The 72,089-nt window shown below is 34.9% G+C and overlaps 1 protein-coding gene across 1 annotated transcript; it reads left to right on the top strand.

Moving 5' to 3' along the window:
* Positions 1-856: 856 nt before the first annotated feature.
* On the top strand, positions 857-47,804 carry LOC150103395 (cytochrome b-245 light chain-like). Its single transcript, XM_090398166.1, has 6 exons — positions 857-1,126; positions 3,167-3,236; positions 10,209-10,274; positions 15,915-15,995; positions 25,749-25,830; positions 47,559-47,804. Exons 1-6 carry the CDS (start codon positions 1,078-1,080, stop codon positions 47,694-47,696), a joined length of 486 nt encoding a protein of 161 aa, XP_090254292.1. The 5' UTR covers positions 857-1,077; the 3' UTR covers positions 47,697-47,804.
* Positions 47,805-72,089: the final 24,285 nt, after the last annotated feature.

Consider the following 72,089-nt stretch of genomic DNA (forward strand, 5'->3'; position numbering starts at 1 on the left):
CATTTCAGTATGGCATCACTAATTGTTGACCTGGGGTGGCTCAATTTTTTGAACAATTTGTCGAACAGATAGGCCAGAACATGGCATCTTATCACAACGCTTCTTTCAAACTCGGTCAGTTCCCTTTTCATAGCTGTCTTTCTCAGACACGGTTGCGCTGACTTGGGAGCATCATATTGCTCAATTTATATCGGCTACAAACACGTGACTTGTTACATGGCATAATGCACCTTGCCCATGGGTGGTGTCAAATGACTTTTTTTTCCCCCCCAAGCAGTGGATGCTAGATATTAATGTAGTTGAACAACATCATCTGTGGCTTGTTAACGTGACAATGCCAGAGGATGATAGAGCAAAAGTAAATAAGCATGAAAAAGTAACCAAATATAGTTATACGAAGATTGAAATTCAACGAATTTGGAACAAAAGGGCAGCATCAGTTCCAGTTGTCATAGAAGAGTTGGGCCCAATACCATGCAGTAATTACGATAAGTCTGGTAAATCTGAACTTTCCAAGTATAACTCCATCTGAACTCAAGAAAATGGTACTCTTATTTATATCTAATAATTTACGAAGCTTTGTCGTTTTCTGTGACATCTTTGGATCAGTGCCAGAATTGAGCACATCTGCTAGGCAAAAATTTGTTTATGTTGTTAAGTGTTTCTTGTTACTCTTTGGCTGTGAACTCTGTGAAATGAATATTGAAATAATAATAATGATAATATTTTCTAAATAAAAATATGATTTTCAAGTATTAAATTATTAAATTTTATCATATTATATTTTAAATCTAAGGAAGTGAATTTTTTATATCCCAAAGTTCATGAATTGAAGTGAGGCGCTATAGCACAGAAAGCCATATATAATATACTTTTTCAGTGTGTGTCTAGATGATAAATATAGTTTTCTGCGGTTGAAATTTGTGATTTGCAGTCAGCGATAATCTTGAACAAGATGCCTGCCTTATATATAGAGTTTTAAATCTTCAGCGTTTTCTAATTACTGTATTAAGGAGCTGCACTTCGTATTTCGGAATGTTTGAGATCAGACACTAATAGTAATAATAAAAAAATACAATGGCTTGGAGTACATGGGCCAGCGAACAGGCTGTAGCAAGTGCCTATAGTTAGTTTTCCACTTTAAAAAATTTTTTTTTTCTTAAAAATAATCAGAAATGATTTTTTGAAGTAGTATTTCACTGTGACATCTACAAATGTTAGTGAATTGTGTGTATTAGGAAACAGTAGTATGGTTCATATCGAGAAACATTTATAATAATAGTTGAGGTGTCATAATTGGTTATTACTTTTTTGAAGTCATGGTAAAATAAAATATTTTGAAAGACTAGAGAAAAATAACCAACATTTTCAGTTCCATACAGTTTATAGATTGTAAGCCCCCCCCCCAACTATAATCATGCAGTTTCCTATTATATCTCTCCTTAAACCCATTGAATCATTCTAGTCATTCCATGTTTCATCACTAGAGACAAAATCTGAGCCACACATCGTGCCTAACTCCCAGGATTGACAACTTGTTCTCAAAACTCTCTTGTATCAATTTTTTTCTTTTTCTTTTTATTTAATTAATTTTTTTATTTCTGTAAGTAACTTACAGGATGGATGTTGAACCTAAGTTTTGTATATATTATTGCAGTTATAATAATATTGTTCTGCTTCTCAGTTATAAGCCCCTTATGTTTCTTGATTAACATTGAGTCTTTTAACCTACAGACTATCTCTCTTTCTTTATCCTTATAGGGAAGAATCGTTCCACTGTTATGTTTTCATCTTGTTTACTTCTGAATCCTCTTCACCATTTCCTCTTCCCCAAGAAATGAAGTTGACTAAATCTATGCACAGTTGCCTAGATAGGGTCATATTAAAACTTTGACAAGGTAGCTATTATAGTAGAACCCACACTCAAGAAATGCATTTTGGGAAGCCTCATTCAGTAAGCCTATCATAAATACATAATCTGTTAAGGCCATTTAATCCTTATTATTTTGAAGATGTGTGAGAAAGCCAATCTCTGCCCTTAGCTTCACAGATAGCTGGTCCAAAACTGTTAGTGATTTTTAAGGTATCTATGGAAGAGAGTATGGTAGATAGCTGCAGTCATTTCAGGGTTCCTAACACTATATGTTATTGTCTGAAGTAGTGTTGATTTGTTTTGAATGGTAAGATTCATTTTTAATAAAATCTGGCAAAACAAATAATGCATTTTATCATAGAGCTAATTTTCCGAAAAATTTCTTGATGTTTAGAAGAGAGTAGTTTTGCTCATAGATGATCCTGCTTGTTGATTGACTTAAATCTCCCATCAGATGCAGTGTCAGATATTTTAATGCTCATTGCTCTACTGAATTGGAAACCATCATTCTTCATTCCTCCAGTTGCAGATGGGCCTGTTTAAAAAAAAAAAAAAAAAAGCTGCCTAGCAACCCTTTTCAATGCAACTGCAAAGAGATGGAACCTACTTCTCCTCTTGCTCTTTTATTTAATGAAGTATTCCAAAATAACTACAACCAACAACTCTTAAAAAAAAAAAAATAATAATAAGAAAATAAAATAACAGTTCTATCTTGAACCTCTCCTGCACATCACACAGCACTGATGTGCATATAGATTCTTTGATTGCTCTTGTATGGGATCAATATAAAAAAAAATTATATTGACCAGAAATCAAAGGAATCAACTCCTGGCTGAGCAACATGGCAGCATCACAATCCACGTCTCTGCCTAGCAACAACATTATCATCCCTCAAAATGGGGGGGGGGGGAATTTAACTGCTTATTTAATGGACTAGAACTATGTAAACAATGATCCTAAAATCAACTTTCTCATTTTCATCATCCTTAATTATTTTCTTTAACAAATAGTGTTTATGTAAATCTTTGTCTGAATGCAGACAAATCCATATTAATTAATACCACTTGATCTTGTGTGTATATGATGTAGTTATTTTTAATAATAATTATAAATCTGTGTGTGTGTGTGTGTGTGTGTGTGTGTGTGTGTGTGTGTGTGTGTATTGTTGGCAATGAAATTACAGAAAAGAGAAAGAAGTTATTTTCTCTTTGCTTTTAAGAACAAATTGTCCTTTTGCATGTTTATATTTGCTTTTTTGAATCTGCATATTCCATTTTATTTCTTTCTTTCCAGTTATGATAATTGGTGCTGGAGTGGGATTGTGTGGTATATTTCATAAATGGCCAATTGCTTTTTATACACTGTATCCTTTTTATTGTAATTCTAAAGTTATTTAGCAATATTTTTAATTTTTCTGTTCTTGCTACATTCGAAAAGCAAAAAAAATTCTAAATGCCCTCCAATTTTTTCCTTCCCCTAAAATAAAAGACTGCAAAACTTACTGTTATCTGATATCCAGATAACAGTAACATTAGAACATCTGCAAAGATAGCTAGAGTATACTTAATAAATATAAGCTCCATACTACATTTAACCAGATATCAAACTGGCAACTTTTATCTATTCACATAAGGACAAACTCCATCATTTATCACATCCACAAGTATATGAAGTACTTTGTACTTGTCAACTGGCTTACTATGGACAGACAGAAGAATCTGTTGACACAAGATTTGTTTTCCAGTGTGAAAAATGTAAGAAAACACATTTTTCTTACATTACAGCCATCAGTGTGGCAAATTGGAGCTACATAGAAGTTGCTACAAGTCAGACTGTTTTTAGAATCAGCAGCTATGTAAGAGAAGATTCCCCTAACAACAAATATAGCTTTATTAACTTACCAGAAATCTGGGTGACAGTCATTTTAAAATCAACTTAATACTTGTAAACTTCTCTTTATCCAAGAATAGATGGCAGACTTCAGTTCTTTTTGTTATTTGTTGCGGTTTTAAAACTATTTTCACTAGTAATGATTGTTGTTGTGACAAGACAAAGCATTAGTGCTCTGATGATGTTGGGTATAAAACCACAAAATATTAGCAACTAATAAATCTTTATTTTGTTATCTTAATGTTAAACTGCAAAATTACAGCTGAAAGTTCTTCATAAATAAAAATCTTCATGTCACTTTCAAACCACACATCCAACTAGCAACTGTCATCTGTTCACACTGGGTGGATCCACTGAAGGATCTTTCAGAGGGATCAGCATGGTGTGTATGAGTGCCTTGAGCCTGCAACTTAGCCTTCTTTGGACAGACCAGTTGATTTGTTAACATTTTCCATGAAAAACATGACTACTTTTATAATCATCTATATGGTGAATCAAGAATGATGAACAGTGAACTGAATACTTCTTCACACAGGATTAAATGGAAGAACACATCTGTATCATGTAGGAAAAGTGGTTGCATTAATTTGCCATTAATAATATCTAGTACACAGTCATTCTAACAACTTTCATTTAGCTTGACCTGAACGAGCTTTATCTGCTACCCCCCTCCCAGAGGCTCTGTGATTGAACTCCTTTTCGGTGTTACAATTTGAGTTGTTTCTGCAACAATACTTTGAATATTCTGTGTCTTACCACAATTTATGCTTTGGAGATGCTGGTTTGAAATCTAGCTAAATATTAGTAACTCAATAAATTACTTTTGGTTTCTTCTGGTGTTGCTTATACCATAAAGTACTATTATGAAGGAGCCAGAGATTAGTGACCAAGAGAATAATGAGTGTGTGGAATGCATCTATTGAGGATTATTTAAATGTGGGTTGGTTGCAAAGTTTGATAACCAGAAAAAGAGAGGGTCATGATATATATCACTAGAAGGGTATTATGGTGTTGACACAAAAGAAATTTTTCAATATGTGACTAGTAGCAACTGAACAAGAGTATATGCACACACTCTTTAAGATTGTTTGAGAAGTATATTGGGATATAAGAGGGTTGTTTGAAAAGTTTGGTAAATTTCCAATAGAGGGTGACATAATTCGTTCATTCATACCAGTGTCAGCATGTATCATCTTTTTCATGACCTCTGTCAAAATTTTAGCCACATGCAACGTGTAGTTCTCGTTTGGCAAACATTTAAAACGACCGTGTTTCCATTTTTCATAAAAATGGATAAGAACAAATTTTTGTGTGCAGTGATAAAACACTTATTTTAAGAAGTGGATGGCCATGCAGATCAAAGCCAAGTTACAGTTCTTGGGGACTCTGCATCAGCATGAAAGACTATTTATTTTTGGATAAATGCGTTTAAACATGGTCATAAGTCCATCGAAGATGAAGCATGTTCTGGACACCCAACTGAGGTCACTACGAAGGAAATGATTGACAAAATCCATGGTATCATTATGGTAGCCCACCAAGTGAAAGTGCATGAGATTATAGGCATCTCGTTTAAACGTGGTCATAAGTCCATCGAAGATGAAGCATGTTCTGGACACCCAACTGAGGTCACTACGAAGGAAATGATTGACAAAATCCATGGTATCATTATGGTAGCCCACCAAGTGAAAGTGCATGAGATTATAGGCATCTCAATTGAATGGGTGTATAATATCCTGCATGAAAAATTTCACACGAAAAAGCTGTGTGCGCGATGAGTGCCACGTTTGTTGACTGTCGATCAAAAACGCATTCGAAAATCATGTGAATTGCGATGTTTAATTGAAATTCACAGGATTTTTTGCATTGAATCGTGACTCTAGATGAAACTTAGATCCACCACTATACACCTGAGTCCAAGCAGCAGTCAAAACAGTGGACAATGCCCAGAAAGAGCACCAAAAACAGCGAAGATCATTTTGTCAGCTGGGAAGGTGATGGCTTTTTTTTTTTAGGATTCCTAAGGAATTATCATGATAGACTATTTGGAGAAGGGTAAGACAATAACAGGTGTCTATTATGTGTCATTGTTGGACCGTTTAAAAGAAGAACCGAAGAAAAAACAGCCTTGATTGGTGCACAAAAAAAGTACTTTTTCATCAAGACAATGCACAATCCTACACATTGGATGTTGCATTGACAAAATTGCATGAATTGAGGTTCGAATTGGTTCCACATCCATCATATTCTCCAGACTTGGCTCCGTGCGACTTTTTGTTCCTAAACTTAAAAATTTGGCTCGGTGTGAAAAAATTTTCTTTCAACAAGAATGTCATCAAGGCTGTCATTGACTCTTTTGCACAATTTGACAAATCCTACTTTTTAGATGGGATGAAAAAATTGGAAACTCACTGAACCAAATGTGTCTACCTTAATGGAGACTATGTTGAGAAATAAAGGTGATTTTTTCCAAAAAAAAAGTGTTTAACTTATTTTTTTAATTTTTTTTAACTCTTTCTGAAAACACAACTTGTCCTTTCTTTCACCCAGTACTTTTCAGTTTCCTGCTCTTTTCAAACAACCCTCGTAAATGCTAGGATTTTTGCTGGGACAGTGGGGAATATGAGTTGGTAGAGCCTGGTGCTGTTAATGTTTTTGTCAGTAAATGAGTTTACAGAGCGGTATAATAGGTATTGTGTGAATAATAATCATTAGTATGTGTCTGATCTACTCCTAATTGGTCTCCTGCACTTTAACTACTAAAATACAGAACAGTTTTTCTGTAATTTGGTATTTCTATTTTAGCACCTCCTTTGTAAAGTGATACTATCCTTTTTCTATTGATTTCTTTTGGGACTTTTTAGTTGCAGAGTTCTCGTGAAACAAGTAAATGAAGTCATTGTTAATTCAGTGACATTGCTTTAAATTATTCGGTTTAGAGATCAGATTTTCTTTAAATTATTTAATTTATGCAGATATTTTCTGTAAATTTCAAACAGAAGTTAATTAATAATATAAATATAAATGAAACCTATATAAATCTGTTATATAGGTTCCCATACATTCGTTTGTGTGGCTATATACAGATTTGTAATTTATAATATTTTAAATTAAATTTTTGGCAAATATTTAACTAAAATCTGATTTTAGTATTAATTTTTCATTTGATTCTTCTTAAATTAAAAAAAAAAGCATTTTAATTAAAAAAAAAATGTCAATTTTTAAATATTCTTATTTCTCTAGTGGTCTTCTTGCCACTCTCCATCAGCAGCATTATTCTTTCCTAATCATTTTTACTAAGGACCTTCCCTAAGATGTTTGTTTAGGCTTATTATTATTATTATTAAACAAGACCTCATGGAGTCAAAGACTCATCTAGGAGGTCCTTTTATCTCACACACATCTCATCATACCGGGTCTTAAACACATTCAAACTCCCTGCAGACACCACACTCTCAGGCAAGGCATTCCAATCATTCACAACTCTGCACGAAAAAAACCTGCCTCTCACTCCCCTACTCACACCCTCTTTATACAGTTTCCAGGTATGACCTCTGGTTCTCCCCTGATCTCCCACTATTCTCTGTAGAACTTCTCCACCATTGATCCTATAACAACCCCTTACCAACTTGTAGGTCTCTATCATATCTCCCCTCTTCCTTCTCTCCACTAGACTCTGCAAATTACATCTTTTCAATCTTTCCTCATACTCGACATTCCAGAGGTCAGAGACTACCTTAGTCAGTCGCCTTTGGACCCTTTCCAACATCTCTTCATCCTTCTGAAAACCAGGTGACCAAATCTGGGCACAATAGTCCATGTGTGGCCTAATCAAAGCCTTATACAATGGAACAAGAATCTCCCTACTTCTACATGTCAGTGTCCTCCTCATCATTCCCAGAAGTCTTTGTGTTGTCTTCACAATTTTGGCGATGTGTCCCCTAAATTTTAGATCCTTATCCACTGTCACTCCCAGATCTCTTATTTCCTCTACTTCCAACAATATATTCTCACCAAGCATAAATTCTGCATCCCATCTTTGTTTTCCAAATTTTAAAACCTTACATTTTGCAACATTGAACTCACATCCCCATTTGCTTGCCCAAGCACTCAATTTATTCAAGTCTTCTTGCAAGGCCACAACATCTTCACTACTCTTTATGGTTCGTCCCAACTTTGCATCATCTGCAAACAACTGAATATCTCCATCCAAATCTTCGCCAATATCATTAATATACAAGTTAAATAGTAATGGCCCTAAAACAGATCCCTGAGGCACTCCACTAGTGACTTTCCTTTTCCTGGATATTGCACCCCCATACACAACTTGTTGATACCTATCAGATAGCCAGTCTCCAATCCAATGCACTAATCTAATATCCAACCCCATCTGCTCTAGTTTGACTGTCAACTTATCATGAGGTACTCTATCTAGTCTCTTCTTGTGTAATGTTGCAACATCATTCTTTGTTGCAATATCATTCACCAGTCATAGTTTTTTTTTTTTTTTCTAGCACTTGGTAGCTCAGTGTGTCCATTAAGCATAATGCCTCCCTACACCATGACCTGAGCACTGCCATTATCTATCTTTTTCAAGAATGTTCTCACGATGGTATCAAGTGTCATCTAGAATCAGAGGAAAGATTAAAATGACTCACCTGTATAGAGTACCTTAGCCCATTGGTCTTGTCCAATTTTTATTAATATAACACCACTGACTCACCTGTATAGAGTACCTTAGCCCATTGGTCTTGTCCAATTTTTATGGATATAACACCACTGAAAACATACACTATAATGAGCTATGGATAAAATGACACTGACTACAGGCCTTTGGACATATAGGCCTACTTGTTGCAAATGTCAGATGTCTGACATTTGCAACAAGTTCTGTTGACACGTTCATCTGCAACACGTTCTGTTGACATCTTGACAAATTCTGGCAGATGTCTTGCCAGAATTTGTCAAGATATTTCCATACCTATGCCTGAATGGAGCCAACTTGCAAGCTGACCTGCTATAGAACGTTGATTATGTTTCTGTTATAACCAGAAATCTGTCTTCATGCTCCATGGTAGAGCAAGGGCATCCTCTTAGCAAATGTCTGGAACACATTCCAATGATTTGAAATGCTGCCCAGAACCAGGATACAATGGTATGTGAGATTCCAAACTCTCTGGCAATATCTGTAATTCTGCAACTATCTTCATGCGTTCCAATAATTCTTCCCCACATGAAATTCTCTAGATGTCTTTGAGACATTACAAGACATCCAAATTTACAACTTTATTTCTTCATGAAAAGAGCTTCCTTCAAACACAATTCGCTTATCTAAGCCTTTTATCTTGTTGAGTGCTGCCATGTGACTCCTTTACTTGCAATTCAAAAATTTGAATGTGTACCTGCTTTCTACTCAAAATTGTCAGTTATGCAAATTGTCACAAGCTGATTCATTTGAATTTGCAGTTGTAATCTTCAGAAATAGAATTCATCGTTAGGTTTTGGCCACCTTTGTCTAATCTTGATGAGGAATATCAAACAAATCTGATCTTCCTTGTGTTTTTATCTCCAGATGCATCATTCACTGGAAAATGAGTAAAGTCTCATATAAAAGATGTTTTCTCCTGGAAAAATAATATAAAGAAAGCTGGGAAGCTCTAATTCATCAAGCAAACCTAACTTTGCGTTTTGTTGGCTGAATGGTTGGTTAGCATATCTGCTTTCCAACCAGTAAGTTGTCAGTTCGAATCCCACCATGAGTGTGAATGTTTGTTTGTCTTTAGGTGGGAGATGAATTTCATCATCCAATGTGAGACCACCATCCTCTTTATCGGAGTTCTGAAATGAAAAGTTGCATGTTTGGTCTCCAGTGTTTTTGGATTTTTTAAAAACTGAATGAAAATACAAAAAGAAGTATAAAATTAATAAATTAGAAGAAAAAAATTTAGTCCACTACTCACAGTATGAATGTATTATAGGCGTACAGTCTTTTCTGAGTTGGAGCCATATATTAAATAAAAAACTGTCATAAACCATCTCAGTTTTGGGAAGTAATCTTATTAAATAACCTTCATAAACAATCATAACTCTGTGTGTGTGTGAGTGAAAATCTCATTAGAGTATTAGTCTTTTGACTCTAATGAGTTCACCTATTATGCTTTATATCATATACATTGTTTTTTTGTTTATTTATTCTGCTTGATTGTAACACTTTGTTTTAGTGTCCACTGAAGATGATCATGAAATATGATTGACATTATGTGTCAAATCATATTATGTAAATACATTGGTAAGCATAAATTATTTCCAATATTTTTGAAGTAATTTTGGAATTATTCCTCCTCCCCCTCAAAAAAACATGTTTAGTATATTATAACTGTCGTTTTCTTATTATTTATATTTATAACTACTGGATATGTTTTTATGCCCTTAAACAGTTGCACAGTCTTGTTGGTATTGTTGTTCTGATTTTAGAATGTTTATGTGGATATAGAAGATTTGGTTATAGCAGGTATGTATTTTTAATGCTTTTTTACTTATTTAAGAATAAATAATTTGCTCCAGTCCTGTAACTCTTTGTATAAGGGCAGAAGGAAAAGGGCTAGTAGGAAATGTACAGCTTGAATATAACTGCTTTCAAGATGCGATGTGAAGAGGGTGCATGATGGCTGTTTGGATTTTCCCATTCAGAAGCATACCTTTACCTATAGAATATAATCTTAATGAGGAAAGACTGCAAGGACTTACTTTCCTAACTCTTCATAAGCAATATGTCCATTAAAATTTTGAAGTACAAGGTAGAGTAGAAATAAATATATGTTCACTTGCAAGAAATTTAGTCTTAGATGCTGTTAACCACTGTAGACCTGATAAAATGCCCAGGAGTCTATAAAACCACCTTCATTTTAGTTGTGCTTTTGTTAGCCAGTCAGAGGAAAATCTCTGTAAATACGTCAAGGATGAATGTAATGCACAAGAGAAACAGTGTTGTTCATGCAAAGAACTATACTAACAACAGACTAGCTCCTAGATGTTTTAGACACTTTTGGAAGTTACTCTTAAAACAGAAATGTAAAATTTCATTCAGCAAGATTGAAAAAGTTTCTTAGGTCTCAAGTGGTATTATTTCTCACTTATCTCCATGGAATCAAAGACTCATTGTGAGAGACCTGCTGTAACCATTCTTCACACAATCAGTATCATACCTCTCCTTGAACTCATTTGCTGATGAAGTACAGTAGTATCTCGCTAATCCGAACCCTCCAGTAATCCGAACTGCGGTTTGAAAGAAAAAAAAGTTTTATTTATTACTTATTATTATTTTGTGTACTATTATTTTTATTTAATACTTATTATTTTAACTATTATTATTTATTTTATTATTATTACAGTACAGTATTTATTTTTTCATACTGTCGATTGTATGGTTACACTGTAGGCCTATTTTGATTTATTGTGTGTTCACGTTTGCTTTTTTATACTGTACAGTACGTACTGTATTGTCGTCATGAATCAACGCTGTCGAGCATCATGGAATAAACTGTGGCCTTCTAGAATTTACGAAGATAACTACGGTGATACATAAAAAGCAGAAATTGAAAACGTGCATACTTTGGTTAAAAATATAAATCCAAATGTTGAAATTTCACAAACAGATGTTACGGAATGCATTACAGGTAGAACCGAAAGTGAATTCGAAATCAAATCAGATGCTTAAATTATGAATATGACGCTACAGAATGAATTAGCAGACGATGATGATGATAAAGAATTCGAAAGAAAAAAAAGTAAAGCGTGAAGAGGCAGTTGACAGTTTTAATATGTGCATGAGGGCTAAGCAGAATGATATGCATTCCACAAAATTTTATTGCTAATGCAGCTCCGAGAAGAAGCATTCGAAAAAACGTTTAGTTTCCAAGAAGCAAAAGAAAATCAGTGACTTTTTTACAAAGAAATAAAAAAAAAACTTTTTTTGTGTGTTATTTTATGAAACTTTTTTTGTGTGTTATTTTATGAAACTTTTTTTGTGTGTTATTTTATGAAACTTTTTTTGTGTGTTGTGTACAAGAAAGTTCTATTTTTTATGCAAATTAAGTTACGTACTGAACTATGCAATTTTATTAAATCAGAATCCTCAACAATACATACAAACTAAATTTTTTACTAAAATAAACTTGTGTACTGTATTATTTTTTACGTTTTATATTACAGTACAGTAGCATTTTTTCTATCAGTTAATTCATTTATTTACACAATTAAATTGATGTACCATTAGAATCTGATTATTTTTGTCTTTAGCGCTAGTTATTGTTGCCTCTTGGGTGGGAAATTTGCTAATCTGAACGAGCGCGGTTTTTATTAGTTCGGATTAGCGAGATACCAGTGTATTTACAACTATTTTGGGAAACCTGTTACATTCATTCAACCCTGAAACCAAAAAAAGCTAAGTCTTAACATCCCTGCTAATCATACTTTTATAGTTTCCAGGAGTAATTCCTTGTTCTTTACCTCCTGCCATGTATTGAAAAAAAGTCTTCATTGTCAATTATATAAAATCCCTTGAATAGCTTACGTTGCTCTATCTTTTCCCCTATTTTTTGCTTATCAACTAGTTTTTGAAGCCTACAGACCTTCAGCTTATTTTCATAGAGAGCATTTCATAGACTTGCTGCAATCTTGGTCACTCCCCTCTGGATTCTCTCTCTCTGTGTGTGCCACTTCTTCATCCCTCACAGAATGTGGATGACAAGATATGCATGCAGCAGTCCAGATGGGGCTTATTAAAGCTATATAAAAGGAAATAATAATAACCTACATATTCCTGCACTGCTTGTCAGTGTGTTCTTCAAAAACCATGTAATCTGATGTGTTGTTTTGGTCACCTTTGCAATATGCTTTTTAAACTTCAACTCCCCATTCATATACTACTTATGGGACTTGCTGATCACCTTTCTCTTGGAATTCTCTCCATGCCTTTTTCTGCAGCTCTTTCTTAATTATGCTATTCATTCATTTAACTCCTACTGATTTATCTTCCTGAATCTGGGTATACAGTCTAATACTGCTTTCTTCAAACATCTCTTAATCATCTTTGATGTGCTGCTAGCATCACTCACCTCCAAATTTTCATGGTATGGCACTGCTCTAAGCTGAGTCCTCAGTTTATCATAATAATTATATTTTGTAATTCATTATTTTCTGTATAAGAAAATTCTGCAAATCTCTCCCAGGTCACACCACATGATTGCTTTTCTCAAGCGGAAGCTATGCAGATACATTGGGGGCATGAAGTTCTTGGTTGTTATGACCAGATCCTACACTCTCGAATCTCTTGCCGCTACATTACATGCAGTCTTAGGGGCAATTATCTCTTAGCAGCTGTATAAATTCTATTTCCTTCTCTTCCTGCTTTCTGTGATCATTCCTCCTTTCATTCTATATCCTCATAGTTGAAGTTCCTCCATAATAATTACCTAACCTGCACTTGTGCTAATTTGCCAGTGTATGCCATCTAAATTCTCCCTTATTATCCCCCCCCCCAACAGTCCAACTATATGTATTTCATCCTGTTGCTCAGTCTCATATCAGATAGCCAAAAATGAACTGCTCTCTGTCCTCCTGATATACTTTTATTCTTTTTGTCTCACTTCTTCTGCTATCATTAGCAAAACCTCTCTTCCCATTCTGTTCTCTCTGAAAATACTATATCCCTTGCATTCTGTCCCTGTATCATCCTCCATCAACCATGTCTCACCAATGCTTATAACCTTTGGCCAAGTAATCAGCGCTAAAAACTTCTCTCCTTTATTCTGAATACTTCTGGCATTAGTATATGTAACTACAATTTTCCCCTTCATTCCAAGACCTTCCTGACACTTTTGTTGATTATCCCATTAGTTAAGAACCTGGAGAACTAAATAAATCATAATGTGATCACCTCCCACTTACTCATTTCTAGATTGTCTGGACCCACACTCAGCTGCATCCTCTTACCCACAAACATTCTAGTTTTCCCCAACTCTGCACTTCTGAACTCTCACCCAGCAACACTTTCTCAAGACACCTAATTCTGAATCAGTTCAAATGCAAACCATCTGCTTTAAATAAGATCTTCCATCTATCAAACTCACTCCACAAGCTCTACACCATTCCTCTGCACAACCTACTCACTGACTCATTCACTCATAACTCTTCATCTCAGCTTGCCTCTATTGTACTTTGGCAGCAGTCACAATTTTTACTTTCTCACTCTTCTTATTCACTTGTACTAGCAACTCTTTCAATCCTTTCACATACCATGCTTGTTACCTGCTGGATCATTAGTACTAGCCAGAATAATGTCTTTCTTGGCCATCTCTGCATCCTTACAGCATCTGTAACATCCTTCATCTTAATCCCAGGAAAACACTACCCTGTGTGGAAAAAAGTGTCCAGACACCAGTGCTGTTTAGATGATACTGCATTTATTGCAAAATCAATAAGGAGTTGGCCTACCTTTGGCCACAGTTACATTGTACACTTTCCTTGACACACTTTCAATGAGATGCTGATAACTAATCACAGGTATATTTTTCCATTCTTACTGCAAAGCAGAGGTCAGTTCAGACACAGAAGTTGAACATGTCATTCTAACCCGAATCCAATGTTGGCCTCTATAGGATTGAAGCTAACATTGTGTACTCCAAATTATGTACACCCATATCCTCATACTATGTCGAATTGGCATGTGCTTTATGGGACAGCGTGTTGCCGTGCTGAAACAAGAAGGCCCATTTCCATAAAAACTGGTGAAGTGTAGGCAGTGCAGCATTGTCTAGAATGTCCTGGTACTTCATGGCATTCATATTTCCATCCACAACCGGCAACAGTCTGAGTCCATACCATGAGAAACATCCCCAGGCCATGACACTGCCACCACCAAATTTAACAGTTGGGATGACACATGCTGTCTGATACTGTTCACCTGACATACACCACACCCAGCAATCATCATCAGATTTGAAAACAATGTAGCATGACTCATCACTCTATATTACTCGTTTCTATTGGTCTAGGATCCATGGACGATGTTCTTCCCACCAAGCAAATCGCTTATTAGCATGACTCATCACTCTATATTACTCGTTTCTATTGGTCTAGGATCCATGGACGATGTTCTTGCCACCAAGCAAATCGCTTATTCGCATTTGTACAAGTTATTAATGGTTGTATGTAGCAGCTCAACCATTGAAATTTAACTTGTGTAGTTTCTTACGAATGGTCTTTGTAATTCATTGGTGATGATTTCTGTCAATTTACATGACCTTCCTGAATGTTTCTTGGTAGTCGTAAGTCTCTCACATTTTCATTTACTAATAACGTCTTGAACAGTTGACTGTGGGTGTTGCAATTTTTCTGCACTCACACACACATGGACAAGTTGCCAATATGGCACCCTATAATAACACCTCGTTGGAAGGCAGTGAGCTCAACACATGTGTCCATGTCTCATGAGTAGATGATATACAGTACTGTACGATATCTGAGGAGCTCACCTGCAGTTTTAAAAGGAATTCTGGCACATGTGATCTATTGGAACGTTCCATATTTGTTACAGAATGGGGTTTCCGGGCACTTTTTTTTTACATAGGGTATTTCATCATGCTCTTCACAATCATGGAGTCACCATACAAAATTTGGTCCTTTTTCTTTCTCTTTCTCTTTTGCTCTTACACTTCTTTCTCTCCCTTCTCATCTCCATGTCTTTCGCTTCTGTGCCATATCATTATAGTCCTTATCAGACTATAGCATAATATTTTCAACACCATGTTGAAACTTGAATGGTCCACAACAAGTTGTTCAGACCAGACTTATGGTACAGAATTTTAGTATTTGGCAATAATTCTTTATTCCATTCTATTCAAAAATGTTAAATTATAGTCACAAGGAAATATGAGAATCTGTATATTGTGTCACTTTGATGTTACTGTATCCCAACAAAATATTCATTGCAGATAGACAAGATTTTTAAATTAATACAATAAAGTGGTTGGTATAGATGTCTTATCATATTTAATTTGTTACAAAATAGTGCTAAATTTTTTAATTACTTTTTTGTTTCATCTGCCATATGAAGTATAAAAAATAGTTTCATGTTTTATTTGTTTTTAAGATTTCAGAAATATCACTCTCTTATTTCAAGATTGGGACCATTTGCCAAAAATTATTATGTAAGATTTAGCTTATATTTGTGGTAAGTTTCTTACTACATTTTCAAGTTTACCAGTTTTTTTATCTTTTCTGAACATCATTATAAAGATTCATTATAGTTTTAAATATATAAATAGATTATATGAAAAACTGAGCTGATTATAGGTTTTGAGTTTAATACCAATAATAAAAAAAAGTGTACTTTGAAGCAAGTTCAAATTGTGTTTTGTTTATTGCTTTGAAACTTGATAAATAAGATAACACTTTTAGCATGAAAAATAACATCAAAATCACTTATGCAGAATTTAACTACATGTTGCAGCATTATCAAAAGTGCTTTGTTCTACCTCGTAAAAAATATATTATTGCATGGGTACCTCCATGGAGTCCTCTCTTTGCAAGAGACCCACTGTTCACACAATATCTGTTATGCTTACCTCTCCTTGAACTCATTGACTGTCAGAGCACTCATACTGACTCAGTCAACCCATTCCACAATAAATCAGAATTTCATACAGAATATTGCATTTCATAATAGTATTCTTGTATAGTAAAATTATTCATTATCAAAACAGTTGTATTGTGGACATCAAATTTGTTTTGCTTATGTTGCCATCAAAAGGGTCTGAATGAAACCAAAATTTAAGCGATCCTAATACCAGATTTCATCAAATTCCAGCCAGCCAACCAGGAATTATTATCATAACCCTGAATTGTGATTTGTCAGAGAATATCAAACTTAAGACTGAAAATTACTATATAATGACAGAGGCACATGACCAAGCATTTATTATTATTATTAAGAGAGACCTTCAGGGTCTCATTGAGTGAGGCTGCATATTACCCACACTAGCTATCATACCTGTTCTTGAATTCATTCACACTACTTGCACACACACACAATATCCAATGCCAATCCATTTTAGTCATGCACCACTCTCTGAGAAAAAAATCTCCCTCTCTCATCCCCTTCTTGATTTCATTCATTTTCAACTTCCAAGAATGTCCTCTTGTCCTTTTTCCACCCTCCATAAAATGAAAAATTTCCATCTATCGGTATTCTATATGACCCTCTGAGACTCAAATTATATATCCTAGTCAAAGGAATTGCCATTTCAGATAAATACTCTTTCAGCATCTATGATGATATCCCATCAGTCCCTATTGCTGAATTCTTATTTCGTTTGTGCAACAGCTCTACACCATTTATAATTTTTTAGTAAAAGATTGTAAACATATAGTACAATTAGTACCATGTGCAGGTTATGATTTTTTTTTTCATATTTTATTTTATTTTTTTTGTATTTTTATTTATTTTTTACATGACTAAAAACCCTGCTCTGCAGAGTAAACATGGAACTTTTTCAAGCTTTCAGTAAACAGGATGATGGTGGTCTCATTGCATACAAGGAGATTTGTCTTCATATATTGATAAATAGCAACATTACCTTATTTTTTTTTTATTGAACTGCATTCAAAATTACATTGACAAATAAAACTGTTATTAATATTTTGCCCACAGTGCAAACACAAATACCAAATCACAGCTAAAGCTAGGCCAGTGTATTATGTATGTAAATTGTGCATATTCTAACAGCAATTTTACCTGTTTTGTAGGATGAAAAACCTGAATTTTTGGAAGGGTGAACCCTGCAGCTGTCATATGCGACTGGCTAAATTCCCTTATAAAGGTTTTTCGTGTCCTAATGTGGTTAAATTTCACTCAGACCATTTTAATAGAAAAATTATCTTAACTAATAGTAATATATCTGCACTGGTAAGATGCAACTTTAACAGTAGGATCCATATTAAAAGTAGTCCAGTCAGTTTTGGTTTCAAGAGACCATTTGTAGTGGTAAAATTAGGGAAAAATTATGTTTACAGTATATAAGTCAAAAACAGGTTGAAGTTTCATAAACCATGCTTTAACTTTTGACTTACCTCAGTTTTTGCTATCATTAAACACAGCTTGGTGATTATAAATATTACATGGTTATAGTTCGCCCACCGATTAGAGGTCTCTCGACACTTCTGCGCATGTCAGAAAAAGGAGAATCCATTCCGATAATAGGGTAATCAATCTGTCTTCTGGGATGTGTTTGTTTATTATTACAGGTCAGAAAATTTAGCTTTTCTTTTACGAACATTGTAGGTTTTAAAGTGTAACTATTTTGCTTGTTTAACAGTTGGAAAAATGTACGTAGAGTATTAACAAAATTAAAAAAGGTATAGCATAAAACAAAAATTTAATTAAGTTTATTTTTAAGAAAATTTTCTATAAAATAAAAATAATTATACAGAAAAACAGAAATTTTTTCAAATGAACTTAGATATTCTAAACTTACAGTTGAGAGAACTGAGACACTTTAATGTCCTAAACCGATTAATTATTTATGGCTTGTTGTGACTCTTTTAACAAACCCATGCAAAAAAAGGTTGGAAAAAATACCATTATCAAATCCTTTAAATCTTCATAGTCATCTGAATCGGTATCCGAATCGCCATCACTTTCACTTAAACTGATCACCAAAGGTTCGCATAATTCTTCGATAATTCGTCACTGTCCCAATACGTATTTTCCAATGCAGTGACATGAAAGCAATATTTTCCCTAGTTTTGAACTGTAATACTTTCAACCGCCTGTTCTGAAAGCTTAAAAAGTTTCGACATGTCAATATCTCCAGTAACGTTGCGATGGCGAATGAAACTTTTCACTTCTGCCCAAACATACTCAATAGCATTAATATTGCAATGATATGGTGGTAGCCTCAAAGCTAGAAATCCATGCTCTTTGAGCATCGTGTCGAATTTAAATAGTTGTGGGTGAGTTTCTTTTGACCAAATTAAGCAATTCAATTTTTTGCATATCTGGGGAATGAGAAATGTTATTTGCAGAGAGCCAATCCATAAGAACTTGCTTCTTATTAGACCAATTTGGAGCTTTGTTCGATCGAATAGAGTGATATGAAGCGTTATCAATTATAACAACAGCAGCATTTTTAGGAAGGTTTGGAATCAGTTTTTCTTCTGCCCACTTTTCGAAGATCGTAGAATTCATTTGCCTATGGTAATTGGCTTTATATAGTAAGTTTGAATTCGGTAAAAAACCCATTTGTCCACCCCCCACACACACAAAATTATTATGCGCCGCGAGGCATTTCCAGTGTGTAGCACTCCACATTCTTCTTTAGACTGCCAACATTTTCCATAATTTAAATTACTATCAATCCAAGTTTCATCTAGATACACAATTGGCTTTTTTTTTTCCTCCCTGAAACGTCTTATTGCTCTCAAATACTGCATTCTAAATAAAACAATGTCACTTTGCTCCATGATAAGTTTCCTTTTATTCTGGGACTTTATAAAACAAAATCCAATTTCATGAAGTTTTTTCCTTGAAGTTTCTCTTTTCCAAAGAAAATTAATTTTTTTCTTTAACCACAGGAATCAATTTCGGAACAGCTGGCACTCTTTTCTCGATCACTTAAAATTCGTGAATAGTTCTTCTTATAACGTCTACATCAGAATCATTCAAAGCTAAGCTACGGTTTCAATGGTTTTCTTTACTCTGGCGCTTTTTTTTAGGAGATTTAAATTTTGGGTTACCTTCACCTTGTGATTGCCTACGAATTCATTTAACAGTCGACCCCGATATGCCAGCAATTGCACTTGCACGTTTTATGACTTGAGAAAGGGGAACAAGGAGACGATTCATTTTCGCAGAATGTCAGTACATTATTCAATATTCTTTTGCGAGAGCTACTGAAATGTTTAACAACATTTCAATAGCTTGTTGACTGTACTGGATCCATCATACAAATTAATAATAAAAAATAATGCAAAAAAGCGACAACAAAAATCAAGCTAGTACTAGTACAGCGACAGACAAGAAAGCACATGATTTCACATGTTGGCGACCAATTCGTACATCCTTCATTTCTTTCTCCCCTTCAGCATGAATCGACTATTCTTGGCAAAATGCCAAACGGTGGGCGAACTATATCAAGATGTTGCAAAAATGAAAATTGAGTTGGAAATATCAAAAATCCATCTACGATCAGTTTTATAGATGAATTTTTGATTTTTCTATAATTTTACTGCAATAAAGAATTATAAATGCTATCTAAATATTAAAAATATGATATAAATATCTGCTAACACTTTTTACCCTCTAGAGCAGGAGTCTCCAAACTACGGCCAGTGGGTCAGATGCGGCCTGCGATATGATTTTATCCAGCCCACCAATTGGACTAATTTTTCAATAAGAATCTGCAAAAAAAAAAACAGGGTGTTGATAGATTTCAAATGCATTAATTAAAATTGTGTTCAAAATATATTCCCAAATAGCAAAAAATAACCGTAATCCAAATTACGGTCTTTCTGACTCTAAAAGTCAGAAAGACCGTAAAAATTTCGGTTATAATGGACTAACAAAGAAAAAAAATTTAAAAGAATTCAAAACGAAATAAAAAAAGTACATCCGAATAAACTTTTTTATCAGCAAAAAAAAATTATGTCGCACGAAATAAGAACACTTAAAAAAGTCCGTAAAAACACAGTTAAAATTAACTAACAAGCAAAAAACAAAATAAAAACAAAATTTCCCGATCTGTATTTATTGACAAAAAACTCGAAGTTATACGAAATTAAAAAAAAAGTTACATGTAAATTGTCGGTGTATATTCGGTTGAAAAACTAACGACTAGCAAAAATTTAAACAAATTGTTTCCCAAGTGGAAAATAATGAATTCGGCTATTTTAAAAAAAGTATCAGTTCACGCGTAGAAATTGTCATGATAAGATTTTTTTTGTTAATTTTTACTAAATTGTTTTTTTGAAAGAAATAAAAAAAAAATAAAATTTTTAAATAAAAAAATTTTTTTCTTCTTCTTTTTTGGATATTTCGGGTAAGCATATTAACTGAAATATGCAAAGTAATAATTCAATAAAACTCATATCTAGTTCTAGAGTTTTTTATTACTATGGCCCGCTGAACAGTGCTGAAGTACCCAATGTGTCCCTCACGGCGAAAAGTTTCGAGACCACTGCTCTAGAAGGAATAGGTAAGCTCATTCCCATGCATAGTACTAATGTGCTATAGGTTTACAATCTTTTTCGGGTGAGAATTGCATAAAACATGAGCAGATCGCAGTGCAGTTTAATGTAATTTATACAGAGAAGTAAGATACAGATAAGATATTTTTACTATTTTTCCTTAATTTTTTGAAGTATAGTTGAAATTTCCTTGCCTGGTAGCTGAGTAGATAGCATCTCTTCTCCAACCAGCTGGTGTTTTGGCTTCATGTTCACAATGGAACCCATTGCCAAGGGCATGGATAATGTACATCCTTGTCTCACACCAGATTTAACATTAAACCATCTTCCTGTACTTCCTTCAATTCTAAATGCTGACTTACAACTCAAATAAAGACTAAGTATTGCTTGATATAATGCCCCACTGACACCACAACTGTAGCATTTTGAATAGCTTCTCTCTTGGCACCGTGTCATATGCTTTTGCCAGATCTACAAAACTTAAATACAGATCTTTGTTATATTCCCATGATTTCTCAACTATTTGTCGTAAAGTGAAGATCTGATCCTGACAGCCTCTATTTGGCCTGAATCCAGCTTGTTCTTTACCAAGCTTCTCTTTCATAATCCTTCTCAACCGTTTCTCAAGTATACTGGCATAAATCTTACCAGGAACATTCAGTAGAGAAACACCTCTGTAATTCTCACATTCAGTTTTTTTCCCTTTTTATATATCAGATATTATGAGAGCTCTACTCCAATCATCTGAAATTTGTCCCTCTGTCAGGCCCCCCGAACTATGCAGTGCAGACACTAAGAATTTTATAGTCCCATACTTGAGCATTTCTGGTTGAATATCATCTACTACAGCAGTTTTTCCACATTTCAGGCTTCTGATGGCTTTTTCTACCTCAACTATGGATATATATATTCCTGAGTGCATGCCTGGTCAGTGTTTTTTTTATCACTGTGCTGTCATCACTGCTAGTTTCATTTAGCAATTTTTCAAAGTAATTACTCCATACTTCAAGGATATCTTTTTCTCCAGTTTTCATATCACCTTTTCATATCATCTCTAACTCCTTTTACAGCACTCTTTCCTCCATTTCTGAGCTTTTTCAATAACCTCCAGAATATCTTGCCACCTTCTTGATATTTATTTTTTTATGTTCTTACCAAAGTCTTCCCATGACTTTTGTTTAGCTAGTTTTACATAGTGTTTAGCTTTCTTACATTTGTCTCTGTATTCTCTAGGAGCACAAGCTGACTTATTTGCCAGGAACTTTTGATATGCTTTCTTCTTTTTCTTTACTGCCTGTTTAACTTCCTATATCCACCAAGGAATTCTGAGTTTTCTATCCTTGTAGACAACCTCACTACATGCCTCTCTGGCTGAATCAATCAATGTTTCCTTCAGATCTTACCACAGAATCTCCAATTTTTGATTCCTGTTCTCAAACTCTTTCATTTTTTCTTGAATAATGTTTGTATATTTCAATCTACAGTTCACATCTGAGAGTTGCTCAACTTTTATTCGCTTCAAAACTTTCTTACATGTCATTCTTTTCAATATGAAATTCAATTTTATCCTGCTCAAGACTGTATGGTGATCACTTCCAATTTCAAATCCTCTGTACACCTAGTGTCCTGCACCAGAAAGAAAACATTGCTATCAACAGTAACATAGTCCTTGAGACGTTTCTTATTCCTTGCATCTTCTCTCCATTTGAATTTGTGCACATTTTTATGTTGGAGCATGGTGTTAGTAATAATTAGTCCATGTCTTGAGCAGAAATCTAACAAGTATTTGCCATTATTATTAGCTTTGTTCTTTTCTCCAAATTTTTCCAAAATATTTTTGTATATCTGACAATCATTTCCTACCCTGCTATTTAGATCCCCAACAAGGACCAACTTTTCCTTTTTCATTGTGTCAGTTGCTTTCTCTAAAGCCTCAAAAAATTCCTCCAATTCTACCTTAGTAGAACCTTGTGTGGCACATATAATTCTCATTGTCCAGTTCCCCATTCTGATATTTGCCCACATCACTCTACTTGAAATTGCCTGCCATTCAAGAAGACTAGCCTCGTATTTAGTGTTGAATACTATGGCTACTCCTTCTTTTCCTTGTTTGTCTTTTCCTGAATATAACATTTTGTATTTATTCAGAAAGATCTCACCAGTTTTTGCCTTTTTTTGTTTCAGTCACCCGTATTATATCGATCTGGTACTTATCCAATTCCTCAGCTAGCTCCATTTCTTTGCCATTCATGCCTCTTATGTTGATAGTACCGATCTTGAACTCTATTGATGTTGAGTTGGGGGTGTGTTTTAGGGTTTGCTCCAATAGCTGACTTTTTGCTGTTTGCCCTTGTTCCCTGGCAAAAACAACAGGGGGGGGGGGAGATAACCAGGCGATGCCCCAGCCAACATGAAATTCTGTCACATTGTACCATCATTTAATATTGTGGTTGAACAAATAAGGATGCAATTTGATCGGATAAATCCCAAATTGCCAGCCCATACTCATTCGTTCAGTATCCAGGTAGGTACCTATCAAGGTGCCACGAGAAGGTGGGGGATTGGACATTAGATCAGAAGCCCTGATCTGTTCTCTGCATTCCTTTAAAGGCTATGTGGATGTCTCCTCTCATTTATACAGCTTTGACTGTTAAGCACCCTCTAAATATGTAGAAACTATAAAAGTGTGAAATTTTAACCAGAGAGCTTATGAGAATACAATCCTTGCATCAGAGTTGCCTTAGCTTGCACTGCTTAAAAGAACACAACTGTTGCCTAAGCATCGGTTGTGTTCTTTTTCCATTCTTTAATCCATATACATTCACCTTTCATTAGTGCATTTGATAAAAGCTTCACTGTCCTGACCAGCTGTTTTGAATAGGTTGGTTCTTAAGAGAGCAAAAACTCTCATTCAGTAATAAAGCAATCCAATATCAGCGAGTTGTATTTTTCATAAGTGAACTCTCTGTTGAGAGAAAAAGCATATGGCTTTCTCCATCAAATGCACTAATAAAAGGAGAATTATATGGATGCTTTGGCAATGGGCATGTTCCTTTAAGTAGTGCAAAGTAAGGCAACTTCGATGGCTAGGATTGTATTCTCATAAGTTCTCCAGTCAAAATTTACAAAGCTTTAATGTTTAATATCTCTACTACTTTTACAGTGTCAAGGTTTCCTTATTCTTGCAACAGCAACTATCTCAAGGATAAGGTGGTTGGCCCTATGCCTCCCAGTGTGTCCTATGTTCTGTAGATGCATGTGTTCATGGAGCCAATTTGTCTGTTCTGGGGAATGAAAAACCTGAGTTTCCAGCTGAAAAAGAAACCCCTACCACCGTATTAGACCAGCTAAATTCATTTAATTTTTCATTGAAAGAGACCAGATAAAGGTTCCTCATATCACTGACAGGAATCGAACCCAGGTTTTTCTGACCAAAGGGCTTTGTCTAAAACGACTGAGCTATGGAGGTGCATCTTTAATATTCACTGTTTCTATATACTGTTAACCCTTGAACTATGTGGGTCCACTTATGTGTGGATTTTTTTTTTTTTTTCAATAACCATATTGTAAAATTTATTGAAGATTTGTGACAATTCGAAAAAACAAACAAACTCACAGATGAACTGCGTGGCCTAGAAATATCATAAAAATAAAGAAAAAGTGTAATGATTGCATAAAATATATGTAGATATTAGTCTATTTTATCATTTACTACCATGAAGCATACACAAATCTATTATAAAATGTTAAAATTTATCACAACCTATGCACAGAAACACTTACAGACCATACATGGTGCCATTTGCAGTTGGGAGAAATGTAAACAAATGTAAAGATGCAGTATTAAATCATAACTGCATAAAATTAACTGTTACTAATTAGTTTAATTAATTAGCCCAAAAATTTTAACGATTCATTCATTACTGTATAGACTAGGCTATCGTGAAGCAATCATATTGCTGCTTCTTCATTTTCAATGCATGAATCACTATACCTGTAAATAAATATGAATATTTCTTTTTCACATTATCTTTTCATTTTTGATGTCTAATATTAGTAATACATATAACATCTACAGTGTATTGTATCATATAAGACAATATTGATCTAGGTACTGACAGACATATGATTCATCTTGTAAGCAGAGGACTTAAACTTATGGTATCAATAAATACAGTACAGTACTGTACTGTAAATGTATTTTCACTTCCTTATGATTTTCATAATAACATTTTCTTTCCTTAGCTTACTTTCTTGTAAGAATACAGTATCTAATACATATAACATACAAAATATGTTAATTGATTGTTTTTATGTTATCAGTAAGGCTTCTGGTCAACAGCAGGCTGTTAGTAGTTAAGTTTTTGGAGTCAAAAGTGATATGTGGATTTCCAAGTCTGTGGGGCGTCTAAGCCCCACAGACTTGGAAATGTTGATCCTGCTTTGTTCAAGGGTCAACTGTAATTTATGTCACCAAAATAAAGCCCTATGGCTCTTCCTTTATTAATATAAAAAATAACTTTGCAAATGCATATAGTTAGTCATTATGACAGTCCATACATATTATGTAATAATGAAATCATATTACTAAGAATTATTTATTGACATTATTATAAATTATATTTTAAAATTTAGATTTATAATCATGTTGCATAAAGTATTAATTTCATTAATCACATTACTTCAAGTTTAACAGCTTATGATAGTAAAATGGCCTGACCGATGATTATAATTACTGTAGTTTAGGAATTCCAAGCTGTTTTATGCTGCCCACACTTATGGGAGGAATGTGCCTGTTTTTATCAGGAATCATATATTTGGTGGTAAGTTTACACATTTTTCCCTTTAGAGCATGCAATTGTTGACATTTTGTAAATAACTAAAAAATGTTATTTATTAGTAAATTCTGCCTTATTTTGTTTACTTTCTCTCAAAATTGGTTAGAACACTTACAGTTTCAAAATTTCAAGCATTAACAATTGTTTCTTTAATTAGCATTGTGGTGCACAAGAAGAGTGTTTGCCTGGAGGGACAATAGAAAGTGTGGCTATGGCAGTTAAGAGGGGATGAAAGGATGGATGAAATTATTGTGATGGTGGGCACAAATGACTTGAGAGGCAATGTAAATTAGGTGACGAGAGATCTGAGATTCTTGCTTGAGGTTGTGCAAAAGAAAATGCAGAGAGGAAAGATTGTGTGTGTGTGTGTGTGTGTGTGTGTGTGTGTGTGTGTGTGTGTGTGTGTGTGTGTGTGTGTGTGTGTTGCCCAGGTATGATAGTGATGAGCTGAACAGAAGAGCAGTAATACTGAATAGCATAATAGCCAGAATGTGTCAGAAGAGAGGATTGGAATATGTGGATGCTTGGAGGGCATTTGAGGACAGAAGAGAACTGTATGCGAGAGACCGCTTGCATTTGAATGAGGAAGGACTAAGGCATCTGGAGAAATTGCTGTTTTCTGAATGAGTCAGTGTGTCAATGCAGAGAAACTAGAATTCCCAGGTTGGATTGTAGCAGGGGTGGCCTCTTGGGGGAAGGGGGACGACATCAGGTAACATTGAGTCCAGTGGGGGTTGAGAGGAGATAATGATAGGTATAGAAGCAGTGACATTTTTATGCTTTATACTAATGCCAGGAGTATTCGAAATAAAGGAGATGAATTGGTGGTGCTGATAGCATCAGCCTGGCCAAAGATTATTAGGATCTCTGAGATGTTGTTGACAGAGGATGATATAATAACATGAATTGAAGTAGCAGGCTGCAGCATTTTTTGGCAGGATAGGAAAGATACTACTTATGATTAGTGATGACTTATGTCCTCTAAGAGTGGAGACTTTTGGAAGGCAGTGACGCTAATGGTTTTGAAAGAATTACGGTGTGAGGTAGAAGTGGCCAAGACAGGATATTTAGTGGGGTGTTGCTACAAACCAAGGAGCACAGAGGATGGGGAGCAGGAGATGTTTAGGCATCTCCTGCTCCCCATCCTAACACTTATGAAGTTGAACTTCATAAGTGTTAGAAGAATGATTGTTATGGAAGATTTTAACTATAGCAGTATAAGCTGGGAAGAGGAAAATGCATGTAATAATAAGGGGATGGAATTTCTAGAATTCTTGAGGGACAAATGTCTTAGGCAACATGTAATAGAGGGAATGAGGGTTTGGGATTTGGTCATAGTATCAGAAGAGCTGATAATAAGTGAGATGACATCTCTCCCACCAGTTGGAGAGAGTGACCATGTAGTTTTGACTTGGAAGATGAATAAACATTCAGGTGTATCAAAGAAAATGGAATGTATGTGGAATTATAAGGCAGGTGATTATAATAGTCTTAAATATCAACTAGGAGCAGTTCCATGGAGGGCAGAATTGGAAGGCCAAGATATCATTAGTGCTTGAGAAATTGTGAAGGAATATTCGTTAGCAGCAATAGTAAGCTGTATTCCACGAGTGAAGAAGTGGACACAATTTGGTGTAAAGTGGATGACAAACAATATCAAACAGGAACTGCAGTTGAAAAAGAGATTATAGAAGAGAGATATAAGGAGAGGGGTGGAGGGCAGATACACGAAGAATATAAGGCACAGGCCAGGAGAGTGACTAGTATGGTGAGGAAAGCAAAACTGGAATATGAGAAGAGATTGGCACTAAGATCCAAAGAAAATCCTAGGGAATTTTTTAGCTATGTGGCCAGTAGGAGGAGAAATGATTGTGGAAGAATGACATTGTGGGATAAAAATGGGAATAGAGTGACTGATGCAGAGGACATAGTGGAGTTGTTCAATGAACACTTTATTGGAATATTTCATCCTGGAGAAGAAAGTTTTAATACTAGAGGGATAGGGCAGGTTCAAGGTTTAGAGGTGCAAGAGGAGAGTGTGTTCCAAATACTGAGTACTCTGGATATCAGTAAAGCTCTGGCACTGGATGGTATTTCACCACGGTGTTTGAGAGAATGTGCTAAAGAACTGACAACTCCATTGACCTGGATCTTCAATAAAAGTCTGGTTGCAAGAAAGGTACCCAAGGAATGGAAGGAAGGATGATAAGATAGTGCCGCTGCACAAAGGCAGTAGCAGATTGGAAGTGTCTAATTATAGACCAGTGTGTGTGTGTGTGTCATCAGTAGTTGTTAAAGTCTTGGAGAAATTAGTGAGGTACTATATACAGCATTGGGCAGATGAGGGTAATGTTATCTTTGAGAATCAACATGGATTTGTTAAAGGGCACTCTTGCTTTAGTGATATGATTGCCTTTTATAATAAAGTGGCAAGAGCAGTTGATGAGGGAAAGGCATATACTGCAATTTTTTTGGATTTTTCAAAGGCGTTTGACATGATGCCACAGGGTTTAAATGGCGGGTTAGTCAAATGGATTCAGGATTGGCCGTCTGATAAGTATCAGAGAGTTGTGTATGGTGGAGCAATATAAGAAGCAGAAGGTTACAAGTGGGGTTCCACAGGGATCAGTATGGGACCTGTATTGTTCAACTTTTATATCAATGACATTGTCAATGGATTGCAAAGGAATATCCAGTTGTTTGTGGATGATGTGAAGCTGGGAAGAGTTATCAGTAATAGTGCAGATGTGACAGCCCTGCAAGAGGATTTGAATAAACTAGACAGATGGGCAAATGAATGGGTTTGTCATTTTAATACAGCAAAATGTAAAGTCTTGAAGTTTGGGATCCATCGATGGGAAGATGCATACTTTATTGGAGGGCTATACTGGAGGGAGACAAGAGATCTGGGGGGGTGATGATTGATAGAAAACTGAAATTCAGGGAGCACATTGAAAAGTTGGTGGAGGTAACCCAGAGGTTTGCTGGATTTCTGCAATACCGAAAAGGACACTGACCTGCAGAGATAAAGAGTTATCATTCCATTGTATAAGACTCTGATCAGCCCACAATTACACTATTGTTCTCAAATTTGGTCCCCACGATTTGAAGGGGATAAATTAACTGTGGAAAGGGTACAGAGGTGGATAACAAAGATGGTTTCAGGACTGTACAATGTCAGTTACGAGGATTGACTGAAGGAATGTGGACTGCTGAGTTTGGTGGATAGAAGAAGGAGAGGTGATGTGATCGAGACTTTTAAACTGTTGAGAGATAGTTACAGGATAGACATTGGGGAGTTTTCTTTTGCTTGGCAGAACGGCAGGAAGGAGTGATGACAAGGGGGCCATCCCAGGAAGTTACAAAAGTAAGCTGTGAGCAAGAGGGTGAGGAGTGGTTTCTTTGCGCAGTGGGTGGTTGAACTGTGGAATGCATTGCCTGAGAGAGTGGTTAGAGCAAGAATGGTCAATGAGTGGTATGACAGACTTTGTGTTTCCTAAGAAGGACCTCCCATGATGAGTCTTTTGACTCCTTGGAAGCCTGAATAATAATAATAATAATAACATTGAAATTTAAGTGCAAAGCACTTCTTATGACCATCTAATGCTATCTTAATAGCATATTGCTAAATGACAGCCTTCAAGCCAGAACTGGTTTGTAATGTATTTTACCCAGCCTGTAGGAAGATCAACATCGGTTTATTTACTTCTTTTTTTTTTTTTTTGTTACTGTTCAAAATTATTGAATAAGAAACATAAAACCGTGATCTGATTTGTATTTGTAAGAAAATTTTTTTGCAATAAATCATTTTTCATATGAATATAAAAAAATTGTCATTTTTAAAACACAAAAAGCTTTAAATTATTAATCCTAGTACCCCTTGTAATGGTATGTTAACAACTTTTGACATTGGATTGATTAGGATGGGTCTATCCTACATTAATAACAGGTCAATGGTACACAAGAGTTCAGCAAATTTTGTCATTTTTGGGAGAGATCCTAGGCTTCCTTGCCATTTTATATTGAATATCCTAACTGTAGTTACCTGTACAAATATATGTCAGAATAGCTAACAGCACATTTTCAATTTGTATACAGTATGGATTTCAATTCACAAACAGGATTGAACCTGAGCATCAGTGTCAGGAGTAGCAAAGAACAAAATGTGGTAGCTGTAAAATTTTCTGTTTTGATGTAATCTTGATGGCTACACTACATTTGTAAAATATTCTTGTTTTTTTTCTTTCAATTAATTTCATATGAGATTATTAAATATAACAAGAAAGAGATCAGCATTCTGAACAACTATACAAAGATATGTATACAAAGTATACAAGTATATTAAATAGAACAAGTATACAAAGTATATCTATTACAAGAAGAAAGCATTAGAATGCTTTATCGATCACAATTAAGAGATTATCTAAAAGAAGTCCAAATCAGTGAAGATATAGAAGAATATTTTAATAAAGATCATTTCCGATAAACTAGCCTCTGAAGTACTTGGAAAGAAAAATAAAATATTAAAAAGAAAAGCATTAAAAATATGGAACACGGGTATAGAAAATGCAATAAAAGAAAAACAAATGGCATACAAATCACTCCTTCAAAAACATACAAAGGAAACAGAAGAAATATACAAAAACAAGAAATATAGCTAAAACCAAAGTACAGAAAGCTCACCAGGATTCTGGGAATGGATTTATTAATAAAATAGAAGAAGATATACATGGAAGACAAGACATAGCTTACAAAATATTAAGGAAATTAAACAATGAAGAAAGAGATACAGCACAAATGAACATAATACAAGTAAAACAGTGTATAGAACAACATAAGAATTTATGGTGTGACCCAAATTTAATAACAGAAAATAATAATGAAGAAATCAGTACTGATATAGAACCAATTAAATTGGAAGAACTAAAAGAAGCAATAAATATCAAAAAATAGAAATTCAACTGGATTAGATGGCATAAATATAGAGCTTTGGAAATGTGGTGAAGAATATTTACATCACAGATTTTTAAAATTAATAAATAACTGTTGGAAGAAATGTGAGGTTCCATCAGAGTTAAAAGCTAAGGTTATATTTAAGAAAGGAGACAAAGATGATTGCAGAAATTACAGGTTACAAAATTTACCATATAATCCCGAATATTGCAAACAATCTATTCTCAGAACAAAATGGCTTTGCACATGGAAGTTCATGTACAGACAATAATTATGTGTTAAAACGAATTATTGAAAAAAGAACGAGAATTTAATTTAGAGACTCATACAGCCTGTATAGATTATGAGAAAGCTTTTGATAAAATACACACAGAGAAAAACTATGGATTATAATGAAAAAACAAGGATGTCCACTACATTTTGGTACAAGCTATACAAAGTTTATATAAAGATACAAAAATACAGTTAAGTTAGGTAATAAATTAACAGAAGAGATTGAAATCAATCAAGGTGTCAGACAGGGATGTAGCTTATCTCCAACTCTGTTCAATATATATATATATATATATCTTCTGATCTATATATATATATATATATATATATATATATATATAGATCAGATTATTAAATATGGAAAACAACAATAAAACAAGGTATCCAGTTAACCAGAAGAACTGTTATCAATTCAATGCTGTATGCAGATGATCAGATTATATTACAGTGAGGATGACCTTCAAAAATCAGTTTACGAAATAAGCGAACAATAAAATTTAAAAATCTCACAAATGAAAACAAAAGTCATGGCATTTAAAGGTTGAGATCATGTTAGATCAAAAATAATTATAGAAAATAAAATAATAGAACAAATGACACAGTTTAATTATTTAGGCTGCATAATAACATATCTAAAAGATAATGATATAGATGAAAAAATAAAGAAATTTCAGAAAATCTGTGGAACAATTAAAAGGACACTGAATAAAAAAACAAGAAGAGAAACTCAACTAAAATTTTACCAAGTAATGGCCACTCACACTGTATTATATGGTTCAGAAACATAGACTGTTAAAAAGAAAGATGAAAGTAAAGTACAATCTGCAGAGATGAGATTTTTAAGAACAATAAAAGGATTCACAAAATTGAACCATATAAGAAATGACATCAGAAAAGAACTAGATATTTATAACGTAAATGAAGAGATCAAGGAATATAGAGAGATATGGAAAGAACATCTAATTAAGATGGAAAGATATTGGCTACCAGAAGAAGTGGATAGATATAGACCAAAGAGAGAGAGAGAGAGGAAGACCAGCAGCAAGATGGAAAGACCAGTGAAGCCGGAACAGGCAAATGTCTAATCCTTGAAGAGAAAAAGATCAGCATTCTCCATAATCAAAATCAGGTTTGTGTATTGTTTTGGAAATGCATAAAACATTTTCAGCTGAAAAGTTGATGTGGTCTTAATTTTAATTAAATCAAGAAAAAAAATAATTTATTACAGAATAATAAATAGCTACAAAATGATAAATTTTCCATGTAGTCTTTCCATTTCATTTTAAATGTCTAATAGAATAAATGTTCCTAAAAATTGATGTATAAAGTTACATATGATTGGTCATCACAACAGATAATGACTATGATCCTAAATTAGAATTTAACAGTGTTTTAACATATATTTTAATCATCACATTTTTTCAGGATAACAAATTATTCTTATTACTAACTTTGGCATAAGAAGAATAATGATTCTCTTTGCCAAATTATTGAAGAAAATTATCTTCATCAAACCGGTAGCTTCCACACAGCCAATAGTTAAATAAAAAGAACACGTAAGTCCAGAGTAATAACTTTTAATTAATAAGGTACAGATATTTCATACTAAACTAATAGTATGTCTTCAGTGTTACAAACAGATAGGAATGGAATACAAGTAATGAACATTCGGTGGATCACCTATTAAAATACATTGTTGTCGCGAGCTAGGAAATGAAAGAAATTAATAAATAATTAATATTTAAGATAATTGGTTTTTTATTGATTACATAAAATAAAAGTCTCCCAGATCTTCGAGAGAGAGAGAGACAGTCATTTCAGTTTAAATTCGGTCGGTGTAAAATAGCTTCACAACTTCCTTTAAAGAGGTGTTCATATTTGAACCTGCATCTATGAAGGAGAATAGCTTTATCCCACTGGATATTATGGGTAGTGGTAATACTGTGTTGTGCTAGACCAGACTTCTGAGGTTTGTTGTAATCAATATAATATTGATGTTCTTTAATTATTTTTTCCACAGATGGCCAGTTTGTCCAAAATAAGAAACATTACATTCGCACGTTATTTGGTAAACGCCAGCCAAAGATAGAGATGACAGTTTATCTTTTGTAGAAGACAATAAGGAAGAAATTTTGTTGATAGGAATATATGTGGGAATCAATTGGTACTTTTTTAAAATTCTACCTATAAGTTCTGAGATTCCTGGAATGTAGGGAATTGGAACTCTGCGGACTGTTGAAGAAACCTTAGGTATTGGAACATAAGATTCAATTATCTGTTGGATTTGATTAGGATGGTAATTATTAGATTCTGTTAACTTTTTAATAATGGAAAGTTCTTGTTGTAAGATTTCTGGAGAAGAGCAAACTTTATGTGCTCTATTAATTAGAGATTTAAGAATGCCAAATTTTTGAGATGTGTGGTTATGAATATATCTGCCAGTAAATGTGGGTTTTTGAAAGATGCTTGTAGATAAGGTACCAGAAGAAGTTCGAGATAGCAGGATGTCCAAAAATGGTAAAGTACCAGAATTTTCCTTTGCCAGTTATTCGTCCTAAGTGTTTGTGTGTGTATCAGCAAGTATATATATGGATCCACATGCTGATACATTACTAAATTTCCTTAAATATCTTAGCATTTCATTTCGAAAATGGGTTAATGTGCAAATGAGCCCATTAACCCATTTTGAAATAAGGAAGCTGGTGGCACATTTTCAATTTATGTACAATAGGGATTTCAGTTCGCCAACAAGAATTTACCTTAAGTGTCAGTGTGTCAGGACAGCAAAAAATAAAATTAGGTAGCCAAACACATCATAGTGAGCAACTGAGTGCAGTTACATACACAGTCTTGCCATAAATACTGTTACAACTTCCTCACACCCCTGCACTGGAATTGTGCAAGCCAGTTCCATTAGTGGCACTGTGCACAGCCAACATTCGTGTGTTTATTTGTAGGGAGAGAGAGAGAGAAAGAGAGTTATCTAGCTATATGGGTTAACATGCAGTGGGGAGATTATGAGAACCGTATAGCTTTAATAGCACTTCATAAGGTTGGAATGTTGCCACCTGTTATTTTCAACATGTTGAAAACATTTGGGATCAGTAGGATGTTTGCATATTGGGCTATTAACCATTATAATGATACAGAAAATGTATCTGATTGCCAAAGAATAGGTTGACTACGCTGCATTAGGACACAACAACTTGTGAGGGCTGTGAAGGCACGCCTCTGCCATAATCCTGTGAGAATGCAGAAAGTGATGCGAGAGATGAATGTTTTGCAGAGAACAATGTCGTGTACTAACTGATGACCTGGGGATGAGAGCCTATTGTCATTCTACTGGACACCTCTTAACACCACAACTCATGCAGAAGAGGGGGATAAAATCAAAGGCATTACGTGAATAGTAGACACAGAGATATCCTCTTCACATATGAGAAGATTTTCACCATTGAAGAGTTGTTTAATTGCCAAAACGGTTGGGTATATTCCCTGGATGGTTGCACAGTACATGCCATAGTACCCAGGATTCAGAGAGGTCATCACCCCATGTCATTGATAATTTGGTGGGAAGTGACATATCAGAGGTATTCAAGTTGCATTACTGCGAAAAAGGAATCAAAACCTTCACTAAAGTGTATCAAGATACCTTGCTGAAAGCTGTGGTACGGCCCCTGAAGATGGATTTGGAGTGAGCAGTGGCAGCATTTCTGTTGATGATGTACATGCTGCCATTGATATGTTCACAGACTTCAGATGTGCCTGAAGGCAAAAGGGTGACATTTCGAACATCGAGTGCTGCTGCTGCTGTATGCATGTTATACGTGTGGTTTGTATGTACTGAAAGCTGTAAATGATTTACTGATAGATTAAAGGTTTATGCGCTGTTCAAGTTGTAACAGTTTTTATGGCTGGACTAGGTACAAAGTGTTAAACCAAGTGGAGCAAAAGAACTGTTATTCCTAAACATGGACCTATCAAGATTGAGACAGTAACTAAATGGGGAAATTGTGAAATAGGCCATAAGAAATGACAGTGCAACCAGATAAACAAATCAAGTGAATTAATTGGCAAAGACACTGAATAATACTTTTTTTTTAGAGTGAAAAAGCGAAATGGATAAAGATGAAAACCAAGTTTGCCTGCCTGTTAGGTGTATTGAATAGTAACATAGCAGAAAGGGCCCAAAGTGTGGATTATGCCAGAGAAGGGAGGCCCAAAATAGCATATGAAAATATTGTATGAGTTGCCCTACTTTGTACTACTTACTTTGGACTATGTGCTTTAGCTTATGCTAGTAGTCGCTGATACTTTTATAGGTACTATATTCGGCATGAAACTCTTTGATTCCGATCTTTGAGTTCTTATTCGGCTTTAAAACAATGTGGAATTTAATATCCCTATAATTTAAATAATCACTGTAATAAATTTAATAATGGAACATGTATAGACCACAGTAATAACTTTAATTAAATAAAGGTACAAATATTTTGTACTGAAAGTAACAGTACATCCTCAATGTAGAAACAGACAGTTAAAGGAATGGAATACAAAGTACAGAACAGTCGGTGGATCACCAAATAAATTGTTACCGCATGCTAGAAGATTAATTACTAAAATGTTATTAAATAATTCTTTAAAGATAATTATTTCATTGATGGTTGCATAAAATGAGTCTTCCAAACTTTTGGGAGAGACAGTCATTTCGATTTATTAATTAATCATTTCGATTAATTTATTATGCCACAGGTACCTCTAAAGATTAGACTGTAATAAATTTGTTTCCATTCTTACAAGTATGTTTCACATATGCATTCTACAAAATACTTTTTTTTGTAGAATGTACAAAATACATTCTACAAAATCAAGATACATGTAAATGGAATAACAAAAGTTATTTTGGCTTCTGTATACTTTGTACATTAATATTGTACATTAATGTCCATAATATTTCTTTCTTTTAATTTATTTTTAAGTTTAAATTTTTTAAACTGCTTCTTATGCCCAAGTACTGTAAATTAACCCATTCTGAAATAAGATTCATTTAGGACTAAATAATTTTCATTGCAAACTTGCTTGTTTAATTACAAAAAAGTCCCAATCAGAGTTCCATGGCACAGTGCTGTGCAGAAGAAAATTCACTATAGTTGCTACCAGTGGTGGCTGGTGAAAATTTTAAGTGGGGGTGCTGTATATAAAAAAAAAAATCTTTTTTTTTTTTCCTAATCAGTAACTAATTTATTAATAAATAAATTTACATATTAAAAACTTGCTTTATTAAAAATATTTCACCCTCACCACGAACAAACACCAATAATAAAAGTTTCATATGTCACAGAAATAACACACTTATGTATACAATTTATCTGTAAGCGACACTGCCCAAATGAGCAGTGTCAGAATCACTTGTAACATGCAATCACAAGCGCAAACGAATATTGGCGAGTCTCGCTACAGTAGGCTGAACGTGATAATTCTGACACTGCGTTAGATCGTAATGCATTTGTTTTGTAATCTAAAGTGTTAATCGAACAATTCCAATTATTAACTATTCAATTAATATCGAAACATAAGCTGTAACCTTTAACATGCTGTATTGCATTTATATAATGTTGTAAACATTGTTATTATTTATAAACACAAACAAAGTTTAATTTTTTCATTTTTTCCTTGGGGGTGCTGCAGTGTCGCAGTGCTTGTACAAGCTGCCACTGGTAGCTACCCACTATAACACAACTCCCTTGACTCTACGAGTTTACTACAGTGAGTCAGTACATTTCAAATACAGTTATTTGGGACACTTAATTATGTGATCACAATGAATAGTATTTGTACATAATGTGGAAATATGCTTCTAAGATTAATGTATTGATGCTTTCCAAATATAACCTATTTTTAGTGCTGAAAGTGTAAGAATGGCTCAGCTAAAGAAGATGGAGCAGCAGGATGATTTTATGGGCCACTTGGTCCAGTACATTTACCAGTAATAATTCCTATATAAAAGAGGGTATTTGCTACTCTTCTTATAAGTAAGAGGAGGACAGATCCAGGATTGCAATATATATATATATACAGGCGGTCCCCAAGTTGCGGATGACCCGACATATGGCATTCCATACTTATGAACAGGATCCCAAGCCTCCCATAAGGACAATTAATAATTAAATTAATAATTCGGAACTAGTTTCTTTCCCACATGAACAAACCCTCGCTTTGCTGCATTATTAAAGCAGCCCTTCCCATTAATCGGAAGTCATTAAGGACCTGGGTCACACTTGCTATGTTTGAAGATTGGTTTTTGAACTGTTTTATTCCTGCTGTGGAATGTTATTGTTCATAAAAGAAAATTCCCATTAAAATTCTGCTTGTGCTGGACAGTGCTTCTGGACAACCAACATCTTTAGATGACCTTAACTCTAATGTAAAGGTCGCAGTTTTACCACCCAAATTGTTACTACAGCCAATGGACCAGGGAGTCATTTCTGTATTTAACACGTTCGCTGCCACGCTACTTTGGCATGGTCTGTTCCCCTATGCCGAGCAGTTTTACTTCTTCAAGGTCAGTACGATAATCTCGTTACCGGAGGTAAACGTCCTACGAGTATACTCGTAGTTGGCTTGTACAGAGCATATACGTTCTATGAGAATACATAGTTTTGATGCTAGCCCCACAAGCCAAGCATTTTCACTTCTTCAAGGTCACTACAATAATCTCGTTCCCGGCGGTAAGCGTCATACGAGTATACTCGTAGCTGGCTTGTGAAGCAGGTTTACCCACTATGAGTATACTCGTAGTTGGCAGCGAACGTGTTAAGACTTATACAGCGTACATTCCCGTCAGTATTCAGGGCTACAGAAGATGATGTGATGACCTTCAGAGAGTTCTGAAAGAATTATAACATCCATAATGCCATCAAAAACATTTCTGATTCTTGGGAGGAAGTTAAGCAATCAACAATTAAAGGGCTGTGGAACAAATTGTGTAATGATTTTCGTGGCTTCACAGAAGACATCGCCGAAGCCAGAAAAGCTATGGTATAGTGGCACTGTACTGCATATGGTGTTCATTGATGCATTAGCCAGTGAAGACCTTATGGAGATAGAGAAGCAACTGATAGAAACACAAGACCACAAAGAATCAGAAAATCCAGAGCCAAGAAAGTTTATGACAAAAGAATTAGCCGAAGCCTTTTGTATCATTGAAGCAGGATTTGCCAAGCTTGAGGAGCAAGATCCTAATTCAGTGGTTTACAAAAGTTTACCATGCAATTAATGAGAACATCAGCTGCTACAAGGCATTTATGATGAAAAAAGAAAAAGGCTGTGCAAACAACCCTAGTTACCTTTTTCAAGAAACCGACTTCGGTGGTAAGCTCCCCTTCTCCAGAAGCAGAATCAAATCCTGATTCTTCAGCACCAGGTCCATTCTCTCTAGTACCATTTCCATTATCATCATCTTCTGATTAATACTAGCAAACTTTCTTGCCTCAAAAATGCCCCTTCCAGTAAGCTAGATTGATGCAACCTTTAATGTTCTTTTTTGAAATTTGTACTATCTCCTATCTAAACTTTTTGTATGAGTTTTTTATTATGTTCTGTTTGTCTGAATTGAAAGAAAGAAAGAGCACAATAGTTTCTGTAACTTATTACAGTACAGGGGTATTATTATTATTTTTACAGTATTACACTGTATTGCCATGTATGAGCCATTATAGTATTGCTGTTATTATTATTACTGCATATGCGCTGTTCATCAGGGATCCAAGTTACATGCAAATCTGACTTAAAGACGTCTCAGAAACGTATGTCGTTCATAACCCGGGGACTGCCTGTATCTAGTAATCTACCATTTTATCTGACTCCTCAGTTATCAGAACAGCTAGTTCGGACTAATCTATAGACAAGTTGGTTGACATGCATGGATTGGTTAATTGAAGGTTCATTGTTTTGAAAATTTAATAAACGGCAAGTGAAAATGAAGGTAGAACTGCAGAAGCTCAAGAAAGTTTTATTCACCTGTAAGGAGGTATGCAATTTAAGGCTCTGCCATTCCAAAATATGATTATTTTATAAATTGGGCTGGCCAAAAAAAGAACAAACAAGGTCACAAAATTTACTGAATAAAATCCATTAACTAATCCAGCATTTCACAAACTATGTTCTGTGGGAAACCAGTGTTCCGAGGAAAGTGAATAAGTGTTCCTTGAAACATTATCAAAATTAATATGAGCCTGGAATGGTTTTAAATGCTGCAACAAGTTCAAACATGTTTGAAACTCAGGAGCTCCTCACTTTGCGTGTGGATTGTGCTATTAAGGCCAGTGTATGCTGACCTTGACTCAGCCACTGACTGACAGCTGCCTGCGGTTGTCAACACCTCCAAGCACCAGTGATGTACGGAGGTATCTATTCTAGGAAACATCTGGTCACAAGCAAGGTCAATACAATGTGCTGCGGCCTAGCATGCCTGTAGTTTGTGCTGTTGCATTTTTGCAATGTGATACAGCCTGCTGCAGCGAATAGTATGTGTTTTCATATTTTATCCATTTTAAGGGAAGCAGACAACACTTTTGCTTTAGATAGCTGTTTAAAATAAACTACTTAATAGAATGTCTTGCAATTTCACATGAATACTTATGACAGATGCACCAACTTAGGAAAAAAAAAATCAGGCCGATAGTATTGCCATCTATGGTCAAGGCCAAGAAATTTTCAGACCACCCTTATATATACATAAAACCATGCATACCCATGTTCATATATCTCCTTTATATATATATATATATTATATTATATAGAGCTAGATACTCAAATTGGCTTAGCAAGCTCAATATTGCGGTAGCTTGGCTGTTCGGTAGTATTGAAGCGGGAGTTAAGCCAGAAGGCAAAGCTGGCTGTCTTCAATACAGTCTATGCCCCCATCCTCACCTACGGTCATGAGAGTTGGATAATGATCGAAAAAATGCAGACATGAATCCAAGTGGCTGAAATGAGGTTCCTTCGAGGGGTTGCGGGGCTGACAAGACTTGACAGAGTCAGAAGCTCTGCAATTCGGGAAACCTCAATACTCAACCGCTGCTTCTCCATGTTGAGAGATCACAGTAACGTTGGTACGGGCACCTGGTCAGAATGCCACAAGAGAGGCTCGCTCAGCAGGCCCTCTTTGCCAAGCCAGAGCATGGAAGGCCAAGAACTTGCTGGTTAGATTATATCCAAAACCTTGGGTGGACACGTTTGGGAATCCCACCAGAACACCTTGGTGGCAGAGGATTGTGACCATTGGAAGTTCCTCTTGCAGCTGTTGCCCCCACAACCCAATTAGGAAAGGTGGGCCTTGAAGATGTATGTATGTATGTATGTATGTATATATATACAGGCAGCCCTCGGTTTACGCCTCAGTTCAGTTCCTGAAAAAATGGGCGTAAACCAAATCAGCATAAAACAAACCCAATTTTAAAGGGAGGTATGAAGTTATGTTCCGCGCAGTCAAAAAATATACACATGAAGTATGTGTAACATTATTATATTTAAAGTTTTGATAATACATACATATATATATTTGTTAAAATAAAATTATTAATAACGAAAACAAAACAAGATTATATACAAAAAATATGAAACTTCGAATAGATATTACATATTTCTATGTTGATATTCCTGGTTTTGGATCACCCATTTTTTTTTTAAAGTATCCAATGTTAACTGCCTAGATTTTCTTTTTCTTTCTTTAAGGAGTTCAGTGTAAGGTCAATAGATGCGATTACACTCCTTTTTATGTTCGCACTCTGTTCCCAATCGTGGTCCATTTCGCAGAGTTCATCAGTCAATGTCTCTATACTTGCAAGGATACGCTGTAAATCGGCCGTTTTCATATCTCTCAGAGGACCTTCATTTCTTTCTCCTCCTTTGGATGTTGACTTAATTGTTCGGCTAATTCTTTTAAGTCTTCATTGGAAAGCGGTTTATCATGGCTCTCTAAGACTTCTGTCACATCTTCAGCTGTAATATTGTACAATCCTACCTCTCACGCAAGCTTGGCAACATCTTCACTAACATTCTCCTCTTGCTCTAATTCCTCGAAGTCGTGCATAAATGCTGGAAGAAGTTTTCACCATGCCCCTTTTAAACACTTTGCTGACACGTCATTCCAAGCTGCCTTGCTGTTGTTAATGCCTTCAAAATATCGAATGACTGCCAATAGTCTTTAATAGTTTTTCCTGAAGTGTCCAAGACTCTTACCATTTCCATAAATGTTATACAGAGGTAATAGGCTTTGAAGATTGATATAATCCCCTGATCCATCAGTTGCAAAAGTGATGTTGTGTTTGGGGGCATGTAAACGACCTTGACATTCATATAGTAAATTATATAAGGTCTGTTCACTAAAACCTTGGTATTATCCAGGTCTACTTATTCACTGATGAGACCTCAATACCAGTCTGGATAGTGACCTTCCCTCATAATGTAAAACAGTAATGCATCTCCTAGGAGCTGTGTTTTACTGAGAAAATATTAAGGACAGTGATCGAAGCTTGCTCCACCTTTGCTCCAAGTTGCCTTAGTGTTGTACCACCAGTACATATGTACAAATGTTGTACATAATTTAATGTACTGCATTTATGTATTAAAAGTGCATGCAGTTCTTAGCAGTTAATGATGTTTTAGTAATTGATTGAGTTTAGCTAGTCATTTTTTGATTGACTGCGAATGAACAAATTCAGTGCATGTATCTAGTGCAGATACAACATTGTCTTCCTGCATGAAATAGTTGTAATACTGGAATAAATATTTTAGCATTCTGGGTAGTCACTCATTCAAAGGTTGGTCGATTGGTAGAGCCTCTGCTACTGATGGCTCATGCAAAAAGTTAAGCGAGTGTGAGCGTGGTTAGTAGTTATAAGGGAATCAGTCGTTCGATGCTGTTGGCCCACTCTCCCTCGATGAGTCTTTGGCTCCGTGGAGGTGTAAAAACAGTTTAGGAGTGTCATCACTTTAATGTTCTTCTAATGCCCTCAGATGAACTAAATCATTGGAATTGGTCAAAATTTCATCCTCAAAATCCAGATTTTCATTATAGCATTGAAAACTATCCTCAATGGACAAAAAAACTCTTAATAGTTTCTGATATTCTTCTAATGGAATGTAATTTTTGCTATTAGTCATATGTGACTCATTTGTATTTGAAAGCTTAAAATCACAATGAAGAAAACAATTTTGAACGCTCAAGTTACTTATTCCTCACTATCACCCATAAACTAACCATATTGCTTCTGACAGATTTACTTTTGTAATGACCTCCTTAGTTGTTCAAGATGATATCAGTAGATTTTCTTTATTTGCTTCAAATATGTAATTTACTAAATTTTCCCCCAATTCCCATGTCTTTTAGCTATAGCAAGGATGTGGTGTTCAGAGATAGAAATATCAACTGAATATTTTTCAGAGAATCTAAGAGGGTATGCTGCATAATTGTTAAGAAGTGGTAATTTTTAGTTTTTTTCTTTTCAGTTTCCATTGTAATTCTTTGTCTCACCTCATTAGTCAATCTTAAACATTTCAGATATCATTTAAGCATTTCAATTTAATTGGTACTGAACTGGTAAACTCCCCATTTTAATCACTTTAAACCTTCAAGGCCCTTTTTCCAATAACTATCAGCTTTCATTTAAGTTCCTGGTATATTGGAACAGCATAACACTGTTACGTGATCCATTGCTTTCTTTGATTCAGACAGTGTAGTTCAATAAAATTGCCCCATTCCATCAGCACTAAATTTTTGAAGCAAGAGTACATAATTTTTTTTTCGATCCTCCATGCGGCACAGGCAGGGCTCGATATACTTGACTAGCCTCCTATAGTGAGCACATTTTGCTAGCTGGCAAGTAGCTGCAGAATGAACAAAATAAAGTATTTTTTATTTAATAAAAAAAAATAAATAAAACCATGGTACAGCACTATTAATCATTTTGTTGAACTTCCATTGACTTATTGGAACATTTCATTAAAATACTGGGTGATCTTGGGCAAGTTTTTTCAATGCAAGTATGGTTGTGTATAATATGTTGACCCCCAAGGTACAGGTTACTGGTTGACCCAATTGAACAGCATCGTGTCCCAAATTAACAAATTCTTGTTATATTCTCATTTTGTTTTTGTTCTTAACCTTTTGTATATTATATGATTCATACAATAAAACAACACATTCACAGTAAAAAGTTTAATAAAGGCAAAAAATTAGATACAAATATTTTGGTTTAAGTTTCTTAAACCATCATCAGTGTGAAAGAATGAATAGTTGAAAAATTAAAAATAAAACAAAAAAACTGTAATGTATATGGAGAGTGCTAGATGAAAAATTGTTGTACTGTTAGGATCTATAATTCTAACAAATCTCCCTCGTCTATATATATATATATGTATATAGACAAGGGGAATTTGGAAACTTCTGATATACACCTAGAACAAAAATGATATTAAAGCAACTGATATAACCACAAGAAAGAATATACTAGTAGCATAGTTATGAAGATAAATAAACTTATATTCTAATATCCTCATATGTTGTTTCATGTGGTTATATCAGTTGCTTCATCATCATCATCATCAAATTCCTGCCATGTACCCACAAGGGGGTGTACAGGATATGATAGTACTACATGAAAAAATTATATTGTTATTAACTTCCTATCTACAATTTTCCTCCAAATCAGTCTGTTACTTGTCAAGACTCCAACATTATCAGATCTTATATTTCTATCGTCTAAGGCACTTTGTACCGTATCAATCCACCTATATCTTGGTCTTCCTCTGGGTCGTTTTCCTGCCAACCTGGCAGAGAACACTTGTTTTGCTCATCTTTCCTCACCCATTCTGTTTAGGTGACCATACCACCTGAGGTTAGCTCTGCTAAAGCATTCCTGGATGCAGACAATGTCAAGTTCTTTCCTAATATCCTCATTTTTAATATGATATCGCCATTGATGCCATCTGTTCACACCTATAATCTTTCTCAGGACTCTCATATCTGCAGTCTCTAGTCTTTGGTCAAGTGTTTTACTTCTGATCCAGCTCTCAGATCCATAAATTAAAACTGGTTTGAACACTGTCTTGTATACAGCTAATTTGGTGTTCCGACTAATTTCTCTCTTATTCCATATGAATTTATTCAATTGACTTCCCACCATACCAGCTTTGCTGATTCTGTTGTCTATTTCTATATCTATATAGAAATAGACAAAAGAATATATCAGTTGCTTTAATATCATTTTTGTCTAGGTGTTTATTGGAACTTTCCAGCCCCCCCCCCCACCCAATATATGTTAAAAAATTAAATATGATTTTTTAATAACATGTTCTCATATTTCTGACACAAAGACCATCATTGAGATTTGGATGATGTGATGAAGATCTTCAACAGCACTTTTTTGAGATGTTTGTACAGTGGAACCTCTTTTGTCGAACTTAATTCGTTCCTGAAGGCTGTTCAGAAACCGAATTGTTCGAAAACTGAAACCATTTTCCCATAAGAATTAATGTAAAATGGATTAATCCGTTCCCGAACCCCCAGATGATTGTTTATTTAAACCTTTACAACAGTACTTCATGCATAAGATCGTATACAAACATAATGAAAATGCATAAAATCTTACATAAAAAGAATAAACAATAAATAGATAAAATATAGATGAAAATTGATTGCCTTTTTATTTTTGAGTTTGGTACAGATCGTTGATTTTGCCATACCGAACTGCATAGCAAGATCCGAGACACGGACGGCATTTTCATGTTTGGATATGATTTCTTTTTTTTTCATCTCTGTCGTGGTTCTAACAATTTTCTTTTCGCTTTGTTACTATCACTATCCTCCTTTGGTCATATGCTGGCTTATTTAATAATAATTTATGGAAAAAAAAACAACAAAACACAAAGAAAATCAAGAAAACTCATTGGAAATTCGAGCAGGTGTCTGCACCTGAACGAAGGCTGCCGCGTAACTGACGCTTTCCCGCCTTACAGCTCGGCACGTGGTTGCCTTTTGCCTGTTGGGAACCGAAATTTTGTGTGGAAACCGAGGCGTTTTTTGTTCAGAAAATATGTTCGGGAACCGAATTGTTCGAGAACAGAGGCGTTCGACAACCGAGATTCCACTATATTTGTAGATGATTCTGTGTAGAAGCTTAGCATTATCCCACAGGATCCCATGGCTCAGGTTATCAGAACTACAAATAACATAAATCTGGCCTTGTTCTGCAAGGCCAGATTTATGTTATTTGTAGTTCCTTGATATTGACAAATATGTTTTGTAATAGTTAGTCAATTTGCCTGAAATTGGGTAAGTTGCATTTACAAGGAATTTGATAGCATAGCAATATTGGTTGTGTTTTATCTTTTAGAGAAGGTAAAAAGAACTTGATTTACTTGAGTTTTTACACTAAGTTATTGATTATTTCAGGATATGAGCAATCTCCTATAAGAGTCATCTCTTGTAGAATTTGAAGAAATGGTTAATGATTTTGTCATATATGGATTATGGCCATTTAGAGAATTTTTTTTGATGGTGGAAATTTCCTGTTGAGAAGAAGTAGTTGAGTTAGGATCTTGAATAGTAGTGATTTGATAATACATACCAGCAAGGGCCTACCTTTCACAAAGTCTTGCTGTCCTCTGTAAAAGATCAAAGGTTTACCTGCTCACCTCTGGACGTGATTCCTAATCGATGCAGATTAGTCTGTAATTAGCTACATCAGTTCTACTCCTCTCTTCTCTCCCCCCCCTTGTATAGTGGAATTATCTTGCCTTCCATCCACTCATCAGGAATTGCATTCATGTTGAGACTTGGAAAATCAGGTTAGGGGCATTGTTAATTCTCTGGCATATTGTTTTAACACATATGCTGATTTCATCCAACACACTACATTGTAAGCATCATGCTCTTGAAATATTTTTAACACTTCTCCTCTACCTCTGTCTCACTTTCCACAGAACTAATGGGTCTGTCTGGATTTTGTATACCTTACCAAAATGGTTACTTAATAACTCACTATTTTCAGCACATCTGACACTTTCCTGCCATTGGTATTTAATAAGATTATCCTACCATGATCATTCTTTCTGCTACTTTCCAAATAGTGAAAGAATTCTCTCTCAGATTAACTTTAACCTGTTAAGCTGGCTTCTTTTCATTGTCTGACTTCACTTTCTTCACTATGGTTATCACTTCTCTGGCATATGGCTCATATGACTAATTATCATGTTTCACACAATATAAGTTTCATAGAATTTTTTATCTAGCTTATGCTTTAAAGCTTTAGTCATTCGTGTCACGCCTCTTTGATTAATTCTCTTGACTCTGGGAATGCAGCAATAGCTTCCTTCAGAACACCTCTTGACTACTACTTATGTACCACTAATTTCTCTACCTTGTAGTTTATACTATGGCATAGCTATATGCTCTCTACACAGTTTATCATAATCACTTGCTTTATGGTTCTACATATATCCCTTCTTTGAAAGTTCTTAGATGCATTGTCATTTCCCAAAACAAAACTCCATGATGACCTCCACCAAATGAAGGCATAATAGTTTTCTTTTGCTATCAGATTCTCAGATGTTATTATCAGATCTAATATTCTTTCACCACAAGTTCATAATATACCAGGTCTCACTAATAAAAATAATTTTTGGTTCATTTGCATTTACTAATGCTACGAATTCCTTCCATTTATTCCCAGTGATTCTGCTATTAATGAATAAGCATGATAACCAACAAAAACTTCACTTATTATTACCCATCTTAATAGGCACACTAAAGCACTTATTAATCCTCCTCCTCATCATCACACTTCCTAACACTCTCATGGGACCAAACCTTTAACTATGTCCTTTGAGAGATCCTGTGTTGCTGCACCACACTAGCATCCACCTATCATGAAAGCCCACATTCAAAAATCTGCCATCTAGTTCTTGATTCCCTGCCCAGACAAACCTCTTCCAACATACTCTTCAACAAACAGCTCTCTCTCTTACCCTCAAACTTATCCCATAGTTCAACATATACAAGGTCTCTCTTCCTGTACATCCTTGCTATGACACCATTCATAATCTTTGTTCTTCTCAGCTCCTGTCATACCTAGGCAGTATACTAACCATTCTACCCTTAGCACTTTCACTCTCAATAGTCTTTAGACACAGTTAAATTTCATGCTACTTCATTTTTCCTACCATGCAAATCATTCATTTTCAGCTAGCAGTCGATTCATCAAATTGAATAGAACATATCAAATAGAATGGCATTTAGAAATGTTTATGTGTGAAGAAAAATTTAGTCAAAAGCTATATTTTTATTAACACAAATTACTACTTCAAAAAGAGATCATTAAACACACAGTTTAAATGTTGAAAATAAGTTAAATTGTTATTTTAAAGTACTGTCACGTGATATCATTTTTTAATAATTTTTTTATAGTAAAGCTTTCTGTTTTTAGGCTGCTCTCCATGGGGAAGAATGGCCATTATCAAATCTTCATATTGACCCTGATGAACAAAAAATTGAAAACTCATTAGAAACAAAGAACTGCATTGAATCTGCATCGTTTTCTTTTTTGCGTGAAACTGTGTGCTGAATTATTATTGTTGTTTTTTCCTTTTATAGAATGAAACATTTTATCATGTAACATATATTGCTTCATCAGTGACTGTAATTGATAAAGGTTAGCTGATTTTTGTAAAAATGCAAGTATTCAGTATCATAAGCTTTTTGTTCTGCTAATGTCTTATAGGGAGCATGTGAGGCTTTTTCATCCCATCTAGTTTTTACAGACTGAGTGGGTAGTTCATTCTCCACCAGTAACCAATCAGAGATAGCTGGCCCATAACTATCACTAATTATAAACAGTAACCAATGAAGAGACGGGCAATCAAGTGTTGCCATCTCTTGGTGCTTAACCTTAACAGGGTATGTTACTGTCTGAAATAATGTGGGTTCTACAGTTGATTTTCTTGAGTTTACAGGATAAAAACCTGCTTGCCTATGCCAGAGATTGACTAACCAGTCGAAGAAAGGCTTCTAAAACGTTTCTCCAGTCAGTGACTAGTCTTGAACTTAAGGCTATCTTCGGATGGCTTACTGCAGAGGATGTGAGCGTCATCCCCTGCACTGAGCTACATAGGCCTTTTTAAGCTTTTTGTTTCATTATATATATGAAGCTACATAGATATTTACTCTATTGGTCACAAGGTTGTTAATTAATAAATTACATATTTTATGTGACAAAAAATGTTAATGTTAAAGACGGAAGATAACTGATGTGCTATTTAGAAGTTATCACAAATATTATTTTTAGAGTCAGCCATGGCTATGAAGAATTTTAACTTAAGCAATATGCTTGCATTAATTTGGCAGGCTTATCTTAATATTAACTCCTACATAACATACTTTTTTTTACAACATTAGAGGTCACTAAATTAAGACTTTAGATCTTTTGTTTGTTATAATTTGAATTGTTTTGCTTATTCATCGTGTATAAACTGTAACATGCTGCTTTGTGCTTTGAAGATACTGATTTGAAATTCAGCAAAATACAAGCCAGTTAATAAACTTTTTTTTTTATTATTATAAAATAGTTCGTTTGGTGGTGTTAATACTGTTAAAATAAGTTATGAAGTATTGTTTGGTGATCATAAATTAGTGCTGTAGAAATATTTTAGGAATTTGCTTATTCGTGCACTGCAAGATTTTACAAATGAGAAAGGAGTGTAATGTACTGTTTTATTAGCAAAACTGGATTGGATTTGTAGTTAATTTGAAGTAACTGATATGCAGAAGAAGAGTTGAAGGAACAAATTCCTATCATCTATGTTTAATTGCAAAGTTTGAGGATTAAAGATCAATTTGTCATATCACATCATTATCATGTTATCATATCATTAGTGATATCAAAAGTGGCCAATGAAAATCTAAACATATTAATGACATTTGTTGCAAGATAGATGACAGAATCAATCTCATTCTGCAAAACATTAAATTTGTGAATTTGGTTTTGAAGGATATTTAGCAATATCAGTTGGAATTGGAGAAATAGGTCCACTTATTTCCTGTTATTGAGCAGTGGCAAAATCTATACTGGTGATCTGTTACTGTACTTGAACAGTTTCTGATTAGAATAGACACTGACTTAATAGATTTCTGCATGACTAAGAAAGAATTTAAGTGAGAGCATAATTTGATGGTATAGATTTCAGAACAAGTTGGTTAATGATTTCTAAATTGTAGGATATATATACCAGTAAAATTGATTATAAAAAATGTCACAAATTGACCCGTGTTTTAGGCACAGTTATGAACCTTCAGAACAGTTGAAAGGATTTCCAAGACTAAGTTCCAATTTAACATCTGGATTCCAGTACAAAAATAATTTTCAGAAATAAAAGAAGAAAAGCCATCATACTGGACAACATTCTTTTAATCTCATTCTGGCATTAAAGTTGAGGGAAGTTCCCTTCTCTAGCATCAATGCAAGAATTGGAGTACTCCGGTGCCTTGAAAAAGTTCCATGTTTGAACTGTAGTGGTGGATTACAGTACAAAATTAATTTTCAGAAATAAATAAAACGAGAAAAACCCTTAGCCCATCCATGGTACAAGAGTACTACAGGTTTACAACCTTTCATGGGTGGAGAGTGACAAAAGAAAAAAATGCATTTTCATCCGAAAGGAGGGATACTTTTGCCCTTCCTTGCAATGAAATGGCAGCCATTCACCTTTCTTCAAACTCTGTATTTAAATCATCCTGTGGAATCACATTACATTCATTTGTTATTTTTTTAACCCATTCATGTTGGGAAAAAGGTTGGGAAACCTATTGTGCTTCGGTACACTGATCCCTTCCCCAATCTAGCATCATCAAACAACCGGACATTCCTTCTCTTCCTGCCAAAATCATTCCTAATATCATTAATTTGTATTAAGTATCTTCAGCCGAAGTGCATAACCCTTTAATAGACCTGCCTAACTTGATTTGGTTCCACGATATACTCTTTGTTTATTGATCAATTATCTCTTATCCATATCAATGGCTTCATATTCATCTCAGTTTGCTTTATGTGGGTTCCATACAATATAATATCCTGTCAAATTGCTTTTCAGCATATTGTGTAGCCATTTCTGTTTTCAAACGACTTTAAGAAAATAAAATTTTCTAAAAAAATTTAGAAACTAAATTGCAGATCTTCCCCTCATAGTCATACTCTTTTCCAGAGAATTTTATATTATTTCCCACATATTCTTGTTCTGCTTTTTTCCAGCATCCTAACCACCACGCCTATGATCTTGATCAGTTTATAAATTGCTACATATCTTATAGCTTTCTATATGGTTGTGAAACATGAAATTATTGACAGAAGAGTTGGGACTTAAGTCCTGTTAGGGTAAAAATACAAGAAAACAATGATGGTAACAATGTCCCCATGTAGTGGTGAGTTTGAGTCTCTATGGGGGTGAAGTGGAGGTTAACAATGAAATATATATAGTGGAGTGTTGCTGGACTTGGCAATCTCAGTTCTGGGGGGGGGGGGGAGGAAGAAATGCATTGCCAATTTAGCCTTATGAGTACCAAACGAGCAATCATTGTAGGTGAACTTTAATTTTCCAAACATTGATTGGGGTAGAAGAGAAATTTATTGAATTTTTGCAAGACAACTTTCTCAAGCAGCACGTAAAAGAAGGAACTCGAGGTCAGAATGTTTGATTTATTCATCAGAAGGAGTCTCTGTCAAGAATATGGCAATTTTCCCATTTAGTGACAGTGTTCATACTGTTCTTGGGAAATATCTAATTGTGTTGATACTCAGACTAGAAGAGGTTACATGCTGAACTATAAAGCTGGAAATTAGGATCGACTTAGAAGAATACTATCTTTGGTCCCATGGTATCAGTTACTAAATGGGAAAAATGTTGGCAATGCATAGGAATCTTTGAAAAAGTGCTTAAATTAGGCAGTACTGAATGTATCCCAAGTGTTCGAAGAATAAATAGGTTGGGAGTGAAATGGATGTGCAACCTTATTAAGCAAGAGATCCACACGAGGAAGATAATGTTTAAAGAATATAGCAAGAATAAGAGTGAAATATATAAAGCTCACTCCAGAAAAGTACTATGGGTAGCCCCCTCTCACCTCCTTGTGCTGACCTATTCATGGAAGATCTAGAGAAAAAAAATCTTAACCCAGATCATTCCAAAACCGAAAATTTGGTACAGATATGTAGATGACATCTTTATCATTTGGGATCATACGAAAGAAGAACTAATGAATTACCTCAACCAAATCAATAGTTTCCACAATACCATCAAATTCACATTAGAAATGGAAAAAGATAAAAAACTGCCATTCCTTGACATTTTAATAAAGAAACAAACCAATAATAGTATCAACTTATCTGTATACAGAAAACCTACAAATACTGGACGTTACCTCCATTTCAACTCAGTTCATCACAAAGCTCAGAAACTTAGCATTATCCATAGTCTCAAGAAAAGAGCTATACAGTATACAACAGACAAGGATGACTTACTAACGGAATTAACCACAATATCCAGAGAACTTTCTTTAAATGGTTACCTAAAAAGATTCTATAACAAGATTCTCTTTACTGATATACCACATCGACAACGTGATGACGTCCAATACATCAGTACAATTACGATTCCTTTTGTCAGCAACCTTATCAAAAAATTAGCTAACCTTTTAAAACCACATAAGATCAGAGTGGCATTCAAACCAATCAACACTATTCGGAAATTTTTAAGATCACCGAAAGATCCTCACCCATTCTACAAGTACTCTGGAGTATATAACCTTGCTCATGTGGTATTAGTTACGTAGGTCAGACCTCTAGAAGCTTTGAAACGAGAAAGAAAGAACACAGGATATGTCAGAAATAACAGACAAGACATTTCAGGCCTTTCATGCCACTTTGCCTCTACTGACCATCACATTGAGTGGGATAAGAGCCTTATGCCATACATAGAAGATAACTACCATTCAAGAACCTTTAAAGAAGCAGCTACAGTTGCCTGTAAAACTGAAAACCTAAACAAGAATTAAGGTCTAATTTTACCAGAAATTTGGAAAACTTTTATCAGATCATTAAACATCAAAGAAATGAACTTTCATAACAATTACGTCATGAGCCATAACGAATAAATCACGTTAACGAGACACGCACAATACCAATTTTTTGTATGAATTAGAACCATCAGTTATAACCTAGTCTGTAACCTTCATTTTAGCTTACTAGTTTGTATTCCCTGAGGATGCCAATAGAAAAATTGGCGAAACATGTAGGAGGATAAAATAAAGCTACTTGACAAAGATTATATAAAAAAAGTGTAATAGTCTTATGAATAATTGTCAAGAAAAAATTCAACACAACAAATGTTTTTATCATATCCCCATCTTTTTCTCCTATTAACCAAATTTTACAATCCACACACCTTCAATCTTTCCTCATAAGGAACATTCCACAGGCAACTCGCCATCTTGGTCACTTGTCTCCAAATCTTCTCCACTGTTTCCTCACTCAAAGAAATCCAGGGGAACAGGCTTGAGCACATTAATCCAGATGGAGCTGTATCAAGCCCTTATGAAGAGGAATAAAAACTTCCTTATCTCTGCTTGTTAAGGTGTTATTCAATAGCAAAGTAATCTTATGGTGCTACCTGAACAATATGTTCTCTAAACTTTAGCTGTGATTAAGAATTATAATACGAGAAGAGTGGAGATTCATAATCAAGGATTTATTAAGTTGAAGATTTACTCTGGAGAAAGGTATACCCATGTCTCATATTGATATAAGTGAAAGAAAAGTGCAGTTTTAATGTGTAGTACATAAATGATACATAACTCTGTTACTAAAAAATCATGTTCTTTGTACTGCTGACCCTATATTTTATTTTCGACAGAGAAAATTTGTTCCTTTAGAGATCTTGTGCCATATTGTTTCTTCAATTTACACGAAAACACAAGGAATTAAGTAAATAATGTTTATTCAAAGGCCATATATTTCGACCTGAAAATTACAGGCCTTCATCAGTGGCAAATGATACTTGAATACAAAGCAGAACACGAAAAATGGATTGATTTGAAGTAAAGCCACGCCATGTTACACATGAAAGACATAACTCAGGAAATATCGTATTAGTTATTAATTATTATTAATTCAAACGTTGATGTATAATTGAATTAAGATCTCGTATACGTTTGATAGTGAGAGACAGTTGTTGTTCCGAACAGGTAATTTTCAAAAGTCTAGAGGAACAGAAGATCAGATCCTTTTTTTAAAAATGATCCAGAGAAATTCCAAAAGACGAAAAACGTTCTTAAACTAGGTATGAATGGACTGCAAGAAACTATTCGATTTCCTCCCACAATCCTAGATCCCATAATTATTGCAAATATTTGGAATTGGTAATAACATATGGTCGTTCCTGGCTACTGTTATGAAATAATGAATAACAAATTTAATAGTCAATAATGAACGATTTGGAGATTAGCATTAAATTTTGAATTTTACAAGGTGATTCTTTATTAACATTTCTTCGATACGTTTTTCTTTCATTTTAAAGAAAACAAACCCTATTTTATTTAGGTATGAAATCCCTAAATATAATATTAAAAGTAGGCCTGTGTAGCTCGATGGGAGTGGCGCTTGCATGCTCTACTCTAGGCTGCTCGAAGGCAGACTTAACGTTCATGTCTAGTTGCTGACAGGAGGAACTTTTTCTATTATGTCCTCATTGTCTTGTGTTTTCGTGTTAATTAAAGGAAACAGAAAATATTTGGAGAATGAAGGGGCTTTTGTCATGTTAATAGATTTCCTGGGTTAAAAAACTGATATGAGCTGACTGTACCCTACATTATATGTAAAACAGCATAGCAGAAGTTTAGCAATTCTGAAATAGTGGAATTGAAAAGTCACTAAGCATTTCCTTCAAAATTAATAGAGATGAGCATAATTTAAAAATGTACGTTTTTGTTTTTAATTTGCTATAAACATGTTTAGGTAGTGTTGTGTACATATTCCAGCAAACAATGAGGTTAACACTGGTGAGGCCATTCTCTGGCACAACTTGGGACCCTACCACTTAAGAATTGTGGTTAAGAATAAATAAATAAATAAAAACACCCAGGAAATAAATATTAATATGCTAAATCTTTATATGGGGAATAAATTTTAAGGCTATGTAGCTATTTGGAAGGAGTTTGTATCTTTATGGCAATAGCGTTTGCATTGTAAAAGTAATTTGAAATATTTATATTTCAAAGCGGGATGTAGGTTTACTTGCAGTCCCAGACAACAGGAATCTTTCCTAAGGCTTCCTTCGACCGTTTCTCAAGTTATTCGATTTTCGAAGATATAGGGTTCTTTCTCATGGGAACTCGGATTTTAATCCCGCAATTCAACAACATCAACCCTATTACTCGAACTATTCCAAAGAATAGTTTTTACAGTGTTAGGGACTAAGTGGTGGTAGTTGTATGGTGTACTCTTTCACCGAATGTCAAGTAAGATTCACTGATATAATCTTCTGAAGAGGTCATGATTGGCTAATGTTACAGATTTGCTTCCTTCCTCTGTTTCCCAAAAAGAGTTAAATCGCCTCACCCACTGTCTTTGGGGAATAACAGCATTAATACATTGATTTATAATTATAACTATAATAATAATTATTATAAGTGAGACCTCCTGGGAGTCAGGGACTCATCACAGGAGACTACATACTACGTGCACCAGCTATCATACCTGTTCTTGAATTCATTCACACTGCTTGAACGTACAACATCCAACAGCAATTCATTAAAATTATACCATTATCTGAGAAAAAAATAGATATCACCCCCACTTCTTAGTGGTATTCATTCTCAGCTTCCAAGAATCTTGGCTTTTCCCCACCCACCATAAATTAAAAAATTGCATCAACTGAAATCCTGTAGGACCCTTTTAGAAGTTTGTAAATCTCAATCATATTACCTCTTATTTTCTATTTGCTAGGGTCTCCAACCTACAAATTCTCAATCTCTCTCTCTCTCTCTGTAAACAGTATTCCACAATATTGATATCATCTAACACTCTCCTTTCTACTCTCTTCACTATATCAGAATCACAATGGAAACCAGGAGCCCAGACCTGCACACAATAGTCAAAGTGAGGTCTTATCAAGGCCTTGTAAAGAGGCAAAATAACTTCCTTGTCTTTACATGTCAAGAATTGTTTCAGCATTGCAATTATCTTTTGAGTTGTATTTAAAATATATGATATATGTCCCTTGAATTTCAGCTTCTTATCTACTAAAATTCCAAAATCCCTAGCCTTAGCAGTTTCTTCTAGCAAAATCCAACCAACATAATACCACATTGGACATCTAATCACACTAAACTGCATGACCATCCCTTTATTACCATCGAAGTGAAATCCATTTTCACATGTCCACAATTCCAGCCTATTCAAATCATTCTGCATGTTTACTGCATATCAGCGATATTCCTGAATACCCTACCTATCTTTGCATCTTCATCAGATAGTTGTATCTCTTGCCTAATCCTTCCCAATGTCATTAGTGTACAAATTCAATGACAGTAGACTAAGGAGTGATCCTTGTGATATACAACTAGTTACCTCAAATTTTGTAGACCCACAATTCTCGTATACTAATTTTTGGTATCTGTCAGTCAGCTGTCCTCTTAACCAACTTAAAATTTTATCATCCAAACCCATTTTCTCCAATTTATGCATATCATCCATGCTGTATTCTGATAAAAGCCATAGAAAAATTCAAAAGTACTATGGTGTATCCATTCCTCTTGCCTAACTTAATGGTGACATTATTATAGAATATGAGCAAGTTGCTAAAACATGTAATTTCCGTAGTAAACCTATTCTGTTCATTGCTAAGTAGAGATTCACTGTCAACCTATTTCTGAATGCGAGCTCTTACCAACTTTTCCAAAATCTTCAACACCACTCCTGGGAATTGATTGGTCGATAGAGTTGAATATAATGGTCTTGGCACCATCGTATCCATTGTATCTCAATAGTCCTTGGGAATCCCATTGCGCATTCGACATTCTTTCCATTCTCGCAGAATCTTCCATGTGCTGAGACTCCACTAATATCGCCTGGTCGAAAGAATAGCCAGTACAGCTGAACTCACTTTTAGCATTTGTGCTGATATCCCGTCAGCTCTATCCGAATTTCAGTTTAAGTTTAAGCAACAGCCTTGATACTTCCGCCTCATTCACCTGACTTTCTTCATATGGTCAACAGGTAGCAGCGAGTTCAATGTTGCATACACCAGTCGGATAGCTGTTAGCAAAATGGGCACTCATTAATTGATCAACCTATTCTGCAAGTGCCACGCTCACACCATCTGCATTCACTAGTTATTATTTCATATTCATTCTTTAAGTGCAGAGCCAGTTTCATTTCATACTCAGACTTTGCTTTCCTACAAGACTTGTGACCATTCTAGCCTGTTGTTTAGAATATTTATAACTGACATCATCCTTATGCAGACAGTATTCCTTCCACTTCATCCGTTTCTTACGAATCTCTTGCTTAATAAGATTACATATCCTTTTGACTCCTACCCTATTTATTCTTCGAACTCTCAAGACACATTTTGCTATTGTATAATTTAAGTATTTTTTATATACTCCCAGTCATTTTCGATATTCTTCTCACTAAGTAACCGACAGCATTACGTTGAATTCGGTATACTCAGTTGGTCACGATTTCCTGCTTTGTAGTTCATCATGTAGGTTTTTTGAATAAAACATTCATAAACTCAGCCACTTCCAAACTGCTTGATGACTGTCACCAACTGGAGGAAGAATAGTTAATGTATTTAATTGAAACACAACGTCTCACACTATAATCATATCTAATACTCTTTGACCTTGAGTTCTTTCTGTCACATGCTGCTTGAGGAAATTGTATCGGAACAGCAGGTCTTCCAGGTCAGTGACACCTCACTATGAATTTGACCTACTTAGATTCCTCTACACACCAGGTAGCGTCAAACCAACTGCCACATGAAAAACTGTTAATAGTATTATAATCATAGGTCTCTAAGTCATTCGATATCATTAGCAGCATTCTCCCTCCTTGTAAGTTTTATCAAATAACCACAGCTAGTGATTAGCACCAATAGATGGCTCCTTCATAGAAGAGCCAGACTTGCACTTTTCCACAGGAGCACTGTATTGACTTTGGCCCTTCCCTTATTGTTTGGGACCCTTACATAGGCACTAAATTTTCACACCCCAGCTAGAGCCTCATGCACCTATGCCTAAGTACTACCTGGCATAGAACACCCACTATTTCAGATAATAACATATTACATTAGAAGTAAGGACCAAGAGATGACGACACTTTTCTGTGCTGTCTCTTCACTGAATGCTGCTTGAAATTAGTAATAGTTTTGGGCCAGATGTCGCTGATTGGCCACCAGTGGAGATTGAACAGCCCACTCAGTCTCAAAATCTAGATTAGGGTTAAAATGGCTTGCCTCCTCCATATAAGGTTTTAAAAGACAGCTGATTTTTTTAGAACTATACCTATTTTCCTGGAATTTTAATAGTGCTTTCTCCAAGTCACACAGCTGCGACCGAGACATGTGGAACTAAGCACATATTCTAAGCCTCTTTCTTATGATCATATTTTAAATGATGTAGCCAATCCTTCTGATATCTTCCTCGATGATGCTCATGTTACATTGAGCGAACTATACATTTAATGCAACAGTTATTAAAAATGGTATTAGAGCAGTGTAAATTATTATTTCTTTTATTGTTATTATCATTAAGAGAGACATCCAGGAAGTCAGGAACTCATCGAGGGTGGCCATTTCATTTGCACGAGCTTTCATATCTTTCCTTGAATTTAATCATGTTATTTGCAGCCACAATATCCAATGGTAATCCATTAAGAAAAATCTAGGCCTCATATCCTTCTTGACAGAATTCATTCAAAACTTCCAATGATGCCCTCGCATGGTTTTCCCACCCTCCATAAAATGAAAAAGTACTGAAATTCTGAATAACCCTCTCCAAAGTTTGTGACTCAATCATATCCCCTTCTCTTTCTCCTGTTTGCTGGTTTCTCAATCCTACAAATATTCTCAATCTATTTTCATAATCAGAATTCCACAATACCGATATTACTGTCGGCACTCTCTCCATTGTATCATAATGGCAACGAAAGGAGCCGACACGTCTGCGCAGTCATTCAAGTGAGATCGTATCAAAGCATTGAAAAGAGGCAAAATGACTTCCTTATCTTTACATATCACGGTTCGTTACTGCTTTGCAATTATTCTCTGATTTGTATCTAAAATTTTTGCAATATGACCTTGAACCTTAACTTCCTCTCTACCAAAACTCCAGATCCCTAGACTGACCAGTTTCTTCTAGCATAATCCCACCAATATAATTCGACATTGTATATTCTAATTATATCAAAGTGTATGACTACATTTATTAACATTGAAATGAGAGCCATTTTCACATGCCCACCATTCCAGCCTATTTCAATCATTCTCCAACTTCCCCATATCAGCAGCACTCCTGGTTACCTTACTACCATTGCGTTATCAGCAAATAGCTGTATATGTAGATACTTCCCGATGCATGTAGATACTTCCCAATGTCATTAATGTACAGAGTGAATAACAATGTACCAAGGTCTGATCCTTGAGTCGCACAGTGGTTACCTTGAATTTTGCAAATTCACACCCCTTATATGACTTTCTGATATCTGTCATTCAGCCATATTCTTATCCATTTCAATAATTCATATACCCATCCCATATTCTTCAGTTTATGAAACAGTCTTTCATGCCGTATTCTGCCAAAAGCTTTTGCAAAATCCAAAAGTATAATGGTGTAATCATTCCTTTTGTCTAACTCAGTGGTAACATTATTATAGAATGTGAGCAAGTTGCTAAAACATGACACCTTCCCTTAGTAAACCCATGCTATTCATTGCAAAGTAGATTCTCTGTCAACCCAGTTCTGAATGCAAGCCCTGACTAACTTTTGCAATATTTTCACTACCATTCCTGAGATACTGATTGGTCTATAATTGGATGCATCAATCTTTCTATCACCCTTGTGCGTAGTACCATACATTCTTTCCTGTTCTGACACTCAAATTATATAGACTGAGGAGAAAGTACTATAGCTGAGAAAGTACTAAAGCAACAGGGTCGAAGGAATAGCCAGTTCGGCTGAACACTCTTTTAGCACCAATGCTAATATCCCACCAGACCCTGTTGTTGAATTCTTACTCAATTTGGGCATCAGCTATAGTGCTTTCTCCTCATACAGTTGAGTTTCTTCATATGGTGAAGAGATAGCGGTGAGTTCAATGTTGCAATACTAGGTTGATAGCTTTTAGCAAAATGGATACTCATTATCTGAACAATCGTATCTGCAACTGCTACCCTCACACCACCTGCATTCAGTAGAGTTATTCTCTCATATTCATTCTTTTACTTGCTGCATATTGATAGAATTATTTTGGGTTGTCATTAACTTGCAGAGCCAGTTTCTTTTCATATTCAGACTTAGATTTCCGTACAACAGTTGTGACTCTTCTGGCCTCCAGCTTATAATTATCGTAACTGAGATCATCCTTGTGCACAGTGCTTTACTTGCACATTGCCCTTTTCTGACAAATCCGTTGCTTTATTGGCTTACATATCCATTTTCCTCCTAATCTGTTCTTTGTATGCTGTGGATATATTGGGTATCCCATCATCTAAGTATTTTTTAAAGACCCAGCTCATTTTCGATATCCTTCCCATCCGACAACTTATACTATGCGTAGAACAGAGTTTTCTGAATTTTCACTTTTAATTCTCGCTTCTTCCAACAACCTTTCATATCGTATCTTATACTGAATTTATCGCTAGTTAAGTCGTTGTGCTTACCAGAATTACAACTACTTTTTCTTTTCTTTTCTGCTTTTAAATTGCTGGTGCTATATCTTTAATTTTTGCTCCGAAAAAAAAAAATGACGATATAACCTGCTCATCCATGGTATGTTTTATGATAAAGTCACCATACCAAATAACATCCTTCTTTTTACAGTCAAATTTACTTACCCGATTTTTTATTATTCACCAACTTACCTGATTCTGTGCTTTGTTGTTTTCCATTTTGCTGCTGAACTTTTTTATTCTCCCTGGGTTCCTTTAACCACCTTACCGGCCATTATGGATCATTATGGATCAAATACGCATCCGCATGCGCTTCGTATCCATCATATATTTTAATGTAATATCAATGGTATTACAATTTTAATATGCACTTCGCATCCATGATAACTTGAACGTCTATAGACGTCTTGGCCGGTAGCGTACTTCGCTCGACTTTCTGAATTCCCTCATCGTCTGCCTAATAATCTGCTTTAACTTAGCGATTTCGGAGGTTAATTATTTTCGATATCATCTTCCTCTTTTAGTGGAGAAAACCTTCTTGTTCACTCCTTAGCTGTTCTTATTAGCGTTTCGTTTCTTCTGCATTTATGGCGCTATTTTACAGTTGTGTTTAATATTACAATATGTCAATAAAAATACGTTACAAAGACACTAAACATTCTTAAAACACGAAAATCTACTCTAATATATTATAAAATACTAATTTTCTAAGGAAAAAATACAATGAAACAAAAAATCACCACCAATCATTTTACACAAAACGCTAATACACCACCTATTCACAGCTTAATGGTGAAAAGCAAGAAGAAATCCGTACCGAATCAGTCATCGTCTGGTATTCAAGGACTGCGTCAGATGTTGAGGATCCTGGGCATCATGAGACAAGTGGGCTACAGGATCCAGCTCTACTTGCTGTGCAACCGGGGCAGGAAGCTGAAAAGCGGCTGGAAGAAACAACATAAAAAAAGGATTGTAGAAGAAAACAGACAAGTTATGAAATGTTTGTATACAGATCAACACCAGAAAAACGGAGTTTTAGAAAGCGTATGCACATGATTTGGGGGGGAAAATAAAAATAAAAATAATCCAGAATCTGCAATAACAGAACAAAAGAATTTCTGTTCTGTTATTGCAGATTTATGGACCAAAAGAATTTAATTTTCCGTAACAAAATATTTACTAAACCTGAGCTGCAAGAATTAAGTAATGAACCAACAACTCCAGTAACAGGAAATCACCAGGAGGAAGTATCTAATCTTGAAATTCGACTCAGTGAGCATGAAGCTGACGACATACCTCAGAATGTTTTGACAGAAGTACAGTATAAAATGAAGTTGGGGGTATTGGAACTTATGAACTCCATAAATGACCATACAACACTACCGACATGTTTAGCTTACATAGATTTGAGCTAAACAGCTCTTCTTAGACAAATGCTGTGATAAAAGCGATCACAACCAACGATATAAAGGAAATTAATCAGCCTATGCAGCACAGCTTATATCATTACAATGAAGCTTGGTTGCAAGCCGCAAGAGCAAAAGCCGAGGAGGAAGCAATCTGCACCATGGAAAATCCGGTTAGAACGAAAAATTAACAAACTTCGAGGTGTTCTGAACAACTTAAAGAGTCTTAAAGAAGGATGGTTAAAAATAATAGCATCGAAAACAAACTCATAAATACCTATCCAACAAAACAATTGCTGAAGTTACCGAAGTGCTAAAGTAAAAAATTATAGCAACTTCACAGAAAATTAAAAGATATGAAGCAAGAATCAACCAATATGTACAAAATATGCAATTTCGACTGAACCAACGTCATTTCTTTCAGTCACTCCAGAAAAAACAATCATTCACCAAGAAAAGAATACTCGAATTTTGGAAGTCAATCTGGGATTATCCTATTGAATATAATAAAGATGCCTCATAGATTAAGGAAATGCAATCAGAAATAAAACAAATGCAAAATGTCATTATTACTAAAGAAATGGAAAGTGCACAAGCAAAAAAATTTAAAAAAAAAAAAATTAGAGCGCACCTGGAAAAGCATTAGATGCTTTTGGCTAAAGCATAAAAATCAGTCTACATGATCGAATGTTAGAACAATTTTATTATTTGTTGTAGTCAGGCTCAGTGGAAGACTGAATGATATCTGGGCGTACTTTCCTCTTCATGAACGATAAAGATGCGGACTCGAGTAAGTATCGTCCAATAACATGCCTACCAACTATGCTTAAGCTGTTCACTGCAATCATAGCAAATTCCATATACCACTACTTACCAGATAACCAGATTTATCCCATTGAACAAAAAGGCAATTTCCAAAAATATAGAGGAACAAAAGACCAGATGCTTATTAATAAAATGATTCTCATAAATTCAAAAAGACGAAAAACTAACTTAAACATGGCATGGTTAGACTATAAGAAAGCATTCGATTCCCTCACTCCCACACTCCTGGATCCTAAAATCATTACAAATATTTGAATTAGCAAAAATGTCCTTTTCTGGCTGCTGCTATGAAATCATGGAAAACAACTGGTCAATAATAAGCGATTCGGAAATATCAGCATTAAACGTGGAATTTTCCAAGGTGATTCCTTGTCACCATTACTATTCAATATTTCTTTGATACCTTTGTCTATGATTTTGAAGAAAACAAAACCTGGATATAAAATTCCTAAATATAACATTAAAATTTAAAATTTCCCATCTGTTGTATATGGATGACTTGAAGTTATGGAAAATCGGCACAGCAAATAGAATCATTACTAACCACCGTATTTGCAGTCAGGACATCGAAATGGAATTTGATTTGGACTTTTATTCATTCAACGAGGAAAAACTAATAACGCTAGCAAATTTTAATTTTGATGAAAAGAAATGTATAATAGCAATTTTAGCTAACGAACACTATAAATACCTAGGAATACTAGAAGCCAGTGATATTCTCCACTCGAACGTTAAACAATAGGCAGCAACGGTATACACCAAAAGAGTCAGAAACATTCTGAAAACAAAACAAACACAATTAGAGCAATGAACTCTTGGGCTATACTAATGATCCGATACACAGCTAGCATAATAGGTTGGACAAAAGAAGACCTGGACAAACTGGACCGCAAAACTAGAAAATTAATTACTATGCATCATGCATTACATCCACGAAGTGATGTTGACCGGCTGTACCTACCAAGAGGAATAGGTGGAGTGGGTCTGCTGCAAGTGAGACCGACTGTGGAAGAAGAAGAAATTAGTTTAAAAAATTACATCGACAATAGCACTGAGCGAATGCTTCAATCCATTTCACAAGAAGGCCTTTTAAAAGTAATAAGAAACAAATCCGATTACAAAAAGAAACAGTAAAATAACCGATATGTACACCGGAAAAATAAACCCTTGCATGGACAATTTCTTCGAGATACTGAGGGGAAAAAATTGACGTGATCAGGACGTGGCAATGGCTATGATGATAATAATAATAATAATAATAATATTATTATTATTTTTATTATTCCTAACACCTCCAAGGAGTCCGAAGACTCATCGCGGGAGGACACCTACAACTGTCTCAACCACTACACCGAACCTCTACTACGAATCAACGCCATCTACCGCCCACCTCCACCACCACTAGTATTCCATGTCTGTAAATTGCGTCTGTTCTGTAGGGCCGATTTGTCTGTATGCGAAGAAAAACCTGAGTTTCCGGGGAGAAAAAACCCTGCTACCTCCGTATGAGATCGGCTAACTCACCTTCGATTGAAGGTCGTTCAGTTAAACATTCCTCTCGTCGCGACGAGAATCGAACTTAGGCCTATTCCAATCGAAGGGCGCAATGTACCGTCGTTCTTCCAATTGCGCTACGGAGGCGCATACGTAGATATATTAAAACAGAAAGAGAAGGATTTATTCTAGCCGCTCAAGACCAGGCATTACAAACTAATGCAATCAAAGCAACATTTTTGAACATCAATAATAACAGCAAATGCAGATTATGCGATCAGAAAGATGAGACTGTAGAACATCTAATCAGTGCCTGCAGCACTCTAGCTCAAATTGATTATAAATACCGCCATGATCAAAATAATTCATTGGCATGTGTGCAAAAAATATGGCTTTCATACATCTGATAACTGGTGGCAGCATAAAATAGAGACAGTACTGGAAAACGAAACAGCAAAAATTCTCTGGGACTTTAGAATACAAAGTGATCGGCATTTGGTACACAATAGACCTGACATCACAATTATTGAACGCAGACAAGTTTGGATTATTGACGTTGCAGTACCCACCGCAGAGGCGTAGCTGGGGAGGAGCGGAGGGGGCGGTCCGCCTCTGGTGGCACTTTGAACCTTTTTGAACTTTTGCAGTTAATTTTAAAATACAGTCTTCAGAACTCATTTCCAAAGATTGTAATGCTACTACGAATTTTCCTCACAATTGTTGTAAGTGTTGCTAATTGTAAGAGAAGTTTTCTAAATAAAATTAATTAAAAATTACCTACATTATTATGAAATAGACTTCGCCAATGTCATCGACGATTTTGCTAACAGGAAAGCAAGAAAAATAACATTTTAGAATGTTGAAATTAAAGTTTTACTTCAAAAATAAATAGTGTTTTAATTTCTCTATACGTCGTTTTGACTTTTTGTAGTATTTTTTGTGTGTGTTGAAAGGGGCGGAAAACTCAGGGATCGCCCCAGACGGCAAAAGCTCTAGCTACATCACTGACCCACCGATAACAACATCAAAGAACTGGAAAAAATCACTAAATATCAATATCTGGCAATCGAAGTTGGCCGGCTGTCGTTTAAACGCACTTGGTGCAATTTCAAAGAAACTGTCCGACTATTTACAAAAATTAAACACCAACGAAGTGATCACATAAAATCTACAAAAATGGTATTTCTTGGAACAGTCCATATTTTACGATGCTACCTGAAGGACTATTCTTAAATTCTTGGGTAGAATGTGAATTGTTCTGTATCACCAGTCAAATTGTTGTTTAAATGATATCTTGTTTTGAATGTGTATCAATTATGTAAATAATAATAATAATAATAATAAACTGAAGCATTGTTCACATGGACACTGTTTACAATACATTAACAGCGCCACAAATATAATAGATGGTACTATCTATCTTATTATTATTATTATTATTATTTTAAACATTTTTTTTTTTTTTTTACATTAACAAGCCTTGTAACTTTCTACACATTGGAAACTTAGGAGAATTATTATCACTGGTTTTTATTTGCACATATACAGTGAATTTTCTGTTACATAAGGGCGCTCTATATGTAAACACACTGAGCAATCACACTACGTCATACTTTCACTTGAATATGTACAGGTATTCGGTCAATGGCTTCTGAAGAGAATACTGAACGTTTTTAAGGACAGTAACCTTACTGCGAGAGGTCATAGAAGACGATGCCTTTATGATCTACTTTCAATAACCTCACTGTTTCCTAGCCATATGTTTCCATTAAGTAGGTCAAGGTGAAGTAAAGGGAAGTGCAAAGAGTAGACGAAGGTTGTTTCGATTAAAAGCATGCCGAAAACAAAATAACGTACACTGATACTTGAACACAGAAACAAAACAAATAAACAAAAAGGCGGATAAAAACAAATTTGTCAATATAAAAACAACAACAAATATGTTGGGAAAATAATAAAATAACTGATTACAGTATACTGATTACTGGATTTATTTAACAATTAATAATAATAAAAAAGTTCCACACCCTTCCTGAAATGGTAAATTATGATGTCTTGTATTTCAAGCAAATCTAGAATCTGATATTAGTGAACAATTTTTTTTTAAAAGTAAGCCAATTTAATAACAAAAAAAACTAATTAGGAAAATATTATCGCTAATGTTTTATTGTTATTATTATATTCTGTTTATTACGGTATTAGTAATTGTGTGATAATAACACTAAAATGTAAAGTAAATTAACAGATATGAAGTGTTTTTTATACGTGATACTGCACTGATGGAAGTCGGCTACAAGAAATTAATGAGACTAGGAAGCGGAAATGAGACTAGTTTATGAAGTACATACTGACTTATCAGCCTTAATTCTTTTTTTGAGCGACTTGAAAGTTCCACATTTCCTTCAGCACTTCTTTTTAAATGTGATTCTTACATACGTTCTAAATGGCTCATCAGTCCACTAGTAAGCGGTAGGGTGACCACCCAGCAAAAATATTTAGCAACTTATGCAGGAAAAAAGGTACTATATCTGAAAAAAAAAAAGTACTAAATTTTTATTTGCTTTCGTTTCACTCTATTTTAAAGCATTTTACGATATTACTACCTTATTATCATAGATGAACTCAATGTAAAACTGCTAAGTTAACACATGTACGACAAATATGAAAAGAAAAAAAGTCAAAACTCACCTCACTGTAGTCATCTATAAGTCCCAGAGCTGTAGTTGTCGATCATCATAGCAGATGGCACAATTGTAACCCTAGCACTTAATATGTGTAGCAATAAATATAGCAATTAACACACATAATTTACCATATAATTTTTAGTGTTTAAAATAATGTAACATTACATTTTCAGTTATTTAATATGCTATTTACATATAAACAGGGGTTCCCACTCACAAGAAAAACACTGGAAGTATTTGTTCATTTTTTAGCAGATTTTGCTACATTAATTAACTCTTCAGAAATAGTAAAATCTGTAGCTGATGAATGTTTCAATTTTCTTTTGTCAGAAAGAGTCCATTCATCAAGGAAGTTTGTAGTTAATTTCTTATTTTATTCTTATTTATTGTCACTGCTGAAAATATTCTTTCAGTTGCTGCTGATGAATGAGGAAGGCACAGCACAGTTTTAACTAATGCCGTTAATTAGGAAACATTTGTTCTCCTATAGCATTTTTCATTTCAAAAACTTTATGCCAAAAAAAACATGAATTTTTGACCTTTTTTTTTTTTTCAATGCTTCTACAGTCTTCACTAATTGCCATTCTCTATCAAACTTTTCATAGATATACATTTTCTATGTCTAAAAACTGACCATTGTCGGCTGAATTTATCATTCCAATGGGGTACAAATTACGCTGTGCATCAATAAAAGGTGGTTACTCATATTAAAATATTTAATTTTCCCACTTGTGTTTGAATAGCGAAGAATATATTTTCATTGGCTAATACCAGTCGGATAGCGTGGGTATAGTTCAGAGGGAGGGGAGGAGAAGGTTAGCGAACAGTGAGAGGGGTAGGGGAAAAAGAGAAATCATATTCTTGTGTCACTGAATGTGACATATGTGGAGGTGGGAGAAGAGAAGAGAAGAGAAAAATATTGAACTCATATGTCTAACTCTCATGTTGTTGTTATTATTATAACAACAACATGAGACTAGTAATTAAGATATTACTAGATCTGTTGGTGAACGTACTAGAACACTAAAAATTTATAAAAAGTACTAGTGGTGGTCACCCTGGTACGCCATCTTTTACATGAACTTTGCTTTGGACAATAACTGCAAGGAGTCGCTTCCTCGTTTGTATATTTCTTAAGTGTTTCTAAACTTCGGATTAATTTTATTTTCATTTTGAAACTAAAGTGAAAATAGTAAACTTATAAAATTAATAAAAATTAATATTATAATTTTTATCTTATCAAGTAATCAAATGTGATCCATCTTTAACAGTAAAAAGGAAAAATCATACCTTCAACAACAATATGAGTCTTTTGGCTACTGGAATTAATCATTTGTTTTTGTTTAACTCAAACAAAAATAATGAAATGTATAACTAACTAAAGCCCTGGTCAGAGGGTTAATTCGGAGCGAACTACAGTAACTGGGACGGGTAAATGTAATAAAAAATGTCTATGTTCGTATGGTAATCGATATAAATAACGAATAACATTATATTTATTGCAATCATTAAATAGTTTCATTAATTCGTAATAAAACTTTAATGATGGTCTATAATCTGTATAATACAATAGTCATTTTCCTAAATTAAAAATTATAATAAATTTAGACGTCATTTCTGTTTCAGATTTGTAAATTTAAATTTATGAAACGTCTTTAATCTCGAGCTGCTTTTTCTGGGAGTCGATACAAGAAAGTTTTAAAAATTTTCCGGAAATTTCATCCCTGGGCAGAAACCGTTGTATAGGACTCATACAGAGGAAATTTTTTAGTACATTACCAGGGTGGGGGATATTTAGGAGTCATCACTGAAAATTAAGTAAGAGTGTAGTTAGGAAGGGCGTAAGGATAAGTTTTTTGGTGAATGAGCTCAATGTGAAATATGATAATACTATACATATGATGGTTAGTGTTTTGAAAAATGTTAATTGATCATCCGAGACGAGTCTAAGCACTGGTTCTCTCCATCTGATCAGAGAAGAATGATTATTATCAATTTGAATATGTTTGTTAGATTCTGCAATAATAAAAGGAAGTTATGATTTGCAACAGAATAAACACACACGAATAAAATAAAATATAAATATTGCACCCATCTTACTTGAAGGTAAGCTGTGCACTAATAATTACTGTTTTAAGAGTAGTTTTCAACTTAGCGCAAGCTTGTGACCATATTATGCCCATTATTTCACTTATTCAAATAGTTTTGAACGAAAGCCAGAATTAAGATATTAATAATAAGAGTGCATTAACAATTGTTGGTTATTACAAACAGAGATATATTACTCATGACAGGTTATTTCAAAAAATAAAGAAATAAATCAAAACTAGTTGAACCTGTTAATGACTTAATTTGAATAAAATTGGGATGGCTCTGTTTTTTTTTCTCCTTTTTTTTAAGGATTCTAAAAATCATAATGCACTAATGTAATATTAGTCTACGTTGCTTGTATATGACACAAAGAATTAAAGTATCGGCTTCTGTCTCTCTCTCTCTCTCTCTCTCTCTCACACACACACACGCACACACGCACACGCACGCGTGCGCGGGGGCACGTCACTTTCACTGTAACTATGAATGAATCCTTATCGTCGTTCAACGCACGCATTCTTTCATCACCTCTTGCAGTCCAAGGCTATTGACTCCTGTCATGAGACTGACCTTGACTGAGGGAGACGCATCTGCAGGACCTTGAGATTATACTTTAAAGTCATCATGAACGCTAGTTCGTCCTTCACTCACCCTCAGCTGACCTGTACTGTAGACGGAACAGTAACTAAGTTGTTCTAGAGGACGTAAGAGTACATTTACTTCTGGGGTTAACGAAACGAGGGTACTCACACCTGCAGAGGTGAATGTTCGGCATTTTTCGTTCACAGTCTTAGTATAGGGTTATGACATTTTGATATGTCGTTGGCCAGTATGTAGTAAAGCAGACACGAGTACGCTTCCTGGTTGACTGAAAGGTATCGTATAATGACTAAAATAATCTTCTGTATAATGACCACTGATAACTGAAGATAATATTCCAAGAATCGATGTACAATATTTGGTAATACTCTCAACATTATAATAAAAGGGTGTACTGATTTTCCTTCAGCAAACAAAAGTTTTCTATTTACTTGAGCATTTGTGAATATAATAAACCATAACAAATAAATGCACTATATTGAAATAGGTTTTAGGACACCTCTGTTTCAAAGATATCAGTCCTGTAGAAGTTCGATACCCTTCGCTAGAAAAACCTCGGTTTTAATCTCGTGTAGGAAAAATGGAAAAGTTTTTCTGCTCGGAATCTCGTTTTTTCATTTCACAAAAACAGAGGTTGGTAGATTGATAGAGCCTCGGCTGTTAATCGATCGCAAAAAGTTAAGCAAGTTTGAGCACGGTTAGTAGTTGGAAGGAGATTGCTGTTGACACACTCTCCTTCGTCGATGAATCTTTGGACTCCCTGGGGGTGCCACATAATAATAATAATAATAATAATAAAATGATAATACCACCATGATCACGTGGCCAAAATAGTTTATTGGCATGTATGCAAAAAAAATGGCTTTCCTACTTCTGATAATTGGTGGCAGCATAAAATAGAGACTGCATTGGGAAACGAAACAGCAAAAATTCTCTGGGACTTTAGAATACAAAGTGATCGGCATTTGGAACACAATAGACCTGACATCACAATTATCGAACATCGACAGGTTTGGATTATCGATATTACAGCACCCAATGATAACAACATCAACAACAAAGAACTGGAAAAAATTGCTAAATATCGAGATCTGGCAATCGAAGTTAGCCGACTGTGGCTTAAACACACCAAAGTCATCCCAATAGTTATCGGCGCACTTGGTGCAACTTCAGAGAAGCTATCCAACTATTTACAGCAATTAAAAATCAATGAAGTGACCCCATATGACCTACAAAAAACAGCATTACTTGGAACAGTCCATATTTTACGATGCTACTTGACGGGCTATTCTTAGATTCTTGGGTAGAATCTGAATTGTTCTGAATCACCAGTCAAATTTTTATTTATATGATATTTTGTTTTGATTGTGTATCAGTTATGTGAATAAAATAATAATAAACAGGCAAACCAACCAGGGAAAAAATAAAAAAAATAAAACGTGAATTTCACAGACAAAAAAGCCACAGCACTTTCTTAAAATAAAACACGCCCATAGGTCATAAGTGTCATAAACTAATATACAAAATAGAGTATGTTACATCTATATACTGTCAATAGCACGTAGGGGGAGGGGAGGAATGACTTGGAATTAGTGTTCCAACAGGATATGAGTGACCAATCTGTTCCTGATATTGGAAAAATACTGCAACACCTAAAATCATGTTGTGGAACCACGGTGGCCAAAGAGCGGCTCGTGAACCCGTGAATGTGGCTCTTCTTAAGTTTTATTGCGGCTCAACTAACAAATGAAAAATATTTATAATTTTCTTAATTTTCTATTGTTTTTAATTTAATTTTTCAATTAACTACATTGCTGTTCGGCAATGTAGTTAATTGAAATTTGTTTGAAAGATACAAAAGAATCAACTGACATTACCGATCAACCACAATTAGCAATTTTTATTCGTTTCGTTCTTGAGGACGAAGTGACGCGAGAAGAATTATTAGATTTAATACCATTAAAAGACAGTACTCGTGGCGTTGATATTAAGGAAGATTTTGATGTTGTCCTTAAAAATGTTTCAAAAAGTAAATTTGTGGCTCTTAACAATTTCTGGTAGGTAACTACGGCTCTTGCTGCCAAAACTCTGGCCACCCCAGTTGTGGACAATATTATCTGCTGATAGAAATCAAGCGGTGATACCCCCAAAGCCAAGAAATGCATCGAAAGACCAAGGAAATAATAATACTATGGAACCAGTGGTTGCTCAGAAGGCTCGTTTTGAAATTTCGGCAGTTTAACGTGTAAACATTCAATCAGGAGTTATGAGTTTACAAAATGCTCAGGTAAGCATTCTCGACAAAATTAAAAACAAACCGGAACAATGTCGGTTCTGTTTTACGCTTATGCGTAAACCATGCAGGCTTTCAGAACGATATCTGACGGAATAAAGTGGTCACTCCTAATTCCCGTAGAATCCGTATATCTGTATACTGCGTGTTCTTCTAGCTGGTTGGCACACGCAGTTTGATGGAATGAAAAACCCGAGTTTCCGGGAGAAAAAAAAAAAAAAAAAATTGCAATCTCCTGAGAAACCTGGTAACTAATTTTCAGATGTAAAGTCCTGATAAAGGTTCTTTGAGTCCTAGATATTCGAACCCAGGTCTTTCCAACCATCTGTATACTGTCGATAGCACGATGATATCGTGCTATCAACAGTAAAGGGCAACAGCTAAACAGGCGCTTGACTGTGGAGGACTATGGTCAATATAAGGGTGTTTATATGATTCTGTGTAAACATATCCTATTCTTTTGCCAAAGCAGACGTTAGCTCACCAAGCGACGTAGGCAGTGGCTGTTGGTCTGTCTGTGTGCATTGCTATGCCGAACGATGGGCGTCAGAGACTCTTAAGGAATAATACATACAGAATTACTATATATTGAGAATAAGAATTACCAAAAAATATAGGTCAGCACGA

Source organism: Typopeltis vanoorti, chromosome 9 (assembly GCF_054136105.1).
Source record: "Typopeltis vanoorti isolate ZY-2024b chromosome 9, IOZ_Tvanoo_1.0, whole genome shotgun sequence".
Classification (NCBI taxonomy): domain Eukaryota; kingdom Metazoa; phylum Arthropoda; class Arachnida; order Uropygi; family Thelyphonidae; genus Typopeltis; species Typopeltis vanoorti.

Excerpts from the sequence above, each read along its gene's own strand:
- LOC150103395 (XM_090398166.1), top strand. The coding sequence starts at position 1,078 with ATGGCTTGGAGTACATGGGCCAGCGAACAGGCTGTAGCAAGTGCCTAT. Across the intron at positions 10,275-15,914 it reads AGAAGATTTGGTTATAGCAG|ATTTCAGAAATATCACTCTC; the intron begins GTATGTATTTTT and ends TTTGTTTTTAAG. Across the intron at positions 15,996-25,748 it reads AGATTTAGCTTATATTTGTG|TTTAGGAATTCCAAGCTGTT; the intron begins GTAAGTTTCTTA and ends TAATTACTGTAG.